A 72,089-nucleotide genomic window follows, 5' to 3' on the forward strand; every position below is an offset into this window, starting at 1 on the left:
GTTTGCGGCGGTAGACCTGAAGGACACGTACTTCCATGTCTCCATTCTGCCTCGACACCGACCCTTCTTAAGGTTCACGTTTGATAGTCAGGTGTATCAGTATAAGGTCCTCCCCTTCGGCCTGTCCCTGTCCCCTCGCGTCTTCACCAAGGTCACAGAGGCAGCCCTTGCCCCGCTACGGGAAGTGGGCATACGCATACTCCACTACCTCGACGACTGGCTCATCCTAGCGTACTCTCGAGAGTTACTTTGCGCCCACAGGGACCAGGTGCTCAGGCACCTCAGCCACTTAGGGCTTCAGGTCAACTGAGAAAGAAGCAAGCTCTCTCCGGTTCAGGGCATCTCTTTTCTCGGTTTGGAGTTAGACTCAGTCTCAATGTCAGCACAGCAGTTAATCTCAAACAGTTCCAGAGGCTCTTGGGGCATATAGCATCCTCGGCTGCGGTCGTGCCGCTCAGGTTGATGCATATGAGACCGCTCCAGCACTGGCTTCAGACTCGTGCCCGCCTGCATTGGCACATTAACTGTCTTGAGTTGTTGGCTGTACTCCTTGCCCTGCGGAGGTTTCTCCAGCTGATTCAGGGCAAGCACGTCTTGATACGTTCAGACAGCATCGCCATGGTAGCGTACATAAATCGCCATGGCTGCGTATGCTCCCGTCATATGTCTCCCGTCAACTCGCCCGCCATCTCCTCCTTTGGAGTCAGCCACGACTCAGGTCACTGCTCGCCACTCATATCCCTGGCGACCGCAACACGACAGTGGACGCACTGTCGCGACCAGTCTCGCTCAGCAGAGAGTGGAGGTTCCACCCCCATGTGGTCCAGCTGATTTGGGGCCGCTTCGGCAGGGCACAGATAGACCTCTTTGCCTCCCAAGACAACTCCCACTGCCCGCTCTGGTACTCCCTATCGGAGGCCCCTCTCGGCACAGACGCGCTGGCACACAGCTGGAACTGGGGGATGTGCAAGCACGCATTTCCCCCAGTGAGCCTTCTTGCACTGGTGCTGTGCTAGGTCAGGGAGGATGAGGCTCCTTACTGCTCCACCCAGGTTCTCGGATCTCATGCTCCTTGCAACAGCACCTCCCTGGAAAAAAAAGAAGGACCTTCTTTCTCAGGGACGGGGCACCCTCTGGCACCCGCGCCCAGACCTCTGGAATCTCCAGGTCTGGCCCCTGGACTGGACGTGGAAGACTTAAGTGGTCTACCACCTGCAGTCGTAGACACAATCAACCAAGCCAGAGCTCCCTCTACCAGGCAACCTTACACCCTCAAGTGGCATCTGTTTGCAAATAGGTGTTCTTCCAGATCTGAAGACCACAGAGATGTGCAGTTCGTCAGTGCTTTCATTCCTGCAGGAGTGGCTGGAGGGGAGGCTGTCCCCCTCCACCTTGGAGGTGTGTGTCGCTGTTATCGCAGCCCACCACGGCGCAGTGGACAGCAAGTCCCTTGGTAAGCATGACTTGATTATCAGTTTCCTTAAGAGGTGCCTGGAGGTTGAACCCTTCTCGGCCAAGCCTGTTCCCCTCCTGGGATCTCTCAACCGTAATTTCAAATATAAAATGATAAATTGTACTATTTAAAGTACACCCAGGGGTGGACTGGTAATCTGGCATACCGGGCATTTTTCCTGTAGGCCGATGCACTTTGGGGCCGATCGGGGTGGAATGGCCGTAGGGAGAACCGAGCAGGCTGGTGGGTCGCCCGCGAAATGTGTCGAATGGGCTGCGATAAGCTAAAACGAGCCACCGCGTTATGCAGAACGGACCACAAAATGGTGCCGCGATATGCAGAAAAGGCCAACGAACCCCCCATGTCAACAACTTTTGGGCCAGTTGCTATGTAAAATTCCGGGCCGATTTCTCTTCCCAGTCCAGCCCTGAGTACACCTACTGTTTGGGGATGGTAATGGTGAAGATTTAAAGGAAAAAATGGCTTTATCTGTTTCTCACCCACAGCTATTATATCACTTCTGAAGACATGGTTTAAACCACTGGATTCTTATAGATTACTTTTATGCTGATTTTATGTCCTTTTTAGACCTTCTGAGTTCTGATCACCATTCACTTGCATTGTATGGACCTACAGAGCTGAAATATTCTCCTAAAAATCATCAGTTGTGAAAGAAAGTCAAACACATCTGGGATGGCATGAGGGTAAGTAAATGATGAGAGAATTAGTCATATCCCTTTTTAGGGATGCGTCTATTTGATTTAGGAATTCATGAGTTTGATCTGTACTACATATATACATGTACTTGAATGGCAGCTATGTGCAATTACAATTGTTCACCTTTTTATGCACCATTATTGATTTATCCACAAAATAATTGTAATTATGATATATTCATTGTTATAAGTGGGAGTAATTATGATTGTAATAGTATCATCTACAAAGTCTACCTAAGAAACTTTAGTAGTGTCTGGTGTGACATATCATATATATTAACTTTGCAGGTGACAAACATGTAGTAGAAGTGAACTAAATATGACAAAATCTTCCTTTAGGGATTGTTTTTATTTTATTTGTATTTTTTTTAGGGGTTAGGGTATGGATTATGATTAGTCTGTCTGTAGTTATTATAATAAGCTTAGCATAAAACCATTAAAGTCTACTCTATGGTTAGTCCCTATTTACATGTGCACTTAGGGCCATAGGGAGGTGTCTGCTCAGACAAAAGATACACATGGGTGGGACTCAGCAGCTGTTCTCGGGACCACTCTCCCCTTTGTTTACCATCACTGTGATAGTCCATAATAATGACTAGTCTCTGACAGTTTCTTTTTTTTTTTTTTTTTGTATACCATGGATGCACTTACAAATAAACTAGACAGCATCCTCAATTTACAGCAGTTCTATGAACAAATATTGGACAACATAAAATTCTTAAGAAAACATACTCTTCCCATGTAGACGGAAAGTGGTGTGTTAGTAGAAATCATTTTAGGTTTTAGTTATATGGCAAAGTGTTTTACACTAACCTTATATATATATATATATATATATATATATATATATATATATATATATATATATATATATATATATATCCATCCATCCATCGTCAACCGCTTATCCTGTGTACAGGGTCGTGGGGCTGGAGCCTATCCCAGCTAACATTGGGCTAAAGGCGGGGACACCCTGGACAGGTCGCCAGTCCATCGCAGGGCTATATATATATATATATATATATATATATATATATATATATATATATATATATATATATATATACATACATATATTTTAAATATTTTAATCTTTAAATAGTCAGAAATCATTTGAAAACATGCAAAGAATATATATTGCCTTCAGTGGTGAATGTGAACATGAATTTGTTTTTTTTTTAAATAATAAAAAAAAGCAAACTACCACTGAGTAACAGGCATTGATCATCAGAGCTCGAGTGAAATAAACAGCTATATTTTCCCTCAGACATTTAGTAAAAAGAGGTTTAAAACATTTAAAAGTTCACAGGACGTGTAGGAACACATGATGGTGTAAAAGAACCGATTAATCTTTTTTTCGAGCCGGTTCATTGAAAAGAACTGTTCATCAGAATCGGTTATCTGTAATGATTCTGACTCCCAAACACGGTTTGTCGGCGCCCCCTGGTGGTTTAAATCCCACATGACAGACAGCAGGACATGGAGGGAGGAGCCCAGCAGTGTGTTTGAGAGACAGCTCAAGTGTGCGCAACAGCAGTCTCAGCACATACAGACAAATACATCTTGCATCAACGAAGAAAATGTCGTACCAAGGCAAAAAGAACATCCCCAAAATCACCGTAAGTTCATACATTAAAGGAACCATCAGTGATATTCTAATGCATTTTTTTCTTGATAGAATTATAGGTAGAATTGCATGAAAGGCTGCAGATAAGTCATATCTAATATTATTGGGTTACATTGGTAGCCTATTGAGTTATCGGGACTAACTGCTCTCTGTTCAGATATATCTGATACATGTTTCATGGGAGGAATCATATTCAAAGTGCTGTAAATGGTGCCCCAAAATGGCAATGTGGTTGTGTTTTATTGCATTAATTATTACAGTCCTTTATGCATTTCGCGAGAATAATAAAACAAGAAAAATATTGTTGGGTTAAATATGAGCCGGTGGACTGCAGCGAGAAATTCACGCCCATAACCGATAGAATATTACATGCATGTTTTAGATGACCGGCACATACTTGCACCAGGCGCAATGTTCATTAAAAACGTATGTTTGTATAAAGGTTATGTGCATATGCATGAGTGATAAAGAGGATGTTTTATGACTGGAGTGCTCTGTTGCGGTTTTAGCATTGATGCTCTTTGTCCTGATAGATTATCTTTGGTACTGATGCTGTGAATCTGCGCAGTCCAGCACAAATGGGCGTGTTATGCGTTGTACGATATCGTTTAAGCATTTTATTTAGGCTGCAATATTGTTAGTTGGAAATGATTTTCCCCAGATACCAAACTTCGCAATAAACCGTGCACTTATTGAACAGATTTTTGTATAACAATTGCTCAACAGTTTCTGTTCGTGCACCGGCTGTGTATGTGTAAGAGCTGTGAGAGGGGAAGGTGTGGTTTTCTCAATCTCTACAGATGCTCAATGCTGTAATATACTGGAAACGCTCTGGATATCAATATATAAATCAATATACAAATAAAGTATGGTTTGGAAGAAATATATATACAGCATATAATGTACAAAAATGTATACAGAGAGCAGAGTTGCAGGGGCCCGAGCCCAAAGTATTTCAGTCTAGCCCTGAATTTTTTTTTTTATCGAATAAATGTTTGGTATTGTTACTCAGTAAGTCGTTACTTCATAAAGATGGATTGTTTACTGGCTAATGCGATAAATTAGTGCGATTGCTGATTTAAAAAATAACGTGCTAAAATGTATTCAATTAACCATGCATCCAGACGCGTACATAAATTGCTTTATAAAAGTATGTCTTTTTCTATTATCAAGTAGTTTAAGCTAAAAGTACATGTAACTTCGTATCTTTAAGAGCCACGCCCAAAGGGGGCAGTTAGCACACCTCAAAAAAACCTCACAACGAAGACAGCTGAACAAAGAACAACATATTGCAGGCGTCTCGAGAAGCGATTTCCATAGTTTAGACTTTTTTAAACGCAGTGTTTATGATGCTGAAAACTAGTGAGACACTTTTAAAACATCCGTCATTGTTTTTGGCACCATTGAGTGTAAATTCTAGAGACGGTTGTGGTTGAAAATCCCAGGGGATCAGCAGTTACAGAAATACTCAAACCAGCCCATCTGGCACCAACAACCATGCCATGGTTGAAATCACTGAGATCACATTTTTCCCCATTCTGATGGTTGATGTGAACAATAACTGAAGCTCCTGACCCGTATCAGGATGATTTTACACATTGCACTGCTGCCACACTATTGGCTGATTTGATAAATTATATAAATTAAATACAAAAAGATAAATTAAATAAAGTATATATATATATATATATATATATATATATATATATATATATATATATATATATATATATATTGAATTATTATGGATTATATATATATATGATTATTTGCGAATAATTAGATTTTATTACATTTTAATCGGTTGACAGCCCTAGCTCAAATCTTTTATTATTTTATGTCACCTGTTCAGAATCTAGTGATGCCTGATTCACAAATGAATCACTCGCTTGAGTCGGTTCATTTCAATGAATTGCTCAAAGGTTGGTCTGAGTCAGTTCGCAATTCACTCCAAATCATTCGGATGCCTATCGCACAGACTGAATCTTTTAAAGCAGTTTCACACACTGTAAAGGGACATCAATATTTTTGTTCATCTGTGACCTTCCCTATGAAAAATCAATTTCTACACATTAGCATCAGGCCTGTCAGTTAAAGGCATCCTACCCTACAAAAAGTACTGTGGCTTATTATAATAAAATATTGTATCATACATTAACCTTTATGTGTATGGTATTAAATGATTACATTATTCATGTACCATGACATTTACGTTGTACTCCAATATACTTAAAAGAATACGATTGAATGACAATGTTATGTGTCCAAATAACATACAGTATTATCCATCTATTTTCTGAACACAGTTAAGTGTTCCATGATTCATAATGGAAGCCTGTTTTTTAATTTCACTCGCATCAGTGTTTTTAGCGGAAAGTTTTATTTTTAGTGTATTAAATTTGTAAGTATTGCCAAGTAAAAAATGGCTCCATGGTGCCGATAATTTGTCGAGTTGTGTTGAGAGTCTTTTGACAGTGGGTAGATGACATGAAATGATGGCCCTAGGTTAGTTACATTGACATAAATAACTACTTGAGTTGTTATGAGAGCCAACAATGCACAAATTGAGCCTGAACAAATTTTTACTCCAAATAACATCATCCTATAATTATGGTGCGTTCATGTTACGTTGGAATTTACGTAATTTCAAGACTCCAGTTTGTAAAAAGTGTTCATATCTTCATAGAACTTGTAATTACAAGTTGTAAACTCTGAATTCTATGAACGCTCCAACAGTCGTTACGTCATGTAAAATGAACCAATATGGCAGCGGCCTCAACCGTTGAAGGCAGTGAACACATATTTCTGTTTGATATGCCATTTTATTATGCCATTAATGCCTGGAGAATTTTAAAATGCTTAAACATTTTGCAAGAATATATAGTGGTGTATTAAATACTTAATGTAGTGATAAAGCCGTTTTGGCATTATACAGTAAGTGTTGCCATAGAAACTAATAACTTACGAGATCTGGAGACGTAAATAGCTCAGAGTATAATCTACGAGTTGCCATCTCGTAATTACAGTAATTCCGACATGATGTGAATGTACCATCACAGTAATGCAGCAATACTTTTTTTTTTACAATTTGTAATTTTGACACTTTTTACAAGTGAGCATAATTTAGTCTAATAGCAGACTATTTAACTTTTAGGACTTGGCAGAAGAATTGTTTACTCTGATTATTAATCATAATACATTTGACTATAAAAATTGTTTTTTTTTTATCAACATCTTGCCGCCGTTTTGTAAAAGCAATAAGCCACCCCTTTGCATCGAGGAAGCAAGAGGAAAAAAAAACGTATGGCAGTTTCTAAGAAGATCATGTTTTAGAAACCAGCGGGGATCTCGGTTGCCATAACAACCTAGTTAACTCACTCATAGTACAGGGTGGATGTGTTGTAGTGTAATAGACGTTGGTCATGATGTATTTCGATTGGTAAGTAGTGTTTTGACGTCTTTGCTGTCAAAAAAACAAGAAACTGTCATAAGTATATGGTAAATATTTTTGGCACCAGGAAAAGACTGCAGCTCTGGATGCATATAGAGCGGTTTTATGGCTAACACTCAATGCCTTAATGTCCTTTGGCCAAACATTCTTTGGCTGTGTCCTCCCTACCCTCCCCATAGGCGCGCACACACACACACACACACACACACACACACACACACACACACACACACACACACACACACACACACACACACACACACACACACACGATCAGCAACAACAAATGACTGCACTTTCTGTGTGCAGACTGTGCACAGCTCTGATGGTATTCATAGAATTTTCTGTCTATAGAGCACAGTGAACACCCACTTTTTCAGACGCCTTGGTTCCGGTTGTATTTTCCCATTCACGTTCTCCATTAGGATTAAAAAATTTGAGATGATTGGGTTCATTGTAGCATACAATACTTAATGTCTTTTGCAAGGGAATGAACAACAATTTAATTAATAATGATGGTACAGTATTATAATTGTTCATTAAAAGTACAACACAAAGTATTAAAAGTTTATTGAAAAATATTCATACACAAATATGAAAGTTATTTGACTGTAATTTGATTTATGGAAGTAGGCAGTCGCTGTTGAGTTTTAGCATGGATCCCTTTTCTAGGGTAACAGAGACTTCTCTGATTGGTAGATCGCTCTTCAGAATTATGGGTAGTGTTGTTCCATATCTGGAAATCAACAATTAAACATGTTTTTTTTTTTTTTAATGAAGGTGAAATCACACTGACTTGTGGCTTATACAAAATCATGTAGGTAAGGGATAATGTACAGTCAGACGGTTGTTATCACAAAATAAACAGGGTGATCAGGACCCTGACGTGAAGCAGTGTGGTTTTGTTCGCCCCTGAAGGGGTTTATTTTGCAATGACAACAAGCTGACTGTACATTATCCTGCGTATTACATGACTAATAACCAACAATAAATACATACATTAACATAAATACTGCATTGCGGTGAAATTATGTAATTATGTGAGAAGAAATAAATCGCTGAACAGCTGAAATCCACCTCTGAGTTCTGATGGTGTTTATTTTGTAAATATTGACCGCCTGACAGCTCATTATGCATCTTATTACAATAATACTTACCAAATAAATAAATAAGTGGACAAGAAACATTGATTTAAGCTTTATATTCTTTTATTGGCTTATTTGTAGAGATCAAACAGTGATCCGAGAAGTAGGAAAGATGATTCACAATACCCGGATGACCGGTGTGAAACGTCTTGATTCCCGGATGTGCAGTTGTTACTCAGAGATGTCAGGCCACTAGATGGCACCATTGAACAATAAGAATGGAGTGTTCCAGAGTGCCATGCAATGACTGCCATATTGCTTAACAACATTGTAACTTATGGTACAGTAGGTTTTTGTTGTTTCTCCAAGATGAAAATGAATGGGATTAATACTTCCAGAACCCCAATCTTGCACTCTGTTGGATACAGTCTTGATATAGTTCAGTCTTTGCTTTGACAGAACTCTGACATTATTCTACAGGTTATTGAATATTTATTTTATTAGAGACTTTCTGATTCATCAGTTTATTTAAACAGATTACTCAAAAATGATTAATGGAAATGAATTGTACTTTTCCAAAGTATGTTTAAAACTATGCAGTCATATGAGGTGAAGACTTCAGGCATATTAGTGGGCTAATAAAATCTGTTTTAATTTACAATGAGCGGGTTGGCCCATGGGGGCTGCCATGTTGCCATTGCTTGACCATGTGACTGTATTTTTAAAATGGCATCTGTAAATTAAAGCTATTGGTTTATCTTTATGCTGTATCCATGCCGCTTATCAGTATTGTAAGTCAAAGATGACTGCCATATTGCTCAGCACTGACACTATTATACTATCATTAAGACATGGGAACCCAATGTCATTGGGTTATGGATAATGTTCTTGAAATTATAAATTTGTATTTGTTGATTTCACAGATCAAAAGGGTCTTTTCCAAACATTGCATTGTTGATTGACAATGGGGGGGATCCTTTGTGTGTCAAAAGGTTTTCGCCCCATGCAGACTTCCTGTTTTCTTGGGTTTTGTCAGTCTGACAGACCCTCAACTTTCCTTTGAAAAAGCCTTCATGTTACTGAGCTCATGAAAATATGTTTCTCAGTCACCCTGGTGAATTTTGGTTGAAATACTAATGCCTGTTGCACAAATTTTTGACACAAATCTAAATCCAGAGAGAGCTCTAGATGTTTTAAGCTTCGGAAGAAGCATCTGGAACAGCATATGTGTGAATCTCTTGAAACCTGTGAGGAACATATGACCGGATCATATTTAAACCTAAACCTTTTACTTAAAGAAAATAAAGCCTACGTGTAGGACCATTTATTATTTTTTTATATTAATGTCACTAAAATTAAACACATTTTCCGATCAAATTCTCATTACCGTTATGATTCCAGACATTTACTTTCGAGTTTTTTTATTTTTATTCTCTTTATACTCTAATGGTGATTCTCGTTAGATTATTATTACCATGATTTATAAATACATTACTATTAAAATAATAAAATAAATGATTATATCTTCACATTACAGTAATGATAATGATATTTTTGCATTATGGTAATGAGAATCTGTGGAGAAATGTGTTGTCATGTAAATAATGTCACAATAAAATAATAAAATAAAAAAATAATCTTTGTGGTCCTAAAAATACAAAATATAATAAAAATGATTCCGGACAAGTTGTCCTTGTCACAGTAATAAAATCAGACCATTCCCTGTTCAAGCTTACAGTGTTTTTGATCTTGTGAGCACTGAAGTGACACCATAACACTTCCCATTTATACTGTTTAACAAATGTGTGTTCAGCAGAAATGACACAGTGACCATTTTGAGTTAAAGTGATGGATAGAGCAAACCTCCCTGCAGTCAGATTCATCTGCACAGTCATGAACATTCTAACTATGACAAATAACTTAAAGGTGAAGTGTGCTTTTTCAATGTGAAATAATTTCTCGTCCCCCAGCTTACTATTAAGAGACAACTATAAGTAAACTATTGGTAGGTTGATGTCCCTGAAAAGTGTAAACAATATGTCTATGTAGCGCAATCAAAACATTGCTCTGTTTGTTTGAGCATCTTGTCCTGCCCAGCACAGCAATCTTGGCTCAACCAATATTGTGAATTTGGGGCGGGGCTATTGATTGTTTTGACCAATGGAAGAAGAGGGGTGAGTTTGGCAAACCTGTTTGGATTATTTTTTAAATTCCATTTTGTGAAGCTAGTGGCACAATTCAGCTTTAAATTAGGAATATACTTTTAGGTTTTACAATATGAATTATGGTGTTGTATTTAATGTTATATAAAATATAACATTAAATATATAAAAACAATTCTGCTAACCCTGCATTACTCAGCATTGCCTTCCCTGTGACATGCCGATCCATATGAGCTCAATCATTTGTGATCTAATGTTGCACTTAGGGATCACACTGAATTTATTTTTAAAGGGTAAAAATGAAACATTTTACACACATGTTTCTAGTTTTCATGTTTAATTTTATTACATGTTTAGAGCTGTGGCTTTCTCACCATAACTTCCCTCTCTACACTCCAGTTTCCTCTAAAATAAAGGCAAACAGCCTATAAAATAATAATTAGTATCTTAGTCAATCTGAATCATATCATGAATTATATCAATTATTTGGATTGCTTTTAGTTAACAGCTCACACACTGAATCAATAGTCATTGAAATTAATGGTCATTATATAAAGAAAAGCCTGAAAATGAAAATGAATTTGAACACCAGAAAGTTCAACACAACTTCCCAACCATCGCTTATTTGTTTTTTAAACATTTTGGCTTCTTTGATTGTGCTTCATCTACCAGTACAAGTGTTATACTTTCATCTCGGTTTAACAGATTTTAACATGTTTAATTGTTAACAGATTTCAGCAGATTTTCTCCACAAAAATTTGGAAAAAATCTTGTCTTTGAATAACTCACCCAGACACTGAGCAGTGTTTAAATGGATACATAAGTAAGTTACATATAAAGTGACCTGTTTAGAATCAAAGTTTTCGGGTCTTCCATGTCTTCAACTTTGTCAACTGTCCATTCCAGTTGGGCTGACTATTGCTGAATGTTATAGTGTATAGTCAGCTACTGCATGTTATCACAACTTCTATTAGGAGTAATGAAATATTGCAATTGCAATTTTGATCCAAATGTAAGTAATAATTGCTGAAAATTGTAGGTTGCTTTTTGCAAACTGAAATATACACACATTCATTTTTTTATATTTGTCTTGTGTTTTGTGAGGTATATGTCTATCTAAATAAGTATCCTATGTCCCTCATCCTCACTCTCTCTCTCTCTCTCTCTCTCTCTCTCTCTCTCTCTCTCTCTCTCTCTCTCTCTTTCTGTTTTATATTTTGTCAGAGTGAGAGGCTTCTGATCAAAGGTGCTCGGATTGTGAACGATGATCAGTCTTTCCATGCAGACATATATATGGAGGATGGGGTCATCAAGTAAGACACATTCACACGCACACAAATGCACGCGTGCATGCACGCACGCACGCACGCATGCACACACGCACACACGCACACACACACACACACACACACACCCTTTTGGATTGCTGTGAACTGTATGCCAAATGGTCTGACTAACAAATAATGGAAATGTTTTTCATCATGGGTTAGGGTCATCATGGTTTACCAGAATGCAGTCCGCTAATTGGTCACTGCTGTACTAATGGGTCAATGACATGATGCTCCATTTGTTTGTCTGGATCTATTAGTTGATTAAAAAAAACATTAAAATGCATAAAGGGCTTAATGTCAACCGGTGGCTGTTTAACCAACCTGAGATCATAATAATTTAAAAAAGACTTAAAAATTAAAAAGTGTGTCTAATGTCTTTTTAACTTTACCATTTGGCATACAGTTCACAGCAATCCATTCCACAAGTGAATTTGTCAGTCAGTTGGAGATTTATTATGAGGGCTTGTTTAAGGACCCGTCAATGTACACCTGCGTCAGACATGCTTGTGTCGCGTCTCGGGTGCGTTGCGTCATAAAAATAAAACGTTTAGGTCACTGTGTCAAGTTAAATAGAGTTTAATACTCAATCTTTAAACACATCTTGAGATCCCTTAGTTTGCATTTGCGCACGTGACAGGGTGGAGTGTGGGGCTGGGTTGTGATTATACACACCCGGTCCCTTATCAGGCTAATTAAGGGGGACAAAAGCCTGTTTTTTTAACCTGTTATTTTTCATAAAATGAATCGCACTGAATTAACGCATTAAATCGACAGCCCTAATATATATATATATATACAGCCGTGGCCAAAAGTATTGTCAGTGACATATTTAACAAATGTTTCTGCTTCAGTTGTTGTGGTGTTGATTCACATTGTTTCTAGATTATTGTGCAGAGTGATCAGATGCATTTTAAATAATTGCAAAAAGCTTCATTGGCCAAAAAATTTTACTTCATCACAAAAAAACAAATTTCACAGTTTTTTGGTCCTGGCACAAAATGACCAACTAAAATTGTTTCACTAATCATATCGGCAGCACCTGGGAAAGTGTGAACGAGTACTAGTCAGGTGAAATCACTCTATCATTCTGATTGGATTATATGAGCAGACTGATTGCTATAAAAGTAGAGAAGAAGTGCTTCCAATCATTGTGTTCTTGTTAGCAATGGTTACCTCTAAAGAAAGACATGCAGCCATCATCGCTTTGCATCAAAATGGCCTCACATGCAAGGAAATTGCTGCAAAGAATATTGCACCTGAAAGAACCATTTACTGGATTATCAAGAACTTCAAGGAGAGAGGTTCAACTGCAGTGAAGAAGGCTTCAGGACGTCCCAGAGTGTCCAGCAAGTGCCAGGACAGTCTCCTCCTGAGGAGTCAGCTACGGAATCGTGTCACCACCAGTGCATACAGAGTTTGCTCAATATTGGCAGCAGGTTGGTGTGAGTGAATCTGCGTGCACAGTGAGACAAAGACTTTTGGACAATGGCTTGGTGTCTAGAAGGGCAGCAAGAAGGGCATGTTTGGGACATCTGGAAATTCGATAGTCCGGAGAAAAAAAGGTGAACGCTACCGTGAGTCCTGTGTTGTACCAACAGTGAAGCATCCTGAGACCATCCATGTGTGGGGTTGCTTTTCATCCAAGGGAGTGGGTACTCACTCAATTCTGCCCAAAAACACTGCCATGAATAAAGAATGGTATCAAAATGTCCTGCAAGAGATCATTACATTGAAATTTTGGATCCGTAGCAGGCAACACAAATACAAATTTAGGTCACTGCAAATACTTTTGGCCATGGCTGTATATTAACAGTAGAAGATCCACTTCTGTGGTTGTCTTTGGGCCCCAAATGTCCTCATTCTTGCCCAGTTATTAAGATACTTTATGATGATTCATAATTTTTTTCTTACAGTACTTTTACTTATTTTAAGTATTGCTGCCAGCTTGGACATTATAATAACTATTCCACAAAATGTGCATTTCTTATACATTTTCATTAATCAGCATGGCTACGAAACAAGATATTATTGTCCGGACCTTTGGTGGGACGGACCTCTTGGAACTTTAATTCCATTAGTATTTTAATTGCATTAGTATTTGACCCATTAGAATAAAATGGAAAATCACATATCTGCACAGTAGCATCATGTTGAATTACCATTTCTCGTGACTTGTCAATTTTTAGGCAAATTGGAGACAACTTGATAGTACCAGGAGGGGTAAAGACAGTTGAGGCCAATGGGAAGATGGTGATTCCTGGAGGAATTGACATTCACACCCATTTCCAGATGCCCTACAGAGGCACGACCACTGTGGATGATTTCAACCTGGGCACCAAAGCTGCTCTAGCCGGAGGAACCACTATGATTGGTAAGAATCTATCTGGTTTGAAGGGCATTAAGACATCAGGAGGTGTTTTGAAATAAGACCCATTTTAATGTAACCAATAAGAGTTCATTTAAAGCTGTGCATTTATGTGCATGTGTTAGTGAATAAGTGAAACGATGACAACAATAGCAGGCTTCTAATTTGGTCTGCGTGAGCAGTGGTCCAGCGGACCACACAATGCTTCTGCAGGGGCCTGCAGTGAAATTCTAGTCCTGTGGAAAGACAGTAGACCACTTTGACCACTGCAGACAACTGATCAACAAGACAAAGTGACTGCAGCTGCTATATAAGGGAGCCTTATTGCACAGAAACCCTGTGTTGAACCATTAGCTGTTTTGTATTGCCTCCTCAGATGTTAGTTCTGTGGTTCATTTTGCACTAAAAGACAGACTCTCTTTGTTCTCAGAGGAAATGTGAGGTACATTAAACATGTTGATAATCTAGGGAAGTTGCATGTCAGAATTTAATGAGAAGACGTGAAAGGCTGGGTTCAAAACTAGTCAATTTTGCTTTTTCTAATTTACTACATCTTTCCCCAATATAAATGTTATCCAGCATGATTTAAGAATGTTCCAAAGAGCATCTTGTGTGCTTAATGGAAGCAAGGAAATCTGACCTGTTGTAGTGACCCTGAAGTGCAGAATCTGAAATATTTCATATTGATTCTTAGTTTTAAAAAGTTAAAAATCCTAAAACTTTGTTTATTCTGTTATTTTACTAAAGCAGGCATAAGTTTAAAGATACAGGTAGTGCCCTTAAGGGTACTAATAAAGATCCCATTATGACATTTTAGAGGTTATTATGGCAATTATGACATCACAAAGACCCCATTATGGCATCAATGAAGCTCAATGAAACTTTTTCACATTTTTGGGGTTGGAACATGGAAGTAAAATGTTGCAGGGTAAACCTCTATAGCGGTGGCGGACCACAGAAAATGATACTTTTGTGTTCCCATTTGCTCCAACAGCTAAAGAAAGAACCCACTGCATTTCTGTCACTTTCCAAAAGTAAAAATAATAGCGAGAGGTAGATTATGTCAGAAAAGGGATCGATGCCAAATTAACTGTTATTATCTCAGCTATATTAGAAACCCTTTTGTAGCAGGGGTGATTTTTTTGTAATTAATCAATTAATCCTAGGGAAATATAACAGAAAATATAATATTATATTATAAATTGAATAAATTGAAAAAATTGAAAATATAATGCAAAGTTTGCAAGATGTATGCCACAAATAAGGTGTAAATGTATCATCACAGTCTGTGGAAAGTGTCTATTGACATCATTAAGACCCAATTATGATATCACTGAGGTCCATTATGACATCATAGAGGCCTTATGACATCATGAGAACCCCCTTATGACATCACTGAGGCCCCATTATGACATCACAGATACCGTATGACATCATGGATCCACTTTTATGGCATCATAAAGACCTCATTATAACATCATAGAGACACTGTTATGACATAATTGAGGCCTCATTATGACATCAAAATGACCCCACTATAACATCGTAGAGGCACCAATATGACATCATAAAGACCTCATTATGACATCATTCACAGTCACACATTATGACATCATATGGGCACTATTGTGACATTATTGAAGCCCCATTCTGACACCATATAGACCTCATATCTTAGAGGCCCCTTAATGACATCATAGATCCACCATTATCACAGAGGCCATTACCAAAAAAGATCAATTACCAAAGTCTCATGCGGTAAAAAACACAAGTTTGCATTATTACTATGACAACTAATGTGGACATGGTAGCAAATGTGACTGCAGTCTGAACAGAAAGAAAAAAAAAACAGATGTGGCCACATATAACTAAAAAAATAAAAATAATAAACATATAATAAAATTGCTCTGCTGTGTGAACAAAGCCTAACACCTCTGTCCTGTCTCACGTGTCATCTGCAGTGGATCATGTGATCCCGGAGCCTGGCAGCAGTCTGGTGGAAGCGTTTGAACGCTGGCATGAATGGGCAGATGGGAAGGCATGCTGTGATTACTCACTGCATGTGGACATCACCCTCTGGAACGACAGTGTCAAACAAGAGGTCGAGAGCCTTATTAAAGAGAAAGGTGAGTTTAATATTACTAATATGTCCAAGAGACTATCCGCATCTATCGACATGTTAAATATAAAGTGTGTAATTTATGTACCACCTGTATCACCAAACAGAATTGCAACAAAATTGAGTCAGTCCATTTAGACAGTCCTGCCCCAAATTCACTGTTTTGGTCAATGTTGCTGTGTCAGGCTGGTCGGGATGCTCAAACAAACAGAGCTATGTTTTCATAGCACCACAGAGCCACAGTGCTAACACTTTTTCAGGGAATCTCACTAAAGCTTTAGTTGCTTTTTACTCTATTAACTGATGCTTTAATATTGTAAATAAAATCAAAGTGGTGCCAACCTGCAATGATAAGTTCTTTACACTTTTACAACTACTTTTAACTTAATTATTTGTGATGGAATTTGAGTTGAAACTCTTAAAACCAATTAAATAAAGTAGAACTGACAGAAATTAAAGTGAATTTTATAACATTAAATGTTGTTATAACATCACAATGGAAATAATTTTTTATAGTGCATATATATATTAAACACATCAGCTGTAAAAATCAATGTATGAAAATCAACATCTGAAATTTTTATTTGTATGGATGTGTGAATCCAATCCATTCACTATTGTTCCAAAAATCAGCTTAGTGAAAAAATTATTTTGCTTGGCAGTTATAAATATGTCAGTGAATATAGTGTCCCTTAGGGGGTGTATATTGACGTTGAAGCTATTTTTGAAACGGATCATTAGAAAAATGCTGCTTTACAGCTGCATTACTTTAATATAAACCTCAAAATTTGTTCTGCTACATAATGTCATGCATCACCTAATTAAGCACCATGCTTTAAGTAATCAACGGCTTTTAAAGCACAAAAATGTAACATTTAAAGGAATGTTCTGGGTGCAGTACAAGCTCAGCTCAAGTGGCTAAATATTGCAGCTATTTGAGTTGTTGTTAACATTCACATACAGCCTTGGTGACGTTATCTTTAAAGGAAAAGAAAGTTGTCCCGGTCCAAGTTAACTTCTCTCCCCCTCTGTGCAAAACAGCTGAATGTCAAACCATACTTTCCTCACAAGCACTTTGGGTGAGTAATAAAGGGATGATGAACACTGTTGTCTTTTCTGTGTTTCCTGTAACGCTTCACAGGTGATTTAAAGACAGCACTTGATGATGTTATTTTGTGGTGTGATGGTTAATCCCAGCTCTGAGACTATATTCGGGTCCAGAGGTAGTTTGAACAGAGGCATAAAACTCTGGCAAAGTCTCATTATGGAGGACAGTAGAGTATGTGTATTAATATAGAACGGTGATTAAAACTGGTGACTGGAACTACCTGTGCATTAAACTGTTTTAATGCATGTATTCCAAACAATCAGAATGGAGTTTTCGAACAAACCATAATTAATATAATATAATATACAGTAATATAATATAATAAATGGTGTATGTTAATGTTACCAACTAAATATTTAGCTGTTATTTAACAGTTATTAAATGCAGGTTAACATTAATGTATATAAGGTGCAGCAACATAGCAAATAATAATTGATTTGAAAAAGAAGCATTAACGTGGAGGAATTTTGGAGAGTGAACTTGATCATTAAAATTAGTCAAATTAGTAAAATTGTTTATTTCTGCACTTGTTTGCTGATTCTGTCTGTTCATGTAGGAGTGAACTCTTTCCAGGTCTACATGGCTTATAAAGACCTCTATCAGATGAGCAACAGTGAGGTAAGCTAAAGAAAAGCATGAAAACTCCACAAAGAAATTTTACCTTCACATGACTGATAAAATCATGATGTTCATGTAATGCTCTGATGTTGTCAGATGTTGTTACTAGGGCTGTCAAGTATAAATTGATTAATTATAAATAAAATAACATAGTAAACAATCATGAATGCGAATTATCGTGCCCCTAAGTCTTTCATATTAAATACTGATACATTTGATTAATTGCGATTAATTTGATTTACAGCCTTAGTTGGTACATTATAACATTTTCTTTTGCTCTTAGCTGTGTTTTTTTGGGGCAAAATACATGCTTTTTGTATATGAGACATGTTTATGTTTGATGTTTGAACAGCTTTATGAGATCTTCACATTCCTGGGAGAGCATGGAGGAATCGCACAGGTCCACGCAGAAAATGGAGAAATAATTGCTGAGGTAATTGCCTTCAGTGAGGGTGAACCCAGGACATTTCAGACAGGCCATGACCTGTATTATTTTGATGAGCAGGAGGATATGATTTACTTACAGGAATCTGGGTTGCTTAAATAACCTGTCCAGATTTCCCTCATCATCAGTTTGTCATATTCTGGACATTTATTCCATATAAAGTTTCTTTTTCTGGATTGTATCTCAAATTAACTTCAGTTAAGTCATGACAATTCTCAGAATGATTTAGCATGTTAATGTGGGAATGACATTGATAGGATGGATATTGGTCTTGACGGACTAAACCTGCTAAGCTGCTGCTGTAGAGCAATAACTGGCTACTGTTAGAAAATACACATACATGCTTCTGTTGCTGTACAATTAGACAAAATGCAAGACATGCTGCATCGAGCATGTATGACATGCTGCCACACAAATAGACATTTCAAAAAGTCCCCCAACAAAGCAAGGAAACTGCACAAAGTTCACAACACAAATACAAAAGACAATCCCCCAATCAAGCAGATCTATCGCCAAGAATTATGTACTGCTGCTGCTGCTATGAGCCATGTGTACTGAGTGTATGCTAGTTACGTGTGCCTTGGCCACTGGCAATTGACGTAACTCAAATTAACTTAATTTGTTAGGGTTAGGGTTGTGTGTGCCTGAGCCAGCTTGGCTGAATGGCTTAAATGGTTATTGACCTGACTCATAATGTGTATCTGAACCAAGAAAAGCTTATTGAACTAGTGACTTAGACTAGCTATGTGTGGATTTATTTAATCTATTGACATAGATAGCGATGTGTGCAAGGCCAGATTTGGCTAAGGCTTACCTTGTTAAAGGTGCTTCTATGTATAATGGCCAAAAGCAGACCTTACTGTCAAACTGGTAGATGAAAAGCTCCAGCAAACCACCTAAGCAAATACAATTTTTAGAGAAAAACTCTTTCAGCTTGTTGCAGTGAAACCAGTTTATCTGCTAAACTGAGTAATTTAAATGTAAGACAAAGAGAGACACGTAAGTAAATTGGCTACCCGACTACTTCAGAGGACCAATCAGATTTCACCATGCAAGCTAATTGGCTTAACATGTCATATGTGAGCAAGTCAACTGGTATACAGATATGTAACACATTCAAAGAACCTGTCAGCTTGCACCACATAGAGTTGCATGGCTGAACTTTCATTTCATTTCAGTTAGAATTTAACCAATTAAAGACTGTATTACCATATACTGTCATTTACTTTCATCATCTTCCAATTGTTCATTGTATAAATCACTTTATACAAGCAGGGATGATTGTTTTTCATTCTGTGGTTTAGTATGCTCATCTTACCGTAAAGTCATTAGCCAGTCATTAGCCAAAGTCAAATATGTACTTCAATATCAAATTCTGTCACAGACAGATAATCTAATTGAAATGTACTGTACCTCATTGAGGTAACAGTAGCTTCCTGTCTGGCATTTTAGTACATATGGAACAACATGAGAAGAGAATGTGTTTCTAGATGAGCTTTTGAGACACATATAACACATACATGACTTTGTGTTTTTCAGGAGCAGGCTCGTATGTTGGAGATGGGCATCACAGGACCTGAGGGACATGTTCTCAGCCGCCCAGAGGAGGTCAGTAACCACAGACACAGGTGTATGAATTAAGTCTTTTCTAGTGGCCTGTTTGCAATGTATAATGTATCATAACATCAGTGCAATAACATTCAAATATGGAATTCCCAATTCATAAGTGTCTTAATGTTTAGAAATTAAAATATAGAATAGCACAGTGTATCACAAGCCCTTTTGAGATTTAATCTTGTGCAGAATATAAATTATAGATATCTACAATTATATTTTCAGTAGTTAAAATGCTAATTCTTGAAATCAGCAATGCAATTACTAGTAAAAATGCTCAATTTTGATATCAGTAATTACATTTGTACTAGTAGAAAAGTCATTACTCAATCTAACATTTAAGTTCATCTAGACAAAAGCTGTAGCCTATATTTAGCATTTGTACTAGAATAATCTCACAATTAACTGTCATTCACTCCTGTTCAAAACACAATTACAGATATCCATGAATAATTGAAATTCCAAATACACATATTATCAATGTACTTTTTACTAGTAATTTTTTTTTACATCAGTAATTACATTGTTACTAGTACAAATATCAATCCTCAATATCAACAATTTGATTATAACTATCTAAGATAATATTTAAAATATAATATTTAATATTTAATAAGTTAATATTAAAGATAATATATCTTAAAATGCTTTCTTACTAGTTACATTACATTATCTGAAATGAGCACTAGTGAAAACCAAATTACAGATATAAAAAATTAGTATTTTTCTATTTGTAAGTCAGTTGTTGATATCAGGCTGGACATTTGTACTAGTAACAATGTAATTATGGATATAAAAGTGATTGTTTACTAATAAGTAGTACATAGCTGATATGTGAAATTACAAGTAAGAAATTAATTATAGATATCTGTACAGTAATTGCATTTTCAACAGGAGTGATTCACATTTTAATGACACAAGTTCTGCTATTTTAACATTTGTGTGGCCCACAAATGGAATTCTAAATCTAGTCTGACATCACAATCAGTTATGAATTGCAGACAGGACATGTTTGCGGCTGTTGTTGAGGTCAACCAGTTGGGAGTTGGGAGGGCAACTAGATTTTTATTTTTGTTTTGTTTTTGTTTTTTGCCATTGTGCAGAAATCAGTCAATAGAGTGTGTGTATGTATCTGCTATTGGGTTTGGGAGATGATAATGACAGTGTTTTGCAATGTCCCTCACTATCTGTGTGTGTAGCTGGAGGCGGAGGCAGTGTTTCGAGCTGTCACTATTGCAAGTCAGACGAACTGTCCACTCTATGTGACCCGTGTAATGAGCAAGAGTGCTGCTGACATAATCTCACAGGCCAGAAAGAAAGGTACACAGTATATTCACATCATCATTAATTGGATTTTCATTGGCATATTGCTTAACTTTTACTTTTTGTCAATGGTTGTGTATAGCAATGATTTATAATATTCACCGAATTCTATGCAATCATAATTTCATATGTGCAATGATGAGATTATAAAATTCTGAGTGGATTGTAAACCTTTATACTTTAGATTGTATAAAGTTTGAGTGGATTGAGGTTTCTGGCAAACATGGTACAGAACATGTCGTAATGATAAAACATGAAATTGCGTGCACATGTCAGCTGCGTAATGTTTAAGCTTTAACAGATGCTGTGGCCACTTCCAAGTTTACACATCTCATCCGAGTTAATTAAAACTTTGCTGAGTTACAGTCGTCTTTGACGTGTATATATATATATATATTTAAAATTAAAGTAATGACATGTGACATTTTATGCAACTTGACACTTGAAGAAATACCTCAAAGATGTAAATGTTCAATCAATTGGTGTTTGGTTTGAACAAAAACAGTGGCATAGCACTGGCCATACTACTCTTTCTATTACTACAGTTCATAGTATGTATACTACCAAAATGGGCAGTTAACAACTAAAACACACTGCATGACGCACTGTGTCAATGTAATGCACTCAACTTGACATTCCATTGAATTGAGTAATGAATAAACTCCTTGAATCATAAGTAGATTAGGGATGGACTGACCCCACTTTCTCTTTCTCGATAAAATTCAGATACCTGAGCTCAGGGTATCAGTCGATACAGAGTATTGATCCAATAAACGAATATAAAAATCACAGAGACTTGGGAGTGCATCCCAGATCGCATACCTCTGTAATATTCTCAGGCATTTTGTTGCATAGGTAGGAAGAATAGAATGTTTACACTAAAAATGCAACAATAGAAGTTGACTACGAGTACCCGGACAATGTACTTCTTCAAACAAAACAATTGAGTGTGGAATGTTGGACACTTCATGCACTCAGTGGCTGAAGGGGCGGAGTTATCTAACTGTGACAAACTGACCATTGTAATTAATGGTGAATGTGGCAACTAGCAAAACGTCTGTGAAAATTACAACTTACAAATATGAGTTGAATGCTTTACCATCACCCGAGTGGTTAGATGACACGAAGCGATGGGCTAACTAATGATTGTTATCATTAACTACTTCAAGTAGTTGAGCCTGAGCTCATTTTTACTCCAGCTGTTCTCAGTCTGGATTGCTGATTTAGGTGGTTTTTACATTGCTTCAAATGGAGACTGGAATCAGAAAACAGTCCAGTGGAATCGGAATCATCATGGCGCTGTCCAGTGGTTATTCAGGAAAACTTTTGATATTTGTTAACTTTTTTCTGGATGGTTATTTCCTCTAAAAGGTGCAAGTAACAGGCAAAACTGTTGTTTTGACACAGTTGCTGATTGACAGGTGAGTATGCTGTGCTTTGCAGTTGTTTGAACACATTAGAACGGATGAGCGTTCACACTACGAGCCCAGTGTGGTCACACGTTTAGAAGTGAAAAATTCTCAAAATATTTTGGACCCAGTTTGGCATCATCAAAAAAACAGGTGTAAATGGGGCCATAGACACTTCAGTTGAACCAAGAGCCATTGGCAACCTTCCATAACATTATGTCATCAACTTTTGTCTGTGCAAACACCACTTCTATTTTCTTCAGATAATGTCAAAATCTAGTTCTATTTTTCTAGCTTGACATTCAAGAGCCCATCTGCCATTTTTAGGAGCTTATGAGAGCCTGTTGAGAGGCAGACCAGGCCAGCTTGATGGAAAGATTTACAAAGTAGCAGAGGAAGATCAGTTGAGTCACTGGCTGGAATGCATCTCAGTCTGTACAGGCAGATCATGTTTCAAGTAGTTTTTTTTCTCATTTGGGATGCAAAACATACTATACAGTATGTTAAGTCATACAAAGTGGGCAATGTTGTGTAGAGCTGTGTCCATAGTCACTTTCCATAGTGAACTATGTGACGTCATTATGTAGTGAATAGTGAAGTGAATAGTGAGATTGAGTGAGATAATTTATAGATCATTAATATATTGCTGCTTAGACTGATTAGCTTTTTCTAATGATTTCCTTGTATGTTTACACTCCAATTTACCTTCACTGCTAAGCACATGACATACTCTTGCCAATGGGAACCCTTGTAGGTCAGCATTCTCATGTTGTGTCCTTGTATTTCAGCTGTTCTTCATTATGAGGGTGTTGTTTCTAGGTAACGTGGTGTTTGGAGAGCCAATCTCGGCCAGTTTGGGAACAGATGGGACTCATTATTGGAGCAAGAACTGGGCGAAGGCCGCCTCTTTTGTGACTTCACCACCCCTCAGTCCAGACCCAACCACTCCAGACTACCTTAGCACCCTGTTGGCAAGGTAAACAATAATACCTCAAAAACTCCCTAAAATTAATAAGTAAAGCAACATTTAGAATCTGTATTGGAGTATGCCAATACAAATGATGTAATTGGATCAAGAATGGCACAACATAAAAATACTTACTCCAAGTCTAAAATACCATATATTTTAAATGTATTGCAAAGTTGTAAAATATATGTACAAATATATACAAATTAGTCTGGGAAATATATGCTACACTCACATATCACAATCACATATGAACCATGGCAATAACACAGGATTATTTGAAGTAGTTTGGAGTAGCATGTAAATACCATAGTACATATCGAAGTGGACATGCTACTGCTGCAAAATTAGACAAACAAAAGACAGGCATGTAAGACATGCAGCTGCACAGTTATATATAAATGCAATGCCATGTAGAAGATCTAGACAGGTGGAGCTGGGGTGGAGGTGGGTTTCAGGGGAAACTCTCACAGCATGCTGCAGTGAAACCAGCTCACTAGCAAAGGCCAATTTAAATGTTAGGCAAAGAGAAAGTTTTGAATGGATTCGCTACCTGATTACATGTCAAAAGCAGATTATTTTGATATATCAAATGTGAGTGAGCTGATTGGCTAACAGATAACAAGTTGTTGTCAGCCATACCCGATTTATTTTACCTCTGTTCAGTGCTGAGGGTCATGTTTGTTTGGAGCAGTGCTGAAGAGTAACTAACAAAAAGTAGAGACACTATACTAACTTGACAACATTTACAGTAGCTTGACAGTAGTTCATCTGTTTTCAAAACAGCATTACTTTTCCAACTTATTGCAGTGTAGTGTGACAAAATGCTACCGCACATTATATATACTGTATTTAAAATGATATTGCCCCTATTAACTAGCTTCAAATTAGTTAGATGCTTTTGCAAGTAGTGTGTAGTGTAGCTAATTACTTTTTCAAAACTACTAGAAAGTGTGTAGTTTGTACAATGCAGTTTTTGAAGGACCTTCCACATGTAGTTTTTTGCATTGCTGTTATTCTGTGTGTCTCTTTAGTGGTGATCTGTCGGTGACAGGAAGTGCTCACTGCACATTCAGTGTGGCTCAGAAGGCCATCGGGAAAGACGACTTCACTCAGATTCCTGAAGGAGTGAACGGAGTGGAGGAGAGGATGTCCCTCATCTGGGACAAGGCTGTGGTGAGGATAATACCGGAGAGATCAGACTCTAAAATGTTGTTGTATAAGTCAAATGCAAAGCCACACACACACACACACACACACACACACACACACACACACACCTTTGACGGCATTGAAACTGTGATATTTGTTGTTCTGTAGTTTTCTCCAGACTGAGCCACTGAATAAGACATTTTCATATGTCTAATGTTACTTCTCTGTAGCTTAGCCTTATCGAAGTTCAACCTAAACTGAGTGTTTCAGTTCATTGTGAGTTGTGTCAAAGCCAAAGTGGGTTTTTTCTTTGTTTCAGGTGACTGGAAAAATGGATGAGAACATGTTTGTAGCTGTGACGAGCACCAACGCTGCAAAGATCCTGAACCTGTACCCTCGCAAGGGCCGGATAGCGGTGGGCTCAGACAGTGACCTCGTTATCTGGGACACGGACGCCATCCGGACCGTCACTGCAAAAACACATCACTCTGTAAGAGCTCCGAGAGCCATACACAAACAAAGTCCAGTGACATATTGTACTACACACAGTATACTTACATTTCAAAGGAAAATGGAAAAGGCTAGAAATAGACAGAGAGTGTTTCTGGCCATCTTCCACAGACCTTTTAGTTCCTGTGAGAGGAAGTAAAGTCTCTGTGGATGTTTGTAACTAATCAAATCATGTGTGTTTCAGCACCGAAGAACCTAATAGAGGCATATGTTTTCTCTGAAATATAAACCCTCTCCAGTGTTGCGGAATCTTCTTCAGCGCTGAAGTTTGCCAAGCTACAAGCTACTTATTTCTAATTAAGCTAATTGCTAATTAAGTTAAATACTTATCAAGCTACTAATTTAAAGCAGTAAAACTACACTTCTCTTCAAAGACAAAACGCAGTAACTACACATTTTGTTCAAACTGAGTTATAACTGAAATTGGGTCTTTTAGACTATGATCTGCCCGGTGCCAGACAGATTTGGCTCAAATATGCTCAGATTGAGTGAAAACATTGAAGACATTTTCTCAGTTTCAGTGTTAGCGTAGTTACTGTGTTTTGGATTTGTAGGGAAGTACCATCTAGCTGCTCTGTTGAAACATGTTTTTTTTGACTAGTGGCTTTTAAATGGATGAATCTTAAATAGACTTACAGCATTAAACTATAATTACAATAATTCTAAAATGATTGTTTTACACTACTACTAAATAAACTAGAGTGCAATTGAGTGAAAAGAAAGTAATGAACAGCGGCATTTAACTAAATATTTTACTATGATAAAAGAAACAAAACGGCACACAGGGACTTCTGTGCAGAGGCTCAAATCGGTGAATCATTGGTAAAAGTAGCTTGTTTCTAGAAAAATGCATTTTGAAAACAATTTTACTTTCACGCTACTAAAAATTTTTGTTCATGTACCTAACTCTTGCATTGTGGCAGTGATTTTTACAGAGGCAAGCATGCTCACATTTTCTTTTTTATAAATTGTAAAATTCTATAGTAGTTCTTTATCAGATTTGTGTGTGTGTGTGTGTGTGTGTGTGTGTGTGTGTGTGTGTGTGTGTGTGTGTGTGTATGTGTGAGCGTGTATTTATCACTTTGTGGGGACCAAATGTCCCCATAAGGATAGTAAAACCCGAAATTTTTGACCTTGTGGGGACATTTTGTTGGTCCCCATGAGGAAAACAGCTTATAAATCATACTAAATTATGTTTTTTGAAAATGTAAAAATGCAGAATGTTTTCTGTGAGGGTTAGGTTTAGGGGTAGGGTTAGGTTTAGGGGATAGAATATAAAGTTTGTACAGTATAAAAACCATTATGTCTATGGAAAGTCCCCATAAAACATGGAAACACAACATGTGTGTGTGTGTGTGTGTGTGTGTGTGTGTGTGTGTGTGTGTATTAGGCATTCTAATTATATAAAACAGCAATTTCGATCAGAATTAGTGGGATTGCTTCTTGAAAAGTTCAAATCTACCAACAGCAGCTGCGGGGCAATTGAGTCTTAAGATCAGGAGCATTAACAAAGATGGTGATCTGTGAAATATCGTAATTTAGTTTGTCCCGTAATTTAGTTTGTCTAAAAATTAGAAGCCCAAATCTCAGCTCAATTTGAGCAAAATGCACATTAATAATAGTTATTTAAAAGGATGCTTTACCCAAATTTTTTTATTTATCTCATCATTTACTCACCCTCATGCTATCCCAGATGTGTATGACATTTTCTCTTCTGCAGAACACAAATTTTAGGAGAATATTTCAGCTCTGTAGGTCCATACAATGCAAGTGAATGGTGGCCAGAACTTTGAAGAACCTAAAAGCACATAAAGGCAGCATAAAAGTAATCCATAAGACTCCCGTAGTTTAATCCATGTCTTTGGAAGCGATCTAATCGTTTTGAGTGAGAACAAACCAAAATGTAACTCCTTTTTCTGTGAACTATCCCTTTAACAATCTTGTGGCAGGGCGGAGGGCGGGCCGGGTTGTTATCCTACACACCCGGTCACGTATTAGGCTAATTATGCCTCCGTGAGGGTTAAAGGTCGACTGCAGGGGATCGTGCGGGACCGGGTGTGTAGGATAACGACCCGGCCCCGCCCTCCGCCCTGCCACAAATCTATAGAAATTTCCATGACTTTTCAGGATTTTATTGATATCTATGACTGGGAATTTAAATTTGTGGTATTTGTGGTAATTTTCATGAACATGGTTACCTTGTGTAGAATATTGGTAGCAAGTTCATATGCTGTCTGGTCTGTTCTGATGGTAATAAAGAGGAAAGCTCCATTTAGCTGCAAGTGGTCAATTCAATAACATGAAACATTAGGCCACTTACATACCAGCTGGCAAATGTTCTTACCGACAACTTCAACATCTCTCTGAGCAGCGCCGTTGTTCCAACGTGCTTCAAGGCCACCACCATCATCCCCATGCCAAAGAAGTCTTCAGTGTCCTGCCTCAACGACTATCGTCCCATCGCACTCACACCCATCATAATGAAGTGTTTCGAGAGGCTCGTCATGAGGCACATTAAGACGCAGCTGCCCCCCTCACTAGACCCACTGCAGTTCGCGTATCGTCCCAACTGTTCAACAGACGACACCATCGCCACCACCCTCCATCTGGCCCTCACCCACCTAGATAAAAACGACTCATACGTTCGAATGCTGTTCATAGACTTCAGCTCAGCATTCAACACAATCATTCCCCAGCACCTGATTGGAAAGCTGAACCTGCTGGGCCTGGACACCTCCCTCTGCAACTGGATCCTGGACTTCCTGACTGGGAGACCTCAGTCAGTCCGGATCGGCAACAGCATCTCCACCACCACCACACTGAGCACTGGGGCCCCCCAGGGCTGTGTGCTCAGTCCACTGCTGTTCACTCTGCTGACTCACGACTGTGCAGCAATGCACAGCTTGAACCACATCATTAAGTTCGCCGATGACACGACCGTGGTGGGTCTCATCAGCAAGAACGACGAGTCAGCATACTGAGAGGAGGTGCAGTGGCTAACGGACTGGTGTAGAGCCAACAACCTGTCCCTGAATGTCGACAAAACAAAATAGATGGTTGTTGACTTTAGGAGAGCACAAGGTGAACACACTCCGCTGAACATCGACGGCTCCTCTGTGGAGATCGTCAAGAGCACCAAATTTCTTGGTGTTCACCTGGCGGAGAACCTCACCTGGTCCCTCAACACCAGCTCTATTATCAAGAAAGCCCTGCAGCATCTCTACTTTCTTCTAAGGCTGAGAAAAGCACATCTCCCACCCCCCATACTCACTACATTCTATAGAGGGACTATTGAGAGCATCCTGAGCAGCTGCATGACTGCCTGGTTTGGGACTTGCACCATCTGGCAGGAGGTAGCAAAGCATTCGAGCCCTCACTGCCAGACTGTGTAACAGCTTCTTCCCCCAAGTCATCAGACTCCTCAATACTCAGAGACTGGACTGACACACACACACACACACAAACACGTGTCCTGAGTTGCACTTTAATTCATTGTCACTTTATAACTGGCTGCTACCTCAATAACTGCTATGTGCATAGAAAACTATCTCATAGTATGTTATGTTTACATTTGGCATTTTTAGAAACTGTCATCTTTTGCACTACTGTGTACTGGTCGGCGCTGCACTTTCTCTCACTGTGCCTATTGTCCTGTTCATTGTTAGTAATTTATACTGTCCCGTACTTTTTGCACACGTTTGCACGTGCACTTTATATAGGTATGTTATTTAGTCTGTGTAGTCTCATGTGGTTCTGTGTTTGTCCTATGTTGTTTTATGTAGCACCATGTTCCTGGAGGAACGTTGTCTCATTTCACTGTGTACTGTACTAACTGTATATGGTTGACAATAAAAAAACACTTGACTTGACTTGACATATGAGTTGTCTAAGTAGAATGGGACATCAAACCCTGAGCAGCCTTCTACATGTCCTGTATGAGGGGAGAGTTAAGGTTAATTTATATTTAATGGGCTAACAGGCTTCATTTAGTTCGCCTACAAATGATGACAAAATGCAGTGAGGTTTTTGTTCTGCCAAGGTGTTCATTTGGTGAGATTTCTCCTGTTCGAGAACACAGCTGGTCGAAGTGCATTGATGAATCCCCATCACTCATTTCCTGTGGTTCTCCTTGTGATTTTGATTCAGATCTGTGAACCGATTCGCAACATGCATCATTCAGATCAGTTTCCTAATCATTCAAAAGAATGAAATTGATGAAAAGATTCAACTTTGCCAGCTGAGGAGTCGTTACCAAGGTTATTGTCATTGAAATGGATAACTTTGAAGCCCCTCTCTCAGAGATTGTGTGGAAGACTTCTTTTTTACATGATTTGCAACACAAACTCTACAAAGACAGCACAGCCTCGACAAATAAATGGAGAGAGATTTGAGTTTATAAAAGTGAAAGAGGCTGTGACAAGATTAATAAAGCAAAGAAGCGGCACATCGCTAAAAACATGCATTAATAGCTTTACTTGTGGCTGGAACAGTACGATAAACACCGTGACATCACTCTAAATTAACTCATTTTAAAACAACGTCATGCATAGGATAAACACTGGCTTTGTTCGTCTAGGGTGCTTTAGTTCATCCAGGAGAAAAAAGTTTGGCTTTTCCAAAGTATAAACCAGGCTTTAGGCTCAACCAGAGTTCTCAAACAATTATTTAAAACAAGCAAACAGTAATAGTAATAAAAGCAAAGACACATATCACAAGCAATAGATCAAATAAAGACAAAAGAGTAGAGATACAAAATTAAGAAAACACTGCTTCAGGTATGTAACAGTAGTATCAAGTATACAATTAGAAATTAAGAAATTACATTATTGTGGCAGACGAGTAAATCAATAAGACAACACAAAAATTTGCTTTAGAATTAAATGTGTTGTATATATTTCCATATTATTGAACATGTCACTGTAATCCAATCTATCTTAGATTTAGGGCTTTTCTAAGGATGCGTCAATGTATGCATCTGACAGACACTTTTGGAGCGTCTCACTTTGGTTGCGTCGCATCATAAACATACTGTTTTTAGGTCACTGTGTCAAGTTAAACATAGTTTGAATTTTAGAAAAACACATATTGAGAGCCCTACGTTCAGTCAAGCTGTGTTTAAGCGCAAGTCGAGACTCATCTTGTGCTGTCTGCTGTGGGTAAGTGTGGTTTGTTCTTTGTACAGCTGCTCGTTTTCAATACAGCTGGAATTTCGCTTACTGCCCCCTGGAGAAAACAGGTGGTACTTCCAGTTTGAATCGCTCCTATGGTATTAATATTTCTTATTACTTTCTGGGGACATGATTAATTGTGTTAATATTTTTTAATGCATTATTTTTTATAATTAATCACACTTAACTCATTTTGGACTTACAGTGACACCTAGTGGTGTGGATGCAGCATCATTCAAAATCAATAGTTTTCAGTTACAGATGCCATTGTAGAAATTCACTATTTACAATCAGCCATAATTAATTTAATTAAAGATTGAAAGTGTCCAATAACAAGATGGTTACTGAGATTTAGCGAGTAGTATTCAGCAGGTCATGTGTTTCTAAAATGGCAGCCCCCATGAGGGCGACATCACCCCATGTATTATAAAACAGGTTTTATGAGGTTACTGATATGACTGGAGTCCTCATTTCACATGAGTGCCCATGATATTATACATGTTTCAAAATTCTAATAAATTTCTTTAGGAGTAAAACTTTTTATGGGGAAAAAATTATTGAGTGCACCTTTAAATTGACAGCCCTAATAAATTGCAATCATGTCGTGTATCTTATATTTTCTGTCAACTGTTTAGAATCACTGAAACAACAGTGCCACCTTGAGTAACTAATAGCATGTGTAATACTGTATGTACGTGTTCATGCATTTGGGATACTGATAATTCACCATCGTATGACAGAAAATCTATGTAATATAGTAGTCATTTTTATGAATGTAGTACATAGGACGGACAGCTGCCAGTAAATGTTCACTCTTTGTCGCACCACCATCCGCAGTCGACCTTTATCCCTCTCGGAGGCTTGATTAGCATGATAAGGGGCCGGTGTGTAAAATCACGACCCAGCCCCACCCTCTGCCCTGCCACATTCTCATTATTAGAAATATATATCCTGTGATAGTAAACTTATATAAATATGAAATAATGATACAAATATGATATATGGATGTGCAAATAAATATTGTGACACAATTACCTATCTCAGGTCACTAACGACCCTATACACTTTTGGTAATCAAACCATTAGAAATAAATATATAAAATTTAAGCATTTTTGGCACTGTTTTATTGTTAAACATTTTATAAGAGAAATGTTTATGAATACTAAAGAGGTGGGGCACCAACAAAACACATTTTAAGGGTTAGATCAGGTAGAAATAGCTCATTAATGTAACAACTGCAGATAACCACTTCTAACAGTGCAGCGAGCGATGCTGATTTCTGAATGAATCCAACTTTTGTCCAGAAAGTGAAACATGTGGATCAGTTCAGAGCTGCTAATGTAAAGTATTTCATCATTGGGATAGATTCAACAAATCCTGCACTGCCAAAATGAGATCACATGTTCATTTCCTTTTCAACCATTCCCCAAGAGAACAATACACATCCAAACAGACATGGCTGCCATTACCAATCATTACAGACAAAATGGTTGGTGTTTATTGGCTGTTTACTCTGTAGCCCTGTATCCTTGGTTCTCATAATCCTGGAAGTCAACTAAAGCATGATTTCATCAGTCTTGAGTTTGTGTTATTCGACATGAGCTTGAGATCATGCCAGAATTCTTGGCAGAAGTTGCGTGAGTGTCATTTCCTGTTCGTGAACACAAAGATGGACAAGCACCAAAGACTGTGGATCATGACAGAACATCATAATGTTTACAATATCCACTAGATAACAGCTGATTCATGATAATGATACAAGAGGGGATTAGTATACTAGAAAGGAGTGGTATGTCAGTTAGAGAGGTGCAGAGAAACAGAAGGAGAGAAGGATGTTTTTGTCATTACTGTATCCAGCTGTTTGTATTTTCAGGCCAAGAGGTACAGAATGACAAACAGAGCAAATTAAGGAAACTCTTTTTCTCTCTTTTCAAAACATTTATTCTGTTAACAAAAAAAGATTTGTTTAGAGTCAATCACTGATTTGTTCAATGAACATTTCTTCAAATCTCACCAGTAGGTGGTGACTAATGAACATCTTTTAAGTGTTTTGTATTGAGCCACTTACAGAACGGGGCAGGAATTAAAATGTTTTTTTCTGAAATAGTTTTGCTTGCCTTCACAATAAGTTTTGCGTATCCTCACAATAGTTTGCATTCCCTCGCAATATGTTTTGCGCTACCTCTCGATAAATTTACAGAGGTTTTACTACATTAACCATATTTTAACTGTGATATTTTTTTGTAAAACCATAGTAATTATACAGGGAAACGAAAATCTAAATTTTGTTTTTACTATGGTTTTACTACAGATAACATTGTTTAACCTTGGCATTTGGAGTAAAAACATAGTAACCACAAAATTATGATTTTCATTACCATACCTTTCATTTCTCTGTATAATTGCTTTGGTTTTGCAAAGAATATCATGGATAAAATAGGGTTACTGTAGTAAAACCACTGTAAATTTATTGCAAGAGAATGCAAAACGTTTTGCGAAGGAAGGCAAAATATTTGAAGGGCACACAAAATTATTTCAGAAAAAGAAAAATCCCACCCCGTGGGATTTCATTCACAACTGAAGCAAGTCTAATTATCCTTTATCAAAACCTACTTGTCTACAAATCTATTAAGAGACTTTTAGCTGAGTGTTTAAGCATCAAGAGAGTTACCCCACTGTGGCAGGGCGGAGGGCGGGGCCGGGTCGTGATTCTACACACCTGGTCCCTTATCAGGCTAATCAAGCCTCTGAGAGGGATAAAGGCCGACTGTGGAAGATGGTGCGGGAGAGAGAGATCGTTTACGGACATGTCCGTCGTGTGTGTGTTTGTCTTTTGTTTAAGTTTAATCATTAAAATATTATTTATATCGTTCTCGCCTCCTCCTTTCCATTAAATTACATTACACTGGTGCCGAAATCCGGGAAGGAGGAGGATAGAGTTCTCGCCACTACCGTCCACCCCAACGGAGCAGCCGCAGACATCTGCCGGGGGATGAGGAGCCCGGCCGCCTGGAAGCGGAGGATGGCCGCCGACCGCGAGGGGAGAAGGGGCTCCTAACCAACCGCCTGGAACCGTCAGGGCCGCTGCCAGGGGCTGGGGAGACCCCTTCTGTTCCCCAAGAACGCGGCAGGGCGTTCCGTCCGCCAGGGGCTGGAGGTCTGCCTCCAATCCGGTCAGAGAGATGCGGCTGTCGTCCGTTAGAGGGTGGAGGATTGGCCGAGGAACAAGCTACGGTGTATCGGAGAACTGGCGAGTAAGTGTTTTTTTTTTTCCATCTCTCTCTCCTCTCTCTCTCTCACTGGGGGTACTACACTGTTACAGGAAGTACCCTCCAATTTTTATTATTTCTGTTTCCCTTCCCTTGTCCCCTCCCTCATCCAGGTGGACTGGGATGACCTGCCGGCAGATGGGGCTTCGGGCACGCCCTCCCCCAGGGAAGGGGGGGGGGTGGTGGTGTACATCATGCCGGGGGCTCCCCTGCCTGGGTCGTGTTTCTACACACCGGGTCCCTTATCAGGCTAATCAAGCCTCTGAGAGGGATAAAGGTCGACTGTGGATGATTGTGCGGGAGTTGTCCGTCGTGTGTGTGTGTTTGTCTTTTGTTTATCATTAAAATATTATTTACATCGTCAAGCCGGTTCTTGCCCCCTCTTTTCCATGAAACTACATTACACCCACAAATGACAACAAAGCCTAAATAAAAATTTTATGAAATCGTTTGGCAGTTTGGGTCAGGATTTGAAACACAGCTAATGTCATCAAACCAGACCTTGCATCACCTAAATTACAATAAACACACTCAAACGGCATCCCTCTAATTGTGATGTTGTTGTGTTCCTCTAGGCGGCGGAGTATAATGTGTTTGAGGGCATGGAGCTGAGAGGAGCGCCCCTGCTGGTCATCTGCCAGGGGAAGATCGTTCTGGAAGACGGGAACCTGCACGCGACCTCCGGCACTGGCCGCTTCATTCCCTGCTCTCCATTCCCTGACTATGCTTACAAACGTGTCAAAGCCAGGAAACAGGTACGGCTCAGTCAGTGTTTCCCAACCATTTTGGTACCCCCACAGCACCATCAGTAAGTACCCCTTCATTGAAACAAATCCAAAGATGTGTAAAGACTAAATATAATTTAAAGTTATAATCAATAGAATACTATTAATATTAATATTGTAATCTCTGATGTACAAAATAAAAAGCAAAAATTATTAAGTTTATCCATCAACAATAACTACAATTATACAGGGTAACTTTCAACTTTGTACATTTTGAAATATTATAATTAGGGCTGTCAATTTGATGTTTTTATTCACCGTTCAGCCACAACATTAAAACCACCTGCCTAATATTGTGCAGGTCCTCCTCGTGCCATTAATACTGCACCAATTGTATATATATATAATTAGGCCTACATGATTATTGTTTAATGTATAATTTGTACAGTTTACAAGTATTTACATTGAACAAGTGCTAAAACGGTACTGTCTCAAGACTACTGGCAGTTCAGCGTTTGGTTTTGGTTAAGTGGATATGAGTTGCACGGCTTCTTTATTAGAATTAAATGTTTCTTTTTGTTGTATTAGATCAACAACTGACTGTAAAGAACAGAAAGGGTATTAGGGGGCATTATTTTATGACAAATGCACAGCGTGGTTAAACGCACATTAAACGGGACGAGTCGAACCAAACTTTTTCCCTCAACACGCAATGAAAAGATCTCAGTGCTTAACTTTGCATATTATAAGATCAATCTTGTGATTTCAAGAATTTACACTGAGATTGTTCAATGAAGATCACGATTAATCAGATAAATATATTTTACCCAGCCCAATTCCTTATTATTTTTATTTTAAGTCATGATAAACATGATAAACCTCCAGCAAAATCTGGAACCAATTTCCAAAGGAGAATGTGAAATGTATTATTTTATTTTCCATAGTACACATTGTCCACATGAGGATAGACATATTCAGCAATCTCTATCTTGTCAGCCAAACTTTCTCTCTCTCTCTAAAACTGAGCCCTCTCTGTTTTTCTCTCTTTTAAAGCTGGCTACACTGAAGGCTGTCCCCAGGGGCATGTACGATGGCCCTGTATCTGAATTTTCCCCCCTATCAAGGGGAGGCACGCCCTCTGCCTCCACCCGTACCTCACCCACCAAAGTCCCTGTAAGGAACCTCCATCAGTCTGGGTTCACACTAGCAGGTAACCCTGGAAAATTATGTCTCATGTTCATACAGCAATGAACAATGGCTTGAACCAAACCATGATCACTTTCACTCCTATTGCTTAATGTGATTAGATTATCTGTGATGCACATAATTTGGCATAAACTAGATGCAAAATACAAGTGTCAATGTTACTTCATCTGTAATGTCACATGTAATAAATGTAGTCTGATGTGCAATGATATTTGCTAGTTAAGGCTGGAATAAGCTTTTATTTGGCACTATTATTAATACTCATTGGCTATATTACTTTTTTATATTAATTCTTCTAGTCTAATGATAACCATTTTTTATTTACCAATTTTGTGCAAAAATGCACAAATAAAACAATTATTAAAGGAATAGTTCACCCAAAAATAAAAATGATCTCCTTAGTTACTCACCCACATGCCATACCAGATGTGTATGACTTACTTTCTTATACAGAACACAAATTGAGATTTTTGAAGAATATCTCAATTCCGTAGGATTCATACAATGCAATAAATGGTTACATAAAAGCAATCCATAGTCCTGTCCAGGGGTTTAATCCATGTCTTCAGAAGCGATATGATAGGTGTGGTTGAGAAAAAACTCAATATTTAAGTCCTTTTTTTCTATAAATTCTCCTCCCTGCCCAGTAAATGGCGATATGCACGAAGAATGCGAATTGCCCAAAACAAAATATGAAAGTGAAAGTGGAGATTTATTGTAAAAAAAGGACTTATTAATCTGTTTCTCACCCACACCTATCATATCACTTCTGAAGACATTGATTTAATCACTAGAGTTGTATGGATTACTTTTATACTGCATTTATGTGCTTTTTGGACCTTCAAAGTTCTTGCCACCATTTACTTGCACTCTATAGACCAACAGAGCTGAAATATTCTTCTAAAAATCTTCCTTTGCAGTCTGCAGAACAAAGGAAGAGATACACATCTGGGATGGCATTAGTTCATTTTTGATGAGAGAATTATAATTTTTGGGTGAACTATCCCTAAATATCAGTTCTGCATATCGGTTATCCAACATACATAAGAAAACATAAAAATAATTGGTATCATTTTCAAAACTGTCTAAGGTAGGTTAAAAGTTCAGCAGTAGCCTTTTCAAACGAAACTATACAAATATTTTTTAGCATATATAAAGAATCTAACACTCATCTAACACTCTCTGTTTCTTTCCTATTTTAGGTCCTGAAGAAGCCCCAATCAGACCAGCTGGAAGACGCATTGTTGTGCCCCCTGGTGGCCGCTCCAACATCACTTCCCTTAGTTAAATAGAAAGAGCATGTAAAAGAGACCACCAGGATAAAAGCAAGGAAGGTTATAAGTCAGGAAAAGAAACAAAAGATAAGTTAAACACTGAACTCATGCCTTACCTTTCATTAATTATTCCTACTGAATGATTAAAACCAGGTGTCCACCTCTGATGAAAGCAAAGGACTAATGAAACATTAGTGCATTTAGTGTAGCTGTGTATTAGTTTATGTGTTTAGACAAAATAAAATAGGAACTTTTGGGGTTTAACTATTCCTTTAAGGTAAAAAAAGGCTGTTTGATACTTTGACTTGGATTAAATCACTCTCTGTAATTTCCACCAATGAACAGGCATTTACATTCAGGAGAGGAAGGATTACTTTTGTGCATATCATGGGGCTTTATCTGTACTGTGTCATGAGCTTTATTTGTGTCCATCAGATGTGGATGTGATCATAGTAGTTTACTTTGCTAAATGAAGTGTTGGGATGATGAGTTTTCTGAACCTTAATAGTTAAATCAGTGTTAAAAGAATGCAATCGTATTATTTTCATTAGTTCAGAACATTACAGGACAAGAAGTCGAAGGAACGGGTAAACTTCAGTTGAATATATTATAATCTAATACCAATTAAGGAAAACGGAAAAAACATTTCACGTGAAAATAAGTGATGACAACCCATATTTGTGCTGTACAATATTGGGAAAATATTGATATTTGCTTTTCAGTTCTGCTGTTTGACATATTTACTGGTGCTGTATTCCTAAATCAAACATTTTTAACATAAATCATAATCAAATCAAACATTTTTGATACCTAAATGGCTTATAGTATATTAAGTAGAAGCCCTTTTGAGGAGCAAAAGTTGTTTAACATCTATGAGGGCTTTTAATACATATTGTATTCCCCAGATAACAATGACATTCTGTACAGTGCTTTACAGAATGATGTTCAATAGGCTGTTCAAATGTTTATTGTATTTATGTGGGTTTGGTTTATCTTTGTAAATTTCTTTCTTTTTTTATAATTTTTTTTATTTAGATCAAATAAGGTGGAATAAAAACAAAAATGGGCAGGTCAAAATTAATGTGATGTGCAAAATGTGTTCCTAATAAACATAAGTCCGCAATTCACTGTCTGTGAGTATTTATGTGCAATCACACATCTGCGCTATTACAGCTAGACCTGTTTTCTTTCTTTCTTTTTTCAGATTATTCTTACAGTGAAATCAGGAACATAAGGTGGAATGTTCTTTAGCTAAAATCGGTCTGTAATAGCTGAAATGTGAAACACTGCCCCCAGTGGACAAATGGTAAGTGTTGTTGGACGTATGCGCATATTTTATAAACTGAACCCCCCAAACCTAAACCTTACCATCAGTGGAGTAAAAATGTAATGTGAGAGGGAAAAATGTCGCTTGACACCGATCATGCAAACGCGATTACTTCCTGGTTTCAACGTGGGATCTGATCCAATGCTGCATCCGAAACCAGGAAAATGCAGCCTCTGGAGGCTGGACACGGAGGTAAGAAGGGATCAAGGCATGTCCGAATCTAATGTTTGCGTCACATCCTGTCTACTGAGATACCTTCATCTGATTGATTTTTGAAGGCAGCATAGATGAATCCTTTAATCCCTGAAGAAGGTTTAATCCCTGAAGAAATTAAACCTTTCTTGTTCAAGTGTTTTTCAGTTAGCTTACATTTGGCAAGCTATCTGCTACACAATTACTGCAACACAATATTACAAAACATTTAACATATTTACACACCGTAGAACCTTAAATGACCACCAGCAACTATGATGAAAAAACCATTGTGTCCCAAGTGGTTACCCCCTTGGGACACTATTTCACGGGGCAGACATAATTTATCATGACAAAGGGGCTGCAGCCGAAACAGGAATATGCTGCCTCCGGAGCAGTGGCGGCTCCTGAAAAAATTCTAAATTTTTCTGATAATGATTAAGGTGACCCATTCAATGGGTACAGATTTCCCCTCTAGCTACACAAGTTACAGGTGGAAAGCTATGTAAGAAATTAGCATCCAGGAGCCATCATAAGCAAAAATGACATGGCTCCACAATTAATTATTCCACTTATTCATTACTTACATTAATCCAATGTTGTGTGATGTAAAATAGCTAAACAGGACACATTTTAAAAAAAGATATGTCCAGCAACAATATAAAGACGGGGGCAGCATATAAGTCAATACCAGAAGCATTTATTGACTGATCTCAAAAGTATTGGCTTACAAAAGTTATCACAGTACAAATAATCAAGGGTGTTCTTTCACATTCCTCAACACTGCATAAACAATCTGCATTTCCATAAACAAATAAAATATCAGCTTAAAATTGTTGAGAGAAGTGGATCTTTAGAACTACATTTTCTGGAACGTAGGATATCACCAAATTGCTACTTAATAAAAGCAAAGTAACTTCTGCCCTCTTGTATAGATTTGTGAAAATGTACATGAACAGTGATAGACATTTTGCCTGAAAACAGCATTTGAAAATAATTTCTAGAAAGGCTTTGTAAATATGAACAACCATATTCTGGCCATTTGTATAGATTTGTAAAAATTAACATGAACAGATTTTCTTTAACTTTTTTGGAATGAATGAAAAATAACTATTTAAAACAACATCAAATGTGAACTGATTTGGTGTGTGTGTTAAAGAGACAGACGAGAGAGAGAGAGAGAGAGAGAGAGAGAGAGGCTACATTATTTGTACTGAAACTGTGTTCTTCTCTCTTTCAATGCAGCAAAGCGGTCAATTACTTTCTCATTGAAATCAGGCATGTTGAGGACGAGTTCCCTCTCCACGGAAAGCATGGCCAGTGCATTCAGAAGTTCCTGGCCCATTGAATTTCACAGGAATGTCTTAACTCATGTCAAAGTTGAGAAACATCTCTCAGCTTCAGCTATTGTCATGGGAGTAGTTATGATGATGTTCAACAGAGTCACAGTCTCAGAGAATGTCTCCTGGAGGTTGTAGCTCATGAGAACCTGGTACAGTGCCAGTGCACCACAGCAGCCCTTGAATTCAGGATTCTCATAGATCAGAGAGAGTTCTGTCTTGAGCTTTGCCTTGTTCAGCATGGGGTATGCGTTCACAGAGGCAATCAGAGCCTCATCAGGAAATGAATGGCAGTACCTTTCAAACATATCTGCTAGCAGTAAGGCAGCACTCACAAGGTGGCCAGTGAAAGAGAACCTTGCTTTGGTGTGATCCAGGATGGTGTCGCAGACCTCTTCAGACAGCCTCTGCTTCTCCTCTTCAATCAAAGCCATTCTGGGTCTTTTGGCTCCTGTTGCTACTTGCAGCTGCTGAGAGGAGTCCCTGAAGGCAAACAGACCAATGTGTTAATTAGGCTATGTACAGTACTGTAGTCTATGTGATGCACAGGTTTATGCAATTTATCCACGTATAGTACAAAGATTTCAGTTCCACTTAAAATGGGCAGGGATGCATAAAGTCTTTAGTGTTTAAGTTAGCCTTTGTGTCTCACCTAGACTGGATGTTCAGCACTGTATACAGTTTATAAAGTAAGCTAGATTACACCACAGGCCATATATAATGAGAATAATGTAATTTCTAACACAAATGCAGTCTCCTTTCATGCATACATTTTCAAATGACAAAGCTCTGCTTTGAGAATGATCGAATGATATTGTTTAATCTTACCTGATGGCCTGCACACTGTTTGTGAAGCTGTCGAGGGCACGTTTGATGAAGACTGCATCGATGTCCTTCTTCTGGAGCTTCTGATACAGAGTATCGACGTGGGGCATGATTTTGCTAAAAAATGAAATCTTCATCATGTAGCATCCTCACGTAGCCAGATGCCTCTCTCACGGTGGGATGGTCAAATGAACCCAATGAACCCGTCCTGATGGCATTGTATGAGGTTGTCTCGATTCTCGTAGACAGTGTTCACGACTCTGCTGTTGAAGTTCCACCGTGTGGATGAAGTTCTGGGCAGTCTTAGTGCAACAGTCTGGTCAAGAATGCTGGTCCGTTTGGGTGACCGGGAAAAAAAAGTTGCAATCCCGCTCAGATCGGAAAAGAAAATATTAACTTTTTTGATGTGAGAAGTAGCTTGCTGCATGATCAAATTCAGCTGATGCGCATAGCAATGCACATAATGGGCATTCTTAAAATGCTCACGCACCTTTTGCTGCACACCAGCCTTCTCTCCCCTCATCACACTGGCTCCATCGTAAGCTTGCGCAATGAGTTTAAGTTTTTCGTCTTCGGCAAAAATACCGTTCAGTCTCTCCAAAAGCACACTGGCAATTGAGATTGAGGTTGATTCCGAGATGGGAAGAAACTTAAAAAAGCGTTCCTGCACTTTATGGTTGCTATCAATGTACCTCAGCACAAGCACCAGCTCTGTCTGTGTAGAAACGTCCGTGGTCTCGTCAGCTTGGATGGCTACGAAGTTCGCCGACTTCACCTCCTCCATAATATGTTCCCTCACGACCGCTAGCATACACTCCAGTAGCTTGTTTTGAATGGTCTTTGATGTGCCCTTGAAAACTTTTGCATTTTTAAGATGCTCATCAAACACCTCATCTAACTGTGCCACAAAGTTGACCAGTCAAAGAAAAATACCAGGGTTGGTGGAGCCCTCAGTTTCGTCTTTGCCTCGCAAAGCTAACTCAAACACTCAAGCGGTGCTGTCTGCCGTGCCGCCTTCAGGGTGAAAGAGTAGGCAGGGGTAGCAGAAGACTGCATTGGCTACGTCGCAGCCTGCTAGCCAGGTTTTTCGTTTGTACCAATTTTTGGAAAATCCTCGGGTGGAGGACTTTAACCCTTTAGTAGAAACCTGTTGAATGATTAAATTTGGTCTGGGAGGTCCTAATTGTTTCGTTGACAATTTATCTTGATTCGTTCTCAGACTAAAAGGAACTTCTTTCAAAGAGACAATCGAGTTGCACTGAACGCTAGCCATCTTGACAGTAGTATGTGAATTGATTGACGCTGCTACCCGCTCTTTTCTTAGTTACGCTCATGGTTACGTTACGTATTACGAAAGCGCGTAAGTGCAAGCCCTCCCGGAACCCATAGAGATTGTATTGAGAGCTCTGATATTTGAAAAAAACATTTTTTTACACGAGAGTCTATGAGAGACTTCTGGGGCGATTTTCAACCTGACTGAAATCACCCCAAAAGGGGCGGGGCCATTTTAAGCACGACTTTAGCCTGATTGGCAGATCAGATGTCTAGATTAGAACACTGATAACGACTGTTGCCGTGATAGAATTGGTTAGACAAAATTCCCTTCCTTTTCCCGTTTGGCAGTGCGTCGCCCATATCGCCCTAATGAACACACCGCCCCTGCTCCGGAGGCTGTATACGGAGGCATGAAGGGATCAAGGCATGCCCGAATCAAATGTTCATGTTACATCCTGTCTACTGAGATACCTTCATCTGATCCATTTTTGAAAGCAGCATAGATGTATACTTCACTGCCTATCAAATTCCACAATCATGTGCGTGCAAATCCACGACGGTTGAGCTGAAGTTAAAAATGGCGGCTGAAAAGGCAGTTGATAGCCAATTTGTGTATAAATGTACATTTCTATTAACTTTTTCCAACTTTTTATTGATAGAAACTAGTATTGTAGTTTTTAAATATACACATGATTATCTCAAACTCTCTTGATTTTGTTGTAGATTATTTGATGATTAAAGCTAGGGTGTGCAATCTTTTCCAGAAATGTTTTTTTGTTATACTGTTTGAAAGTCTCTTCACATCCTGATAGCAATCAACAATTTAAGTGGTCTAAATGTGAAAATATATATATATAGGGACAGGAGTAAAAAATTATCGACAAATCATTGCATTTGGTCTTAATGTAAGGATTGGATATCCTTCCTGTCTGTCATATTTGCATACCGCCGCTCAACTTGTTCGCGCAGACAATCACATGTCATCCGTGCGGGTTCCTTGACGCTGTGCAGCTCGAGAGAGAGAATTAAGTTTGTTATTTTTGTAATGTCTAACCTGTGAATGAGACATGAGGTAACCTGATCAATTCCACCAACACGTCTCTCCCTCCTGGCGCATAGACTCTGCTCTGTGTGTGTTCATGTATAATAGAGGCGGCGTGGCTTTGGAAACACCTCTGAAGCAAGGGCGGGATTTATGCTTTGAAAGCTAGTTTGCTAACTGCTAGCCTCTCTGAATTACACACCTTATCTTTAAATCCAACTGAACCACAATGAAGCCGACGTGTTACCTTTTAGTGGACACCAGATGGCATTAAACAGTTGCTGGTGTCCTAGCAACAATGTGACATTACGCTGCCTCAGTAGCCCATCAGAAACCAGTTTCTTGAGGTAATTTCATATGCAAACGCTGTCTGTTGAGTCATTGACTGATAGGACAGCAAGGCAAATAGACAAAAGGGCTGCAACTAACAAATATTTTGATAATCAGTTAATCTAATGATTATTAGAACGATTATTCGACTATTCGAGCAATTATTGCAACGATTAATTATTAGATCTTAACCTAATATTCAGCTTGTGCCCTGAATTAAAAAGGTTGTAATAAATGTGCTTGCTAACAATAAAACAGACCATATCATCTTTAAAATATACCTTTAAATGACATTCACTGAATAAAAGGGAAAAAATACTTTTTATTAAATTTAAATTTGGATCTCTTGGTCCAGATCAAAAAAAAAATTGTCCTGGTTCACTTAGCGTTCACACTGGCATTTTTAACACTGAACCTAATGATACAAAGGCATCAGGAAAAAGTCACAACCTGATTGGACAGCTTTTATGACGTATATTTTTGGACGGAACTTGCCGATCATCCAAATCAATGCTGGCTTCTGGGCTAAATGTTCTCGTTGGATTTATATACGTATGTAAATATGGTTTTATTTTAACCAGCTGAGAACAGACAAGGAGCTAATAAAATGTGTAAAGGTGTCAAAACAGCACCAGGAATTCCTCCGTTGTACACACATACGAAGATATGCTGCAAGGATGGCTGACAGCGGTTCCGACGTCTGTACCAAACTGTAATGGGCAACATAGCTCCTATGATGAGAAGAACCAGGTATGCTTGAGGTCAGTATTAGGCAAATTGAGGGGGCACACAAGATGGCGACCTGAACAGTTGTGTGGGTTTAAGCTCTGAGATATTTTAGAGGAGTTTGCAGCTTCTGGGCGAATATGTGAACCACGAGGTACTTACGTATCCCTCTTATAAAACTAGGAATGCACACATTCTCTTGCTCATAAACAAGCTTAATTGTGGACTGCTCAGTGTTTAGTTAAATGTTGTACTGATTAGCCATCGTGCTAAACTAACAGAAATGCCAAAAAACCAAAACAGAAAATCACTTTCCTCACTCTTTGGTGTAGAGAAGGCATCGGAAGAATATAATCTCCTTTCAGACTCTCCAATTAATAGTCCTATGTCTGGGAGAAGTTGCAGGTGTCTATAACGCTGATATTCTCCATGCCGTTAAAAGCCTCTCTGAATGCTTGGCGACGTTGGAACAACAGACTGCTCAAAATTCGATCACTATTGTCAGTCTTTCAAAGACGGTTGATTTTGTGGGTGAGGAGTTGAAATCTCTGACAACACGTGTCAAGACAAACGATAAAAAAGTATTGCAGATGGAGCAGGCTTTCAGAACAGTTCAAGAAAAGTGTGATCAAGCCGAGATCTACAGCAGGAGGTGGAATTTGAGGTTAATCAATCTCAAAGAAACAGAAGGGGAAAATATTAAACAGAATGTGCTTGAAATCCTCAAAGTTCTCACTCCGGACCAGGAAGATTATCTCCGCTTCTACGTAGATACAATTCACAGAATTGGATATCCCGGTGCTGGAAAATAGAACCCCAGACCTGTTATCATCCAGTTCTCGATGCACACTTACAAGGATGAAGTGTGGAAAGCTGCACAGGATCATCCCGTACTCAAAGAAAAAAGGATTTGTTTGGCAGAGGACCTGACATTTGCTGAAAGACAACAGAGGAAGATGCTGTGGCCAAGAGTGAAAGCGGCGAGAGAAGAAGGGAAGAGAGCTTACTTTCGTGGAGCAGATGCCCTCATAGAGGGGAAAAAACTGTCTGTCAACGACCAACAAGATATGATCATCAAATGAGAAAGAGTCATCTAATGCACAGACTGGCCTTTTGTAAATAGTGTGAACAGCCTTTAAATCATGCAGTCGTCGTCCAGATGCTGAACTCTTCGAAGTTTAAAGTCTACTGATTCTTACTGGTTTGTAAAACATGTTTTGTTTCAGAGTTCTATTAATATAGTATAATTTGTTCTAACATCAAAGTAAATAAGTTATGTTTGATTTTGTTTTTAGTAGTTTAAAGATTATGTCTCTTAATGTTAGGGGTTTACGTAACAACACTAAAAGAAAGTCGATGTTTATTTTTGTTAGACGCAGCAATGCAAATATAATTTTACTACAAGTGACTCACTCAGGTGATGGTGACCAAATCCCACTGTTCTCAGTGGGGTGACCAAATCTTTTGTTGTCATGCATCTCATCATAGGGTTGCTATTCTTCTAAACAAGTTCAAAGGTGATGTAGCGGAATCAGTCAAAGCCAATGAGGGTAGATGGATATTTGCTGTTGTTAAATTGGACAGTTCTCTTTTTGTTTTAGGCAATATTTATGGGTATAATAGTTCAGCCCAAGCTAAAAAAAGTCTATGTACAGGTGAAACTCGAAAAATTAGAATATCGTGCAAAAGTTCATTAATTTCAGTAATTCAACTTAAAAGGTGAAACTAATATATTATATAGACTCATTACAAGCAAAGTAAGATATTTCAAGCCTTTATTTGATATAATTTTGATGATTATGGCTTACAGCTTATGAAAACCCCAAATTCAGAATCTCAGAAAATTAGAATATTACATGAAATCAATAAAAAAGGATTTTAAATACAGAAATGTCGGCCCTCTGAAAAGTATAATCATGCATATGTACTCAGTACTTGGTTTGGGCCCCTTTTGCATTAATTACTGCCTCAATGCGGCGTGACATGGATGCTATCAGCCTGTGGCACTGCTGAGGTGTTATGGAAGACCAAGATGCTTCAATAGCGGCCTTCAGCTCTTCTGCATTGTTTGGTCTCATGTCTCTCATCTTTCTCTTGGCAATGCCCCATAGATTCTCTATGGGGTTCAGGTCAGGCGAGTTTGCTGGCCAATCAAGCACAGTAATACCATGGTCATTGAACCAGGTTTTGGTACTTTTGGCAGTGTGGGCAGGTGCCAAGTCCTGCTGGAAAATGAAGTCAGCATCTCCATAAAGCTTGTCTGCTGAAGGAAGCATGAAGTGCTCTAAAATGTCCGGCTGCGTTGACTCTGGACTTAATAAAGCACAGTGGACCAACACCAGCCGATGACATGGCTCCCCAAACCAACACAGACTGTGGAAACTTCACACTGGACTTCAAGCATCTTGGATTGTGTGCCTCTCCATTCTTCCTCCAGACTCTGAGATGCAAAATTTGCTCTCATCAGAAAAGAGGACTTTGGACCACTGAGCAACAGACCAGTTCTTTTTTTCTTTAGCCCAGGTAAGACGTTTGACATTTGAAGCCCATGTCCAGGACCCGTCTGTGTGTGGTGGCTCTTGATGCAGTAACTCCAGCCTCAGTCCACTCCTTGTGAAGCTCCCCCACACATTTGAATGGCCTTTTCCTGACAATCCTCTCCAGGCTACGGTCATCCCTGCTGCTTGTGCACCTTTTTCTTCCACACTTTTCCCTTCCACTTAACTTTCTATTAATGTGCTTTGATACAGCACTTTCAGAACATCCAACTTCTTTTGCAATTACCTTTTGAGGCTTTCCCTCCTTGTGGAGGGTGTCAATGATGGTTTTCTGCACAACTGTCAGGTCAGCAGTCTTCCCCATGATTGTGAATTCAACTGAACCAGACTGAGAGACCATTTAAAGGCTCAGGAACCCTTTGCAGGTGTTTGGCTGATTAGAGTGTGACACTTTGAGCCTACAATACTGAACCTTTTCACAATATTCAAATTTTCTGAGATACTGAATTTGGGGTTTTCATAAGCTGTAAGCCATAATCATCAAAATTATATCAAATAAAGGCTTGAAATATCTTACTTTGCTTGTAATGAGTCTATATAATATATTAGTTTCACCTTTTAAGTTGAATTACTGAAATTAATGAACTTTTGCACGATATTCTAATTTTTCGAGTTTCACCTGTAGGTCACACATATGGAGGATCGTTCCCCCCACATATGGTTTCTACATCAAAATTTTAACTTACTACCTTTTTATGTTATCATTTCTCTTTAGTGGATGTCTGGAGATTTTTAAATTCTAATGAAAAGTGCTACTCTTGGAGTAAATCCTCTAAATCCTACCATTCAAGAACTGATTTATGTTCAATTAACCCTACGTGTATTCAATATGTGACAGAAATTACATATTGTCATGCACCTTTCTCAGACTATAAAATTATTGTAATAACACTTGTTGGTTTTAAATGTAAGAATAATATTGTACGAGGATATTGGAAGTTAAACAATAAGTTGCTTAAACATGAGGGGTTTATTAATCAAGTTCAATTAATAGCACGGCAGGTTTTTAAATGACAAACACTAATAAATGGGAGTTATTTCAATTTAAAGTTAGGCAGTCCACTATTTATCTTAGTAAACAAATTAAAAAAGTAATTTGGATAAGGAATTGACACTTATGGCTGAATTGGACTGTCTCTTAAAAAAGACTCTCTTACAGAGGATGAAGAAGTTAGGATGGAGACTGTAAAAACCCAAATTGATCAAATATATATTAATATGGCAAAAGGGGCATTTGTTCGTTCTAGGCCTAGGGCTAAGTGGTTAGAAAAAGGTGAAAAAAATTCAAGTTACTTTTTTGCTTTAGAAAAGGGAAACTATAAAAGACAAAATATATCTTCCCTTAAAATTGATGATGTAGTTATTACAAATCCAAAACTGATTGCAAAATATGTAGAATCCTTTTACTCTCAGTTATATAAATCTGTGTTGCAAAAAGATAAATGCTCAATTAAACACTCCATCCAATAAATTTCTGCTCAATTAAACACTCCATCCAATACATTTATGCTCAATTTCGAGATCTCTGCGATGAGGAACTGAAGAAAAATTAGTTGGTTACAGCCATTAGTTCAATGAAAAAAAAAAAGTCACCAGGTACAGATGGACTTTCAGTGGAGTTTTACATCTATTTCTGGGACATTATTGAAAATCCTTTATTTTAAATGTATAAGGAATGTATCAATTCGAAAGAAATATTGACTTCCATAAAACAAGGGTTAATAACTATACTTCCTAAACCGGATAAAGATAATTTGATATTAGATAATTGGCACACCGTAACATTATTAAACGTGGATTATAAAGTGTTATCGTATGTATACGCAAATCGCTTAAAAAAAAGGTTTAAGTGAAATTATTAGTTAATGTCAAAATGGATTTATGGCTGGTCGACATATAAATTGGAATATTAGATTAATTTTGGATTTGCTAGACTATTAAAATTTAGTGGAATCTGAAGCAATGATGGTGTTTTTAGATTTCCACAAAGCATTTGACAAGATTGAGCATCAATTTATGTATAATGCGCTTAATGCTTTTGGTTTTGGTAAAAAAATTATTTCCATAATTAAAGTGTTTCATAAAGCTATCAATATTAACCTATATTCAAATACCTCTAAAATATTCCCTGTTTGTAGGGGGGTACGTCAAGGTTGCCCCATATGCCCATTCTTGTTTCTTATTGTTGTGGAATTTCTTTCTATTAAAGTTTTGAATTCGCCAACTATTCAAGGGATTACCATTTTCAATAAACAATTTAGATTAACTCAACTTGCAGATGATACTGTTCTTTTTTTTTTTGAAAGATAAGGGACAATTATGTGCAGCGTTAAAACTAGTTCAGAATTTCTTGGAATCCTCTGGTTTAAAGCTTAATATAACTAAATGTGAAATAATGTGCCAATATGAATCAAGAGAGGATGTTCTAGGCAATATTCCAGTTAAAAATAAATTTAAATATTTAGGGGTAAATATTACTAAAAATATGGCTGAGAGGCAAGATCAAAAATGTTCTCCTAAATTAAAAAAAGCGATTTGACAATTACTGGAAGAATCTTACTAACTAAAGCAGAAGGGGTATCTAGATTTGTCCATCTCTCTTTTCGTTTTTGACTTAAAAGGTGGATTTGAGCTTTTGGGTTTATTTTAATCTAAATTACACATTTAAAGTGAAATGGCTTAGAAATTGTCTACTTAAGTCAGACTCTATATGGTTCTTTATACAATATAACATTTTTAGAAAGTTGGAGGCCTGCGTTTTCTATTATCTTGTGACAAGATAAGCAAACAAATTCACAGGTAATTTGTTAATTTGTTTGTTTATCTTGTCACAAGATAATAGAAAACGCAGGCCTCCTACGTGTACAATTGTTCCCCACACAAGTCAATCTTGTGGAATAATGGTTATATCACAGATAATGGAAAATCTATTTTTTTACAGAATTGGAATGATAGAGGAATATATTAGTTGATCTTTTAGATCAATCAGGCCAACTGCTATCTTGTGGAGATTTTATGAGCAAATGGTCTTTTCCTATTAAATATAAAGAGTTTTATTTTGTGATGAGAGCAATTCCCCAAGGTTTACTTATGTTAATGAGAAGTCATATGCAATCTTGTAATGTTTCAAAAAGGTCCTTTACTCGATATTAATGGAGTTGACATTTGTAGTAAAAACTGTACAAATAAATGTATTAGACAACATTTATATAGCAATCGATCTATTAGACCATGAGGGATATTTTTTTGGAATAATTGTTTTACAGAGATAATATGGAAAAAAGCTTGGTGCCCCCCATCTGTCGCTCACTTCAAAGTTATGTAGAAGAAGTAACACTAGGGGTCTCTCTTGAGTGCCGAATATGCCTATGATCTATGAAAAAGGCCAATGGGAATTAGGCAGATAGTGTTTGCATACCCCGCCCCGGACATACGGGTATAAAAGCGGGCAAATACGTCAAGTTCATTCAGAAATCTTCTTCGGAGCCGATGGTCGTGTTTCAGTCAGCTGCGAGTCACACACCTGTTACTGTTTTCCTCTGACTCTTGCCTGTTGGATTTGGCGGCGCATTACAGTGGCTTTCTCCTTCTCTGCACGCAGTGCAGTTTGCCCCTGGGCACCTCGACAGTGCAAGAAACTTCTCACTGCGAGAGCATGACCATGGCAACGTTGCGGTCGCGGCTTGCTTTCAGCAGAAAGCACGCCACTCCAGCCGCCCCCTGCATTGCTCCTTCTTCCCACGGGATTGAGGACAGTGCGGCTGGTGATGGAGGCGATCTGGGGATGGCAGCGGGCCCGGCACAGAGGACTACAGGACCTCCTCCTCAATCACGAACCCGCCCCCTGCCGCGAATTGGCGTTCTTCCTGGGCTGAAGACCCACAGAGTTGCGCAGTTAGGTCAGTGCTTCTATTCCTGCAGGAGAGCGTTGGAGGGGAGGCTGTCCCCGTCCACCTTGAAGGTGTATTTTGCTGCTATCGCGGCCCACCACGACGAAGTAGACGACAAGTCTTTGGGTAAGCACGACTTAATCATCAGGTTCCTAAGAGGCGCCCGGATGTTAAATCCCTCCCGGCCAAGCCTGTTCCCCTCCTGGGATCTCTCAGTGGTCTTCACAGGCCTTAAGAGACCCCCCTTCGAGCCACTAGAATCAGTTGGACTCGGGGCTCTCTCTCTAAAAACAGCCCTGCTGATCGTGCTTGCCTCCATCAAGAGGGTCGGGGACCTGCAAGTGTTCTCTGTTAGCGACGCCTTCCTGGAGTTCGGTCCGGCAGACACCCATGTGATCCTAAGACCGCGACCGGGCTATGTGCCCAAGGTTCCTACCACGCCATTCAGAGACCAGGTGGTGAACCTGCAAGCGCTGCCCCGGGAGGAGGCAGACCCAGCCCCTTCGTTGCTGTGTCCGGTATGTGCCTTGCGTACCTACTTGGATCGCACGCAGAGCTTTAGATGTTCTGAGCAGCTCTTTGTCTGCTTTGGCAGACAGCGGAAAGGGAACGCTGTCTCCAAACAGAGAAATTCCTGAATGAACTCGACGTATTTGCACACTCAACAAGGAGTGTTGCGTCCTCGTGGGCACTGGTCAGGGTATGCTCGTCATGTAAATTCTGATTAAAAAAGAAAATGTAAAGGAAAATAAAAGCTATTAAATGTTTTATTATCATTAAAATATGAAAATTAAAATGACAGATAATTATGACTGAATTTTTACGACCCTGTCCATCAAAATGATGGACGATGAGAAAGTCTAACGCAAACACTGTATGTGACTTTTTTTTGCATAGCCGAATTTCAAACATTATGAGTAAACAAGCTACTAAGACGGACAGAAAACATGGACAAGTTCTTGAAAAAAATTATATTGATAATGGCTAGCCTATGTGGGATAGTGGTGTGCCGTATACTTTTTTAGTCGTAAAAAGTGTGCCGTAGCAGAAAAAAGGTTGGGAAACTCTAAAAGAGTATATATATTTTTCTCTAAAAGAGTAAACACATTGACGTTGAACATCTTTTTAAAGACATATCTTTAAAAAGATGTCTCACTGCGAGAACATGACCGTGGCAACGTTGCGGTCGTGCTTTCCTTCTTCCGGGGGAAAGCCACTCTAGCCGCCCCCCGCATCCCGCCTTCTACCCACTGGTATAGGGCCGGCACGGAGGCACTGGAGGCGATTTTGCCCCTGTCCGGTTCCGAGATGAGACCGGCTCACCTTACGGCCAGTCTGATGTCTCTTTTGGAGCCTCCGAGCTGGATCGGAAAGTGTCTTGGCGGACTCTGATGCTGAGGACTCGTCTGGGCTAGCGCCTTCGGGTCTGCCAGCCCAGTCTAAGGCCGAAGCCGAGCTGTCCGCTATGCTTACCTGGGCCACCTCGAGTGTCGAGCTGGACTGGAACCCTCTGTCTTCCCCTCAGCCCCTCGCGGCTAGACGATTGGTTCCTGGGTTTGGGGCACCGCTCACAGCCAACCCCCAACAGTTCCTTTCTTCCTGGATGTGCATAATGAGCTGACAAATGCATGGAGGACACCTTTCTCTGCACCGACTTCCTCGCTCGTCCGCTCTCACTACAGTTGCACAGAAGGGTTGTAGTTGCGCAGCCACCTGGCAGGATAGACCGCCACTCCCCTCCAAGGCCTGTTGGTTGACGTCTTCTATGGCGACCAAGGCCTAAAACACTGCTGGACAGGCCGCCTCCACCCTGCATGCCAAGGCTCACTTTCTCAACTCCCCATCTCCCAGATTGGCCTATTTGGCGACACCATTGAGGACATTGCTCAGCAGTTTTCGGTGGCAAAAAAACACAGAGGCCATTCAACACATCTTGCCGTGCCGTGGCTCAAGATCCTGCGTTCCATCTGCTCGCCGAGGGCATCCCCCTGGGGCGATGAAACCCCAGGCTGCTCCGCCCCAGCCTCAGCCTGGGCCCAGCTCTCAGCCCCAGCGTAGAGCTCCCCACAGGAAGTGGATGCCCCCATCTCACGAACCACCTCCCGGACCCAGAATGCTCCCAAGCCTGGAGAGAGATGTCTGCCACATAGCTAGTATCCAGACCCCTCCATCCCCTGGTTGAGGGCCGGGTGAAGAATCTTTTGTTACTTGTTTTTGCTTGCTGCACCGACAACTGGCTACGGTACCCATGTTGTCACAAAGGAAGCAGTTTCCTCACTCCCTGGGTCACAATCGCCATTTTCACAGCGATCATACACCGAGCACTTACGTGCGGAGATCGCAACCCTTCTGCGCAAGGACGCGACAGAGCCTGTCCCTCCAGCCGAGATGGAGAAGGGATTCTACAGCCCTTACTTCATCATACCCAAGAAAGACGGTTGGATGCAGCCAATCTTGGACCTGCGAGTTGTGTACCGGGCCTTACGCAGACTCCAGTTCAAGATGCTGACGCTGAAACATATTCTGACATGCATCCGGCATCAAGATTGGTTTGCGGCGGTAGACCTGAAGGACACATTCTTTCATGCCTCAATATTACCCTGTCACAGACCCTTTCTACTGTTTGCTTTCGACGGCCAGGCGTATCAGTACAAGGTCCTCCCCTTTGGTCTGCCCCTGTCCCCTCGCGATCTTCAAAAATGTCACAGAGGCAGCTCTTGCACCATTAAGGGAAATGGGCATTTGCATACTACCTCGATGACTGGCTAATCTTAGCGCACTCTCGACAGTTGCTCGGAGGCTTGCCCACTCGATCGTGGACACCATTGCATTGGCCTACCAGACTCAGGCCGTGCCCAACCGCCTTGCGAGTTCAAGCACACTCTACAAAGAGTGTGGGATCCTCATGGGCACTGGCCAATGGCACTTCTCTAACAGACATCTGCAGAGAGGCGGGCTGGGCAACACCCAATACCTTTGCAAGATTTTACAATCTCCGGGTTGAGCCGGTCTCGTCCCGTGTTTTGACAGGTCCGAACATGTAGAATTCGGTAATACAGTACAGCTGGCCGGGTGTATCACTTGCGCATAGCGCCTTTCCCCTCCCCTGAGGTGAAGACATGCGCTCTACTCCCTCAGTCAAGTCCACGGACCCTGGGTGTCCTTCCTTCCTAGCCCTCTGACTCAGAATTCAGCGGAGGAAGTTCGCAGCCAGACCCACCTCAGGCAACGACTTGCCTGTACTGAAACAGGTGCTTCACGGGTTCTGATTATTTCAATTATTCTCCTGTGATGTATTTTCCGCGGTACGGTCCCCCTGTCGGCGGACCCGCGTCTCCCTTGGGAAGACTTCCCTCTATCCCCCGGTCGCTGTGTTTGTAGAGCTCCTCCCTGCCGAGGCAGGACCTACCACCGCGCCACTTCCATATGTGGCTGGTAAGCCCATGTGACGTATTTGCCACATGTTAACCTCCCCTGCTGGGCAGGAAGTGGTCTCCACAGGGTCATTTCCCCATGAAAGAATAGGATTGAAAAGAGAGCCTTCCCCGATGCGTGTTATAACGTTAGATGTCCCCAGTCGCATCTAACACTCTATGGAGAGAAAACATAGAGAGAGAAAAGGCACATCAGGAGCAGCTGTCCATCAGAGGGGAAAACTCCAAAATTATTGTTCTACTAGATGGAATTCCACATTTGTCATGTTGAATCGACTCTATGAGCAGAGAATCCCAGAGCAAACTGTACCCGCTGATGAGACGGTGACTAATGTCCACTCTGGAATATCTCTGACAATGAAATCATCTTACTGGGATCTAATTGAGCAGCTGCTTCCCATACTTAGGCCTCTGGCTAAAGTGACTACAATCATGTGTGGAGGGCTGCATGTCGGGCTAGCCTTTCTATATCCTGTACTTCTTAATCTGACAGAAAACACATTAAGGCCCAGCGTGGGTCATCTTGCTGTCACTCAGATGTTCAAAGAGACAGTTTGGAAACAGCTGGTGATGCAGTTCAAACTGGAGTTTGAAGCACTAGCAGAATCTCTCCCTATTAGCGCATGCATGCTGGATTGACAGTTTAAACATTTCTGCCAGAGAAGGCCAGAGAGGATGCCAAAGCCCATCTCACTAATTTAGTGCATGACAGCAAGGCAAAGCATTCTGAAACTTCAGAAATTTATAGATTATCTATATCTATAGTCTATCTATCTATAAAAATCTATAGTCAATATTATTTAGTTTTTAAGCTGGTCTTGTTCCATTCTTGTTTCATTTTACTGTCACAACAGGTGAACAGGACGGTGCTGATTGCAGCGTGACAACCAACAACAATGCACTGCCCAGTGAGCATAAAAAAACAATGCTTGAGGCTGATTTCGAAGAAATCTACAAAAGTCACAGTCCTATGACTAAGCTGCCAAACACTGATGAAGATGAGATTCAGTATTACTTCCAGATGCCTGACATTCCCACCATGGGGAATCCTCTTAATTGGTCGGCATGTAATGAACAACAGTTCCCATCGTCTATCCAAGCTGGCTAAATCATATCTTGCTGTCCCTGCCACCAGTACACTGAGTGAAAGAATTTCTTCTTTGGCTGGCAACACCATCACAAAGCAAAGACCAAGCCTGCATCCTTCTCACGTCGACGCACTTTTTTCTTAACGCAAACCGGCAAGCCAAGGCAGTGACCAAAGACAGTATGTGGCAGGAGGACGATGACAGTGAATAGACAATGTGAAGTTTGAATTATATAAACTTCATAGGGAAGCACAAACTGATTATCAGGTTCCTTAGAGGCGCCCAGAGGCTGAACCCTCCTAGGCCATGCCTGTTCCCCTCATGGGAACTCTCCGTTGTCCTCTCGCTACAGTTAACAGTTCAAATGAATTTTATAAATGTATGCATGCATATATTATTCAAATGTACAATGTTGTATGTCAATTTATAACGTGTTACTTTGTCTATGTTAAATACAAAATTACATTATTTTTAAGAGATAATTATTATTTTATGTTTTTAGAATACATGTAAGAGATGTAATTGTTGCAAACATTGGGCTATCAATTAATAAACACTTGTTGACAAGAACTATTCTTTTATATGTAATTTTTTTAAATGGTAACTTAAACCAAGTGTACTTGAGTAACTCGTTTATTGTTTTGACAAGTATCTGACTAGCAGAAATCAGTATTTGTGCATCCAATAGTCAAACGTTTTGGGTAGCCTTCCACAAGCTTCTCACAATAAGTTTGGCCAATTCCACCTGACTGAACAGGTGTAACTGAGTCAGGATTTTAGGCCTCCATGCTCGCACACACTGTTTTAGTTCTGCCTACAAATCTTCTATCAGATTGAGGTCAGGGCTTTGTGATGGCCACTCAATTACCTTGACTTTGTTGTCCTTAAGCCATTTTGCCACAACTTTGGAGGTATGCGTTGGGTCATTGTCCATTTGGAAGACCAAATTGCGACCAAGTTTTAACTTCCTGGCTGATGTCTTTATTTAGCTTCAATATATCCACATAAATTTCCTTCCTCATGATGTCATTTTTTTTTGTGAAGTGCACCAGTCCCTCTTGCAGCAAAGCACTCCTACTACATGATACTGCCACCCCATGCTTCACAGTTAGGATGGTGTTCTTCAGCTTGCAAGCCGTGAGGCATTTTCCTCAAAACATAACGATGGTCATTTTGGCCAAACAGTTTTTGTTTCATCAGACCAGAGGACATTTCTCCAAAAAGTAAGATCTTTGTCCCTATGTGCACTTGCAAACTGTAGTCTGGCTTTTTTATGGCAGTTTTGGAGCAATGGATTCTTCCTTGCTGAGCAGCCTTTCAGGTTATGTTGATATTGGACTCATTTTACTGTGGATATAGATACTTGTATACCTGTTTCCTACAGTATCTTCACAAGGTCCTTTGCTGTTGTTCTGGGATTGATTTGCATTTCGCACCAAACTACGTTCATCTCTAGGAGACAGAATGTGTATTCTTCCTAAAAGCTATGATGGCTGCGTGGTCCCATGGTGTTTATACTTGCATACTATTGTTTGAACAGATGAACATGGTACCTTTAGCCATTCAGGAATTGCTTCCAAGGATGAACCAGAGTTGTGGAGGTCCACAATAGTTTTTTTGAGGTCTTGGCTGATTTCTTTTGTTTTTCCCAAGATGTCAAGAAAAGAGGCACTGAGTTTGAAGGTAGGCCTTAAAATGTATGCACAGGTACACCTCCAATTGATTTCAAATAGCCAATTAGCCTCTCAGAAATCTAATTGGCTAATTGCCTATGTTAACTTAGTATATGTAAACGTCTGACCCTCTGGAATTGTGATATTGTTAATTAAAAGTGAAACAATCTATCTGTAAACAATTGTTGGAAAAATTACTCTACTAAAAGTAGATGTCCTAAACGACTCGCTAAAACTATAGTTTGCTAATATGAAATCTGTGGAGTGGTTAAAAACATTGTTTTAATTAGGGCTGTCAAACTATTAAAATATTAAATCGCAATGAATCGCATAGGGTTTTATATATGTATATCTTTATAAACATGAGTGTACAAAATATGCTTCCAGATCCAGATGTATTTTTCAGTCATCCACACAAAACCTACCCCACTAACAAAGTTGAACAACAGAACATGAACACAACACAACGCAATTCAAATTATGTACAAAATATGGTAGTTGTATGTGTATTATGACAGGATTTCTTTTTATGGAGTTTTGACAGACATCTTTCCAGGAGCTCTGTGGAATTAAATAGCTCTGGTCATGTGACTATTTGCACCACTCATGGAGAAAAGTCTGCTCTGTCATTTACAAATGAATTGACAAAAAAAAAAAAAAAGAAAAGTGTAAAACTCCTTTTAGACCCCAGTCACAATTGTAACCGGTGGGATTAAATTGGATAATGACAGTTTAGATTACCTGCAGGGTTCCAGAACTGTCCTACTTCTGCATTGGCTAGTGCACTATCAAACAGAGACTGTGACAGAACCTTGGAGACAGCAGCAATGTTTCCGTTTGCCTGTAATCAGTACCGCCGCTCCCTATACACATATTACGCAGTCTGCGTAAGGCACCAGCTCCCCAAAAGCTCCACTGGCTGCCTTTACTGGCACGGTATACGTTGTTCAATGACCCGGTAGCAGTTGCTGGCGCCTCGCGCTCACACTTTTACTTAACGCTAGAACCGCATATCACATATTTTGCCTCGCGATCACACTTTCACTTCGCGTTCGAACCGCACCTCGCAACTTCTGCCTCGCGCTCGCACCGCGCCGCAAGGCTGTCTTGCAGCTGCAATAATTTTACAAAGTTCCGAGCTCTATCTGTGTTTTGCGGGCATATTGTACTGCTGTGCAACATTGATAAAACTATTGACGCAGGAATCAGCATAATGTCTCCCAACATTTTCCCGACGGTCAATGTGACATTAGCAGCGTTTGCTTAAATTGACACGCTTCTCATAAACAACGGTTTATTCAAAGGGACACATTACGCGTTAACGCCGTTAAAAGAATTTTGCGTGAACTTCAACAGCACTAGTTTTAATAACTTCAACCCAAGTGTATGCAAACTTCTGACCTCATCAGCCAATGGTGTTGCAGCAATGCAGTGTATAAAATCATTCAGGCAGGGGTCAAGAGATTTGGTTAATGTTCACATCAACCATCAGAATGGGGAAAAAAAATTTGATCTCAGTGATTGACCATGGCGTGATTGATTTTGATGGGTTTGAGTATTTCTGTAACTGCTGAACTCCTGGGATTTTTAACCACAACAGTGTTTAGAGTTTACTCAGAATGGTTCCAAAAACAAAAAAAACATCCAGTTAGGGGCAGTTCTGTAGACGGAAACACCTTGTTGATGAGACAGGTCAACAGAGAATGGCCAGACTGTATCAAAATCGCAAAGTCTACGGTAACTCAGATAACACCCTGTACAATTATGGAGAGAAGAATATTATCTCAGAATGCTATTCTGAGATGCGGGTTGACTCTGTCTTGCTGGCACGAGAGGGACCTACACAATATTAGGCAGGTGGTTTTAATGTTGTGGCTGATCGGTGTATAAATATATATAAATATATATATATATATATATATATATATATATATATATATATATATATATATATATAAGATGCCCCATGGCTTTGGGCATCAAACGTTTTTTCTCTAATTTAATATCAAGTCATTAATAGTCATGTAAATTACATGTTTTTTTTTAAATAAACAATGTCATTTCAAATGAACAATTAGAACAAAGGAATAGTTCACCCAAAAATTAAAATTCTCTCATCATTTACTTATCCTCATGCCATCCCGGATGTGTATAACTTTCTTTCTTATGCAGAACACAAATGAAGATTTTTAGAACAATATCTCAAAATCTTGGTTCATAAATCACCACCTTTGACCAGCCCCAACCAATAGGTGGCTGAATGTGAAAGTGATAATCACTTCCACATTCAATGTGTTCATTAACGGACTTAAAATGGATCTGTTTTGTCATCTTCTTCCAACTGTTATCATTTTTAGCCTTGTAAAATAACAATCCAATCAGAAGGCGTTGTCAAACTAGTGACGAATAGAGAACTTTTGTCCAATCATTTGATGTCTAATTCAACAGTAAGTAACTGATATACAGTATGCAGTGACAATATTTTGGGGATTTATTTTAATTTATTCATTGCTATGAAATTAATATCTCACACAGAGTGTGCATTGTCTGTATTATCACCTTGTATAATCTATCTATCTATCTATCTATCTATCTATCTATCTATCTATCTATCTATCTATCTATCTATCTATCTGTCTGTCTGTCTGTCTGTCTGTCTGTCTGTCTGTCTGTCTATCTATCTATCTATCTATCATTTTGTCATGTTTAAGTTAAATATATTTATTATATTGCTATCTGTTATACTTCATAAAACAAAAAAAGATGTTGCATGACCTGCCACTAGAAGGGGATATTGTAGCACTCTGGGCAAATAGGAAAAACTGGGAATGAGATTTCAGGTGATTAACCTTTATACATTTAGATATATATATATATATATATATATATATATATATATATATATATATATATATATATATATTTATTTAGATATTTTAACAGAAAAACAATACAAAAATAATAAAAAATATAATTTTTGCCCTAATATCAAAGGTCTTACTAGAAAAAAAATAATTATGATCCAACAGGAATTTTCTTGATAAAAAACATGATTGTGTCTGGTAACATGTGCATGTAAAATGGCTAGAGATAACATTTTAGCTTAGCGTAAAGCTGACAATTTACACAAGGTTTATTTCTATTTCTTCTGCTGCAAACTTACTTCAAACTTACTTCTCTGTCTGCTCGTATGAATGTAACACATCATAAGAAAGTGTTTCACCGTTGTTCAAATGCACTTTGGATCACATCATTAATATGTGTAAATATTTTCCATCTGAAAGGACTAAATATTAAATGAAACAAATTACAAGAAAATGCAAAGTAATCTCTTCAGTAATCAAAATACTTTTTGAATGTAACTGTATTCTAAATACTAATTATTTAAATTGTAACTGTAGTGGAATACAGTTACTTATATTTAGTATTTTTAAATATGTATTCCTGTTACATGTATTTTGTTACTCCCCAGCCCTGTATATATATATATATATATATTTATTTTCTCTAAACAAATCTACTATACAATTAAATTGATCTGCCAAATACACTTCAGTTGAAAACACGTAATTAACTTGACCTAAAACATCAACATCAGATTGCAGTGTTTAACAAATGATCCAGAAACAGCCTCAGTGAATATTGTCAGATGATGCTATTAAAGTATTTTATTACAGTATCTGTACTGTGCAATTGTGGTTTAGACAAAATCTTCTACAGCTACACAATGATATCCAGCTATGAATCTCCAAAATGCTGCAGGTCTGACAAGCCAAACAAATGAATAAACACAATGAATGAATGTATATGCAGCACTTTAAGGTTCACATTTACATATTCTTACACTATAGTCACATAGGCATAATGATGCAAAATATAATTTGCATTCTATTCTATGCATTTGTGTGTTAACAAGAGCAGCTTTATAAATAACAGAGAAATTCTTGAGCATTAAATCTTCATGTGCCTCCAAGCGCATTAGTGAATTCCATCAAACTAGTAAGGCACACAATTAAATGATGGTTGTATTGTCTCTAGGTTAAAAAAATAATCATTATTCAATTACTTTTTCTTCAGTTTATTTATTTGTGATTGTGTAGTATTCAGTCTATGCTAGTTTTTAATTTAAAAATGTCAGTTCTTTGTTCTAGGCTTAATGCATGGGGTCACACCGGGTTCACATACCCCTAAGTCCTGAGTTTCTATGACATTCCTGTGTCTATGTTTTCCCTCTTCTGTATGTATTTCTCATGCATTTCTTTGGAGTCCATGGAAGCTGCAGTGGGCCATGCTCCGCTGTTAGCTTAGATTGAAGGAAAGTTTGGTGTCCCTCTATCCCAATGCTAACTTGATGAACATGGAGCTGTAGACATGTTGTTGTTCTGTCCATCTTGAATGGTTTTGTGCGTCTCCTCTGTTTTGAGGTTGCTTGTCTCAGAGTCAGCTTTGGTTTTTCTTGATCTCCAAAACAAAGGCAGGAAAAAATGTTAGTTAATAAAAAGTTTCACATTACAGGAAATATTTACATATCACATGTGGTATCAGCATATATTATGGTAAAAGACTGATACGTTGTCATGAATTTATATAAAAATAATTTGCAGTTTTCTTTTAAAATAAATTTCAAGGAGTTAAGTTGTTAGTCAAGTCAAGTCAAGTGGTTTTTATTGTCGTTCAACCATATACAGTTAGTATACAGTACACAGCGAAACGAGACAACGTTCCTCCAGGACCATGGTGCTACATAAAACAACATAGGACAAACACAGAACCACATGAGACTACACAACTAAATAACATACCTATATAAAGTGCACGTGCAAACGTGTGCAAAAAGTACGGGACAGTACAATAAATTACTAACAATGAACAGGACAATAGGCACAGTGAGAGACAGTGCAGCGCCGATCAGTACACAGTAGTTCAAAAGATGAAAGTTTCTAAATATGACTATGCCATATATAATTCTATGCACATAGCAGTTATTGAGGTAGCAGCCAGTTATAAAGTGACAAAATTAAAGTGCAACTCAGGACGTGTGTGTGTGTGTCAAACCAGTCTCTGAGTATTGAGGAGTCTGATGGCTTGGGGCAAGAAGCTGTTACACAGTCTGACCGGGAGGACCCGAATGCTTCGGTACCGCTTGCCAGACGGCAGGAGGGTGAAGAGTTTGTGTGAGGGGTGTGTGGGGTCATCCACAATGCAGTGTTTTTTGTAAATGTCTTTGATGGAGGGAAGAGAGACCCCGATGATCTTCTCAGCTGTCCTCACTATCCTCTGAAGGGCTTTGCGGTCCGAAACGTTGCAAGTCCCAAACCAGGCAGTCATGCAGCTGCTCAGGATGCTCTCAATAGTCCCTCTATAGAATGTAGTGAGGATGGGGGGTGGGGGATGTGCTTTCCTCAGCCTTCGAAGAAAGTAGAGACGCTGCAGGGCTTTCTTGATAATAGAGCTGGTGTTGAGGGACCAGGTGAGGTTCTCCGCCAGGTGAACACCAAGGAATTTGGTGCTCTTGACGATCTCCACAGAGGAGCCATCGATGTTCAGCGGAGAGTGGTCACTCTTTGCTCTCCTAAAGTCAACAACCATCTCTTTTGTTTTGTCGACATTGAGGGACAGGTTGTTGGCTCTACACCAGTCCGTTAGCCACTGCACCTCCTCTCAGTATGCTGACTCGTCGTTCTTGCTGATGAGACCCACCACGGTCGTGACATCGGCGAACTTAATGATGTGATTCGAGCTGTGCATTGCTGCACAGTCAAGTGAAGAGCAGTGGACTGAGCACACAGCCCTGGGGGGCCCCAGTACTCAGTGTGGTGGTGGTTGAGATGCTGTTGCCGATCCGGACTGACTGAGGTCTCCCAGTCAGGAAGTCCAGGATCCAGTTGAAGAGGGAGGTGTCCAGGCCCAGCAGGTTCAGCTTTCCAATCAGGTGCTGGGGAATGATTGTGTTGAATGCTGAGCTGAAGTCTATGAACAGCATTCAAACGTATGAGTTATTTTTATCTAGGTGGGTGAGGGCCAGATGGAGGGTGGTGGCGATGGCATCATCTGTTGAACGGTTTGGATGATACACAAACTGCAGTGGGTCTAGTGAGGGGGGAAGCTGGGTCTTAATGTGCCTCATGACGAGCCTCTCGAAGCACTTCATGATGATGGATGTGAGTGCGACGGGACGGTAGTCGTTGAGGCAGGACACTGAAGACTTTAGGGATGATGTTGGTGGCCTTGAAGCACGTTGGAACGACGGTGTTGCTAAGAGAGATGTTGAAGATGTCGGTAAGAACATTTGCCAGCTGGTCTGCACATCCTCTGAGCACTCTGCCAGGAATGTTGTCTGGTCCAGCAGCCTTCCGTGGGTTGACTCTACATAGAGTTTTCCTCACATCAGCCGTGGTAAGACAGAGCACCTGGTCGTTCGGAGGAGGGGTGGACTTCCACGCCACCACGTCATTCTGCACTTCAAACCAAGCGTAGAAGTCAATCAGCACATCTGGAAGGGAGGCATCCTTGTTACAGGCAACTGATGTTGTCCTATAGTTGGTGATGGCCTGGATGCCCTGCCACATGCGCCACGTGTCACTGCTGTCCTGGAAGTAACTGTGGATTCTCCAGCTAATTAACTAATGAAACAGCAACCAAGTCGCTGAATAAGAAGCTCCATGATAATTGCCTTAAAACATGATCATAATAAAAGGTATATATATGAATAAATGTATTATAATAAACATATTATAATATTATCCATCTATCCATCCATCTTCTATAGCCACTCTATAGGGTCACAGGTAGTGCTGGTGCCTGTCCCAGCTGTCTTGTGCCGAAGGCAGGAAAACACCCAAGAGAGGTGGTCAGTCCATCACAGGGCTTATTATAATATTATGTCAAGTCAAGTCAAGTCAATTTTATTTGTATAGCGCCTTTCACAACACACATCGTTTCAAAGCAGCTTTACAGAAGATCAGCATTAACAGACAATAAAACTGTAATGTCTATAATGTTGATGAATCATCATTGTGTAATTTAGATAAAATACGATTCTTAATCGTGTTTAAAAATAATGAAATAATAATTGTATTAATAACCCCAGTGAGCAAGCTGTAGGCGACTGTGGCAAGGAACACAAAACTCCATAAGATGTTGATTAATGGAGAAAAATAACCTTGGGAGAAACCAGACTCACTGTGGGGGCCAGTTCCCCTCTGACTAACATCATGAATATAATGCCAATATTACTTATGTATAGTTAAAATCAGGGTTTAAAATTATTAAACTAAGTAAGGGTTAAGGGTCAGTGTTTAAACAACGATTGTGTTTGAACTGTAAGATTAATGACCAATGTCTTTGAATTCCATCCTGGATTAATTGCAGAAGTTCACATAGATGCAATTGTCCATGTTAATTGGCTGATGAAGGCTTTTGTTGGCAATAGTTAGTCTATGCATTCCATTTCAAGATCGTAGTACTTCAACAGACCGAGGTGATGCAGGTTGGAGTTGGCATCAGTTCATCCTCTGAAGTCCATCATAATAGACTGAAGTGATATATGGCTGGCACCGGCTGCATTTAGTCATCGTCATTCAGCGACATGTAGCAGTGTTATGTTATATATATATATTTTAATTAGTGTATGTTCCTTGACTAATAATGAACTGGACTTCTTAAGTGTACACAAAGTATGACCTTTTAAAAAATAAAAATAATACAAATAAATAAATAAATATATATATATATATATATATATATATATATACTGTATATATAATATATAATCTACCACATTTAAAATACTTACTATTAAATACTTACTACTAAAATACTATACTCGAGATTGCACAATGTTTTGATATTTCTCCTGAAAGTGACTTGAATTTTACATTTGTTTCATTTATTTTGTTATTGGTTTGATAAATGTAGATTACTTTAATTATATTTTGGAGTGATTTTAAGTAAGAACTTGTTCAATTTGAGTAAAAGGAAAGGGCAATATACATTTAGTAATCAACCAAATTAGATGACGCGTGGTGTAAAGTTACGATAGCTGCGGTGCAGAAATTACTTTTAACATGGGACGATGAGGAAACATTTAGAAAATCTATTTTAAGTGACTACTACTAACAGAAACGCATGTTGTAATACTAATATATGTCATGCTTGGGTGGGGACAAAAAGTAAACTTTACGGTGCAGCCGTCTTGACAAGCGTTCAGGATGCTTTCGCTTCAAGTGTTCGTTCATGCCAGTTCTACTGCTGTGATAAGCCATTTACAATTTGCTTAGCTTACACAGCACCACATTGTTGGGTCTCAGGCTAAAATACTCCAATGCTTCAGATGACCGTGGGCAAGTTTTTTTTTATCTGCAGCTTGTTCTTTGGAGAATCCATGCTTAAACCGGGTGCTGCCATTTTAATTATTCCATTGCGACGCACCGACGCGTGTTATGCAAATCGACGTATTTATGTAATCGATGACGTCGATGAATCGTCCCAGCCCTACCACTTACACTTATTGAACTATCTATTAAATGCAAAGTCCAAACTTAACCAAACTTGGTAAATTTCAAAGCAAAGACTTTTGAGGATTCACAACAAATTTTGTCAAATTCTGCCAATAAAGGTCACTATATCTAAAAAAAAAAAACATAACTCTGCAACTGTTGCATAAAGGAAGCTGAAACTTGTCATGCAACTTCTTTGGTTCAAGAGCTAACATATCCTTAAATTATCCATTGATACATTGACAAAAATTGCTGCCAGCAGCCAATACATTTTTGGCAGCTAATAACTTAAATTGTGAAAGGCTAATAATTATGAAATTTTATATAACAATAACATGATGCTGCTATAATGAGCCAAATTATGTTTTTGGTAATACTCCGGAATGGTCAGGACTAGAATGAAAAATTATTTCTAAAGGAAATTTCCTCCAGTGATGCCAAATCAATCAAATGGATGTGGATTTCCATTTCCGGCAAAAAAATAAATAAATAAATAAAACAAACAAACAATAAAAAAACAAACAAACAAAAAAAACCACTAAAATTGAGCTCCTCTGTTTTGAACAGCACGTCAAATATGTTTACCTTAATACCTTCCAGGACTATATAATAATTGCAGCTAAAGGCTATATTCTCAGTTGTTTTGATACTCTCGGATAAGGTGCATCTGAAAGTCTAAATCTATTTAGGTGAGACTGTTTAGTACAAAACCTGCCACCTAGTTTCATTCAATCCAAAAACACCTTGGGTACTGATGTATTAAGCTGCATGTGCATTATAGACAGATTTTTAAATAAGAGTGAGATGTCCCATAACAGATTTTTAGTACAACCAGAATGTTTTCTTACTTTTCTCTGTTGAAGACGATGAAGTCTCTTTTGACACTCTCCAAGCGCTGTTGGATTAACCCATTCTGTAAAATCCAAAGTAAATTCAGAGTTTATACATTTTAAATACTTTAATGTGATTGGCTGAAGAAGGTAGGGCAACAAAAGTAATTGTAGCCAAAATGACAGATTTTTTAGTTTAGTCATGAAACTATTTGTGGCCCAAGCTGATAAGTCCTTTGAACATTTAATCTGTTAAACTTGCATACTCTTTCTTTGTCTAACATTAAAATGCCTCAGTCATTTGTAGGTGAGCCAGTTTCACTGCAGCACTCTACTAGAGTTTTTTTCACCCAAGCACCAATTGTCTAGATCTGCATCAAGGGGATTGTATGTATGTCTAATTGTGCAGCAGCAATATCTTCCAGTACATACTTGACATATTTAGGCATATTCTAGCAGTAGCAAGTCTTCTTGAAATTAAATAAGAAATGAGAGGCTGTGTTTTGTGGTGATTATTGTGTTTATATGATTATTTCCACCAAGTCATACAGTTCAGTAGCCTAACTGGAGGCTGTTTACAGATGATAAGTTACATAGTGACTAGCTGCATTAACATATAGAACTAGAACAAGTAGTAACAGGTGTGTGTTTATCTTTTTTGAAAGCAGCCCATGAATCAGAATGTAGAGTTGGACATATCAGTCTTATTGAGTAACATTAATATGTTTAGCTGTGAAGAAATCTTGTACAAGCTCTTCCACAGTGTTGTGTTGTTTTTTCAGGTCAATAGTGCTATAGTGCAGTTGTGTCAGATAAGTGAAGTGTAATCAGATTGACTGAAGCTTCCAGAATGAACTTTCAATGCATGTCCAGAAAATGAGACTACACGTGCTACAACAGCAGGATGCCAAAAGCCCAGAGAAAAAAAGACAAAACAGCAGAAAGAGGCCCCAGATAGCTGTGAATATGCACAAATTAATGTAAAGCAACAAGAAAAGAGATGTGATGCACAGACAAGGTGTTTGCTGGCATTATAAATGTGTGTAGTCATGACTTTGGGTGTCATTAGACATCAGCAGTAGTGTTGTTTAGTGCTTACTTGAGCAACCCCAGCCATGCAACTGCAGGATTTAAACAAGCAAGCACAGATATTTCCTTGAGTAAGCGTGACTAATGCTTAGTGTGCTACTATTGAGCAGAAGGCATTTATCTGACATTCATACACCATCTAATAACAGAGCTGTTTGAAACTTAATCACACACTGCAGATGAATACACATTACATTGTTTGATATTTTACAGAGGAGAATCTAACAGTATATACCATATGTAGACAGCCACTGCTTATTCTATTATTAGAGGCCAAGTACTGAAGGTGCCGTGCCTCTATTGTATCTGTTATTGTTGTTCATTTTCTTAGTATTATTAAACTTAATATAACTCTTGTAGTCTAAGGCAGCCCATAGATCCACATGGTATTATATTCTGCAAGCTGGCACACTTGTAGGGAAGAGTCTGAAACTTCCTTGTGGCAAATTTGGAGTCTCTTACTCAAACCCTCTAGCGCCACCAACAGTATTAATTTGCATGTTAATTTCTGCATATAACTTTTCAACTGAATGTCCAAGAAACAAAATTATTTTTTCCTCTTATTTTCCTTTTTACTATGGGTCATGCTGAGTTGAATGGACACTGGTCAAGAAATTGACCAAACCGTTCTCATGCATCGCACCATTGAATTTGCCAACAAGATACCAAAAAGGATCCATTGATATTGTTTTTTTTTTCAGTATGACCTGGTGCAGTAAAAGTACACTGATTCCATTAGAATTAAAAACGTGATCACAGGCACTGAGAACAAGCTTCAGTTGGTAAAGCTGAGCTAGTATTACCATCTACCTGAATGGCCTAAATTCACTTGTCATTCATTGATCCTCACTGCTTCAGAAAACGATCAAGTACAACACTAATTTGCCTCCACATTCATTCATTCATTCACTCATTCATAACCTTCTCCACACAAACACATCTATCCAGATTCAATTACTCGTTAATTTAACAGCATTGTTTCACTGTTCATTCATTCATGCATTCATTCATTCATTCAATACCACAAACTCACCCATGTAAATTGATTCATTCAACACCATATTCACTCACACACACATCCAGATTCATTCATTCATTCATCTTTCAACGGCAAACATACAAACATTTAAATATTCATTAATTAATCTTTCCACCTTAGATTAATTAATTCATAGCCTTCTCCACATAAAAACATATGCAGTTTCATTCATGCATGCTTGCATTCATCCTTTCATTCATTCAATAGCACAAACACACTAATACAAATGAAAACCACACATACCAAACATATTCATTAATTTCATTAATTCATACACACACCATGAATTAATTCATTCATAGCCTTTTCTACAGATACAAACCTATGCTATGCTAAGATACAATCAAATCTTAGATAGATAGACAGACAGATAGATGTTTTAGAACATAGCATGGCGTTGCTAGCATGTTTTAGCATGTTTCAGTACTTAGCTAGGCATTGCTAACACATTTTAGCATTTTGTTAACATGTTGCTAACATGTTTTAGTGTTTCATGACCAAGAAGGAAATCTCAGTTCATTTCAAGGTTGTATTTGGTAGAGTATTACAAAGGTAAATTAGATTTGTCATGACTGTACAAGGTGTGAAAATATGGAGAAAGGTTACTCTAGGTAATATGTTACCTGTGGAGATCCATCAGAGCCATTCTCTATCGTCTTCCTCGCCAACCTCTTCTTCTTCTTATGCAGTGGTTTGGATTCAAGTATCATCTCCTCCAGCTCAAATGCGGGGTCACAGTTGAGTCTCTGCCTCTGAAATCAAAAAAACATTTTTTATATATAAAATGTTATTTTACTGTGCTCACGTGATCTGTGTGACTGCATGTTTATATCTGTATACTGTATTCTTTTCTTTTTACTGTGTGGCTAAATGTGGCTAACCAATATCTCTCTTTAAGTGCAACAAAACTCCTGGTGGTTTTATAACATATCCATATCCAGGTGCAAATCATTCATTTGGAATGTTTGTCCCCAGTGTGTCAAACATATGCATGTATCTGTATTTACAGTGTGTAGGTGTGTGTTGTCTATACTCACATTAGGGAGAAAGCCTGGTGGGATTTGTTTGTTCAGCACAGCGTCCCAGTTAACATCAGAGAATAAGTCCATTTCCTGGATCTCCGACAGACAGGAAATCCTCTTCTGAGCAGCTACACACAATAGCTGACAACAGCAGAACATAGGCTTTACTGTGCAATCATTCTTTGATTAATTTTATTCAATTTAAGCTACACTATGTACATTTTGGCCCTCTAGCAGTTGAAGCATAGAACTGCAAGTTACTTGTGGTGGAAAATTGTTTTGGTATTCACATGAGTTGGGCTTTGGCTCTGCTCTTCTGCGCAGATGAATCTGATGGTTAGAGGTGCACCAGTGTAACCATGGTTACAGGTGATCATTAGGGTGGAAAATCAAGGTGCATTTCAATGCATCGATTATGAAATTTAAGAATAGATTATCATTATAAATTAATACCCAATGTGTCCATCTCATATTACACGAACCTTCACGCAATAGACATAAGCGGAGCACACAAAATTAAATGTGAAGAAAGCTCACTTTGAAATAAAAAAATGTTATGCAGTCGAGTTCACCCCACTAACATTTATAAGATAAAATTAATGGATGGATGGACATAGATAGATTGATCAGCTATCTATCTATGTCTGAACTACCCTTGTGTAGTTCTTTCAGCCTTGGCTTGGTGTACTTGCAGGAGAGCCATGGCGTGCAGGGCGGAGGCGGCTTGTCCAACAGCACCATAGGCCTTGGCCGTCAGGGACGAAGTGAACCTACAGGCTCTGGAAGGGAGCTTCGGGCGCCCGCGCCATGTGGCGGCGCTCTGCGGGCATAGGTGCACCACGAGCGCCTTATCCACTGGGGGCATCGCCGAGTAGCCCCTGGCTGCCCCACCATCGAGGGCATTGAGAGTGGGGGAGCTGAAAGATCAGGACTGGGCAGTGAAAGGTGCCTATCACGACCGTGTCAGCTCCTCATCCTGTGACTGTGTGACCACACCCGAAGGGGGAAGCCCAGCGGAGGTTTCCGTGTCTGACTGGACGAGACCGCTCTCCGATGCTGCGCTCGAAAGCTCATCACTTTTGCGGGCACCGAACAAGAGGTCGAACTTGCCCTGAGACGAGGCGGCGCACTCATCCGGAACCTACCCGGAGCAAACGAGCGTGCTGGGGAATGGGAGGTCCATGGGGATTTACCTGGCAGAGGTGGTCCCATTGGGGTCCCCAAATTGCACCCAGTGCTGGCTGCGCTGGCCTCATGCCCGTAGGTAGAAGGACCGAGGCGAGGAGCCGCTGGGGTGGTGTGCTATCATACAAACGACTGTAAATAGCATTACAAAAGTTGAGGCCGAACACATGGCCTATGCGTGGTCCCATTATAAATACTTTACGTGCGCTCTTGCGTCACTATGTCGGTTACAAACCTCACACTAAAAGGAGTTTTATGAGTTTTTAAGAGAGTTTTTTTTTAGGCGACACGAATCCGAATCCCGAATATTTAACTCTGTGGTGCGGTGTTTTATGAAGTCAAACAGCCATCCTAACATGTCCAAAATGATTGGATTTCCATAGCTAGTTGCAGCATCTCTGCTGCGGACGCCTTTCCATTTTATCATGGCTCCGACAATTCGGTCCCGTAGTTGTTTCCATTTTCTCTTTACAGTGTCATTAACAGAATTTAGAGAAGCTGCAATTTCTTGCCAAGCATTTTCAATCACTGTGTTATTCGAATGGAGAGGGAACGAAGGGTCGTAAATATGTTTGTATAATCTAACTTGTTCAGCAAGACTCTCCTCATATTGCTGCTCCGTCATGACAGTTGTTGACTGAAAACAGAAAATCAGCTCTAGCACCCCTTGGGGCAATGAAGAGAATGCAGCACGTACTTGCATTGGGTTATGAATTGAACGCTGAATTGAGGAATCGTGATTGCGTAGCAAGGTGCGTCTGCGTTCGTGTACTTGCGTGAATTATGTTTAGGCCTTTAGGCAACGATGAAATAGACATAATGATTGCTAGTCATATCAGATAAAGTAAAATGGTGGAAACTATTATAAATTAGCAGGCAAATAGACTAAGTAACTGGTTTAGAGATTGCCATTGTTACCAGCATAAAGTACATTTTTTCCCATTGTCCTTCCTTTCTCGAAAATTAAATTGAAAACACTGCAGCACCACAATCCATAATAAAATGCCTCGTTAGAGTGGCTAAAGCTATCTAATGAACTACTGCACTAAGAGAGCTACCTGGCTAATAAATTAACTTACCTGTCGAGCAAGAAAATGCCATGGGTCGGTTTTAAATCTTTTAAGAACTCTGAAAAGCCAATCTGATGTAGTTTTGTTTTTTATTTTGGGCTCTGTCACTTTCCCTTTTTGCTTGCAGACTCTTTTCGGTTCGAGGTTTCTTTATTTTGAAAATGGGTGATTCCCCAGAGGCCTTTTGAAACGATATATATTAAATGTTGCTCATTTATTGTGGCTACCAGCTTTCAGCTTCAAACAACTACTACACCTATCACTGCACACATACACATGCTGTAGTACCTATGGACCTTCTTTTCTTAATTTACGGTAAGCACGCACAGACTATATGGAAGTATGCAATTATATATCTTTTTTATATATTGACTTCTTTTTATGGAAACCCTTTTAGCAAATATTTATTTAAGTGATTAATTGTGATTAATTTAATTCATTATCCTCTCATCATGTATTAATACAATAAAAAAATATATCAGTCGACAGCCCTAGTAATTATACAACAGTTAAATTTGATCCTCTTATCTGATTGGACAAGTGCCGTTCCAAAAGTGC

General features: G+C 39.0%; 2 protein-coding genes across 3 annotated transcripts in view; one reads left to right on the forward strand and one right to left on the reverse strand.

The window, feature by feature from the left end:
• The first annotated feature begins 3,649 nt into the window (after positions 1-3,649).
• LOC127625385 (dihydropyrimidinase-related protein 3) lies at positions 3,650-38,215 on the forward strand. The gene is made up of 14 exons (XM_052100659.1): positions 3,650-3,788; positions 11,719-11,807; positions 14,012-14,196; positions 16,152-16,316; positions 17,974-18,035; positions 18,388-18,468; positions 20,020-20,088; positions 21,294-21,414; positions 23,646-23,802; positions 24,828-24,969; positions 25,265-25,435; positions 34,469-34,648; positions 35,672-35,828; positions 37,027-38,215. The coding sequence occupies exons 1-14, from the start codon at positions 3,750-3,752 to the stop codon at positions 37,110-37,112; spliced, it is 1,704 nt and encodes a 567-aa protein (XP_051956619.1). The 5' UTR covers positions 3,650-3,749; the 3' UTR covers positions 37,113-38,215.
• Positions 38,216-60,461: 22,246 nt separating this feature from the next.
• LOC127625387 (serine/threonine-protein kinase 32A-like) overlaps positions 60,462-72,089 on the reverse strand; it is a 102,934-nt gene continuing 91,306 nt past the window's right edge. For both annotated transcript variants that reach the window (XM_052100661.1, XM_052100662.1), the window contains 4 exons: positions 69,292-69,417; positions 68,878-69,006; positions 66,145-66,209; positions 60,462-61,259 (listed from right to left, as the gene is read on the reverse strand). In XM_052100661.1, coding sequence (XP_051956621.1) covers positions 61,142-61,259; positions 66,145-66,209; positions 68,878-69,006; positions 69,292-69,417 — 438 coding nt within the window. In that variant the 3' untranslated portion in view covers positions 60,462-61,141. The remainder of the gene's footprint in view (positions 61,260-66,144; positions 66,210-68,877; positions 69,007-69,291; positions 69,418-72,089) is intronic.

The sequence above is a fragment of the Xyrauchen texanus genome, chromosome 31 (assembly GCF_025860055.1).
Source record: "Xyrauchen texanus isolate HMW12.3.18 chromosome 31, RBS_HiC_50CHRs, whole genome shotgun sequence".
NCBI classification, from domain to species: Eukaryota; Metazoa; Chordata; class Actinopteri; order Cypriniformes; family Catostomidae; genus Xyrauchen; species Xyrauchen texanus.

Coding starts and splice junctions, on each gene's coding strand:
- LOC127625385 (XM_052100659.1), top strand. CDS start 3,750: ATGTCGTACCAAGGCAAAAAGAACATCCCCAAAATCACC. Junction 18,469..20,019: donor ATGGAGAAATAATTGCTGAG/GTAATTGCCTTC, acceptor TGTGTTTTTCAG/GAGCAGGCTCGTATGTTGGA. Junction 25,436..34,468: donor CTGCAAAAACACATCACTCT/GTAAGAGCTCCG, acceptor GTGTTCCTCTAG/GCGGCGGAGTATAATGTGTT.